This window comes from Gracilinanus agilis, chromosome 3 (genome assembly GCF_016433145.1).
Source record: "Gracilinanus agilis isolate LMUSP501 chromosome 3, AgileGrace, whole genome shotgun sequence".
Classification (NCBI taxonomy): Eukaryota; Metazoa; Chordata; class Mammalia; order Didelphimorphia; family Didelphidae; genus Gracilinanus; species Gracilinanus agilis.
The window spans coordinates 13,418,026-13,490,114 of NC_058132.1; the positions used below are offsets into that span (position 1 = coordinate 13,418,026).

Here is a 72,089-nt window from a genome sequence, read left to right on the forward strand (position 1 = left end):
AAACCTAAAAAATATATTACTTAGATAAAGACTGGAGCCGGACAATTTAGTCCAGACTATCTGACCAGGTGCAGATCTGTAAATCAAGGCAGAACGCAATTAGTAAACATCTCCATGAAATTTATTTCTGCTCCCAGAAGTAAACCCTACTAATTGGTGGTTGGAATTTGGCCCTTGTCCTTGCACCCATATCTCTACTTTTTAGACTTTGATGAATTGTGTATGATTTATAACCTCCTTCACAGCTGTGATTCTTTCTTTGTGTTCTTTGTTTGAAACCAGTATAAAATAAAGTCAAAAATCCCATAGCATCGGATCAGCATGGGCTAACCTCTAGTTCGGCTGTTCTCAGTTTCCTTTCCTGTCTTAGCAATCCGACGCCGTAAAACGCCACTCAGGACCCCTGCCATATAGAGCTGGTCCTCTATACAATGGTCTCTGATCCTCTCGGGCCTTGGACAGGTCCATATATACAATCTGGAAGATCATTCTTCAGCCCCTCTCTTGGACCTCCCCAGACATCTTTCTTTTTTCTTTTTTTTCCCATTCATTCATTCATTCATTCATTCATTCATTCATTTATTTTTAAAACCCTTACCTTCCGTCTTGGAGTCAATGCTGCGTATTGACTCCAAGGCAGAAGAGCGGTAAGGGTAGGCAATGGGGGTCAAGTGACTTGCCCAGGGTCACACAGCTGGGAGGTCAGATTTGAACCTAGGACCATGATCCAACCACATTGGACTACTTTCTGTTCCTCAAACATGGTACTCCCATCTCCATGTCTATGCCTTGCCTGTTCCTCGCATCTGGAATGCCTTTCCTAAGAGCCTCTGACTCTTAGATGTCCTGGCTTCCTTGAAGACTCAAATCAAGCACCACTTCCTTTAGTCAGTCAGTCAATAAACATTTATCAAGCACCTACTATGTTCCCCTACACTGTGCTAAGCCCTAATAATATAAAGACAGGCAAAAGACCTTCCCCTACCATCAAGGAGCTCCCAGTCTAATGGAGGAGGCAGCATGCAAACAACTGTAGGAATAAACTACATATAGGATGAATTGGAAATAAACAATAGAGGGAAGGCAAGAGAAGTAGGAGAACCTACTTGAGGAAAGTTGAGGTTTCTTATAGAAGGTAGAATTTGAATGAAGTCAGGAGTAGAAAATTAAGAAAGGGAGAACTTCAGGCATGAGGGACAGTCAGTAAAAATGCTCACACACACACACACACACAAAAAAAAAAAGATGAAGAAAGAGGAGAAGGAGGAGGGAAAAAAGCCTTTATATAATGGTTTAAAGTTTGCAAAGATTAGAAAGAGCTGGAAAAACCTCCATGAACTGATGCAGAGTGAAATAAGCAGAACCAGGAGAACATTGTACACTGTAATAGCAATATTATACAATGATCAACTGTGAAAGATTTAGCTACTCTCAGCAATTCAACGATCTGGGACAATTTTCTGGGACTTATGACAAAGAATGCTATTCACCTATAGAGAAAGAACTGTTGGAATCAGAATGCAGAACAAAGGATGTGATTTTTCACTTTAATTTATTTGGGGGTTTGTTTTCTATGATTATTCTCTTACAAAAATGATCAATATGGAAATATATTTTGCATGAGAATACATGGATAACCCAGATCAAATTGCTTGCCAGCTGGAGGGATGAAGAAGGGAAGGGAGGGAGGGAGACTATTTGGATCATATAACTTCAGAAAACTTATGTGATGTAAACTGGAAGGACCTCCAGGAACTGATGCAGGAGAACATTGTACACAGAGACTGATACATTATGGCACGATCAAATGTATGGACTTTGCTACCAGTAGCGATGCAATGACCCAGGACAATCCAGAGGAACTTGGGAGAAAGAATGTATCCACCTCCAGAGAAAGCGTTGACTGGGAAAAAAAACACAGAACTATTAAATAGTCAGAAAAGCCACTCTTTCATTAAGGACAGAGATAACAGGGCTGAGTTAAGGCTCTACTCAGAGCCGCGTGCTACATGCCTATACAGAGTCTGAGGATTGAACTCTGGATGCTCTGGGCCCTGACCCCTGGGAGTGCCAGCCTGCTAGAGGACGACTCCAAGGACAAAAGAAATTAGGGAACCTCTATACCATTTGGGGAGATCCAGGGGCAGGGAAAGATGATGCACATGACTATAGCTACCAGGAAATGGGAGTGTTCAAACTATACTGACAAGATACAATCAATCTTGGGAAAGGAATCATAGCCAAGAGGGGAGGGTGTAAAGGTAGGGGCTACTTAAGATGGATACTAAAGGAGGGTCCCTGCCCAGGGGTGTCTTCCTGGGAAAGGGTCTCTGATACAATGGGGGAAACTACCTAAGGCAAAAGAATATTTAGCATTTACCTTAGGGTCCATTATTCAGTCTGCAACTGCTAACCCCTTCAGGGTGTATTCTCAGAGAACAAGGAACAAGTCCAAGCTTTGGGGTCTCCAACTCACAAGCTAGATCTAAAACTTGGGGTTCATCAGATCTCACCAGGCCACAAGTTTGGGGTCTCTAGATTCCACATCGACAAAAGAACTGTGGGAGCAGAAACACATTAGAAAAATATATGAGCGATCACATAGTGCAATAGGGATGTACTTGGAGTTTTGATGTTAAAGGATCGCTCTGCTACAAATATGGATAACATAGAAATAGGTGTTGAACAATGATACACGTAAAACCCAGGAGAACTGCTTGTTGGCTTTGGGAGGGGGAGAGGAAAGGAAGGGGGGACATGAATCTTGTAAAATCATGTAACCATGGAAAAATATTCTAAATAAAAAGGGGGGGAAGAAAATTCATGTAGAAATTTATTATTACATGTAATTACTAAAATAAAATATCTTCGTAACAAAAACCCCCAAAAAATGCAATTCTTTACAACATGGGCAAGAAAGAAAGTTTACTAAGACTTTTACAAAGTCTCATTTTATCCCACAACAAACCTGGGAGATATGGAACCTAGAGAGAGTCATAATTAAAAATCCAGACCCCTGTATAACATTGTAGTGAAACAGGCTTGTCTATAGGAATTCCTAACTTACAGACCTTTGGTTTCCAGACCTCTCCCCCTTATCTGAAGGAATTCCTACCTCGAAGACCTCCCCCTATCCTGTCCCCTGCTGCCTACAGACATCCCCATATCCTGTCCCCTGCTGCCTACTACCCCTTAAAAACCCAGCTCGGCACAGCTCAGGGTCCCGCATCAGCCTTTCGATGTGAGACCCTTAGCTTAAGCTAAGATAATAAAGTCCCTTTGCATTTTGCATTGCTGGTTTTCAGACTCATTTTTGGGATGGACACTCTGGGCACTTCAGAGATAGGTGCTATTATTATCTTTATTTTACAGATAAGCATGAGAAGTTATTTTTTATATGCTGTCAACATGGAATCTAGAAGCTCCATTCATAAGTAAATCCCAGGAGTTTAGTGACAGGAGCTTCCAGAGTCTGGGGACTCTAGGTGGGTTAATAGTGCACAGCTCTGCAAGGAGGCCTAATTTTAGAGCTAAACTCCTTTCCTTAATTAAAGAATGATTTTTTTCTTGACTATTTAATAGTTCTGTGGATATTTTTCCAGTTTAACACTATCCAATCTAATGCTTTTTACATTTTCTTGTCCTTTGGAATCCAAAGGAATATCCATCTCCCATCTTGACAGAATTTCATTAATAATTGAAGGGGACAAGGGCTCTTTTCCTGTGTACATGTTCCCCAAGATGCAGGTATGAGGCGGAACAGTTAGGTTGATAAACTACCTCTTACTTAATCTATCACCAATCTAAAATGTCTTGGAAAGTTCAAGGTGTTATGGTGTCACAACCGGGTGTTATGGGATACAATGGTGAACTCCTGGGTTCCAGAAGGATACCTTTTGCAACAATGCAAGACTCTTAAACTTAAAAGTAAAAAGAAAGATTTATTAGTAAGATAGGATTAATGGCCAGCAAGATAGCATGAGTAGAACAACCCTGGGGGTTTGCTCCCAGAATGCTTCAGTTCAAGGGTTTTTATACCCTTTACAACAGTGAGTACATGAGGTTATGTCACAGTGTGGACGTGACTCTAGAGTGGTAAGCACTTAGGTATTCGGTGGGGTGTGGGGTCTGTCTCAAGACCCTCATGGTTTAGGGAACGGATGGATGCTTGAGATACAGCCTGATGGTATCAAGGTGTAGCCTAGAGGTGCATCTTTTTGTCCATCTCAACCTAAAGGACACCCAAGGATGATAGTAATCTCAGGGTCTTATAGACGCTATCAAATGTTCTTGGGTTAGGACACAAGGACAGAAAGGAACAAGGGAATTTCCCTGTTTGCAGTTTGCCTGAGTTAAGGGGTACAATGTCCATGGCATCTCTGTACAATGCCCATGCCATCTCCCTTCCATGAAGAGAAGAGCTAAATAATGAGCTCCTAAAAATCTACTTATAAAGCTGCCTGCCCCAACTCAGGTCACCCCTAGTCCTGAGAGAGCCATAGAGACCCTTATCATTTGTCAATTATGATGCTGGCTTAACCAATAAACCTCAATAAACTTAGTCTTACCCCAAAATCAGTCTCTCAAGATAATTTTAATTGCTACATGAGGAAATTGAGGCATACTGAATTCAAGTGACCTGTCCAGAGTCTCACAGTTTATAAGGGTCTAAGATGGGATTTGAAATCAAATCATCTTGACAGCAAGTCCAACACATTAACCACCAAGCAGCCTGGGGAGGAGAGGAAGGAAGAGCAGGTTATAAAAGGATCTGAACACCAAATCCAGGGTCTTATATCCTATCCGAGAAGTGATAAGGAGCCACCGGAGTTTACTGAGTAGAGGAGAGCTTGTCCTTCAGGAAGTTACTTTGACATCAAGTGGAAGATAGATTGAAATGAAGAGAAACTTGAAGGGGGATGAGGATGGTCAACAACCAGCAGGCTATGGCGGTGTCAGAGAAGAGAAGGGTGATTATGTAATTAATATTGCAAAGGTAAAAATCAATAGGTCTTGGCAACAGATTGGATGCGGGGATTAAGAGATAACAAGAAGTTGAACCTGATATCTAGGATGCAAATCTCAGAGCTTGTAGTATAAAGGAAAAAAGAGAAGGTTTTGAGGGCAAGATAATGAGTTCAATTTTTGATGTGATGTCATGGATATGTCTCCATGACATCCAGTTTGAGATGTCCAACAGGCAGGTAGAGATGTGCTACTAGAGGTTAGGGATAGATTAGGATGCCGTCAAGTAACGTTTAGCATAGCTTGTCACCAGCTCTGAAAACCCGTACAGCAGGTGTCATAAGGATGGATGTTTCACTCAGTTTCAACTCCTATGTGACTCTTTTCTCACTAACACTCACCTTCACTGAAATTATTGTAATCAATATCCTTACTCAGCCCCAGGGAAACACAGAAAAACAACACAGGCTAATAGCAGAGCCCCCCATAGGTTCCCTATAACTCCTATGAAATTTCCACCCTTACATACAGTAATACAGAAATTCCCCTAGAAGTCACTTCACAACAAACCAGCATATAGTAAGTTAATGCTAAGGTTTTTAAAATTCTAACTCAGATTCCTATACACAGGTGCCTGCAAGAACAGGCCAGAACAATCTCCAAGTTTCCTCCTTCCCAGACCTGATTCGGTACAGTAATTTAACATAAAAGAACAATGAATGAAATATAGAGAAATTGTCTCCCATGAAAAAGCCTGCACTTCCTCACCACTGTGGCCCAAGAGATCCATCAACACACCTAACACATTGTCTCCAAAGATAAGATGTACGGTAGGAATGGAATTCATGCCAACACTGGTGTAATCTTGAGGAAAATTATATAAAGATTAAAATCAGCAGATGGCACTTCAGATGAGGCACTGCAAACCTATTGGGTCTCTGGCTTTTCTCATTCTGTTCTCGCTCAATTGTCCAGTCCCCAAGATAACTAGACTGCCAGAACAGATTCCCACAAGTCTGGTAGGTGTGTGGTAGTCCTCAGAGTTGTTTTAATTTGCATTTTTCTAACAGTGATTTGGAGCCTTTTTTCAGATGATTAAAATAGCTTTAATTTCTTCAGTTGAGAACTGCCTGTTCATATCCTTTGACTTTTATCAATTGGGGAACGATTTGTCAAACCCATTTTCTACAATATTACATAATCTGGTTTGCCTATGAGTTCTTTTTTCCCAACCCCACCTTACGTTCTGTCTTAAAATCAGTAATGTATATTGGTTGCAAGGCAGAAGAGCAGTAAAAGTTAGGTGATGGGTGTGACTCACCCAGGGTGTCATATAGCTAAGAGAAGTGTCTCAGGTCATATTTGAATCCAGAACTTCCCATCTCTAAGCCTGGCCTTCAATCTTTTGAGCCACCTAGTGCCTTAACCTGAATCCCATGAGTTCTAGGTGAAAAGTTCCTTTGACTTTCAAGTATCAGCCAAAATCTCACTTTATACAAAGTCTTTGATCATTTCCCCTGAATGTTAATACCTTCCTTTTTTTTGATTATCTACACTTTTTCTCATATATATCTTATTTAACAATAGCAATATAATAAAAATAACTAGCTTTTGAATAGTGCCTACTATGTGCTTTATAAATATTGCCTCTTTTGGTCTTCATAACAATCATGGGAGATAGATTCTATTATTACCCCAATTTTACAGTTGAGGAAATGGAGGCAGGAAGAGGCTGTGCCAACTTGCCCAAAGTCACAAAGTTAGTAAGTGTCTGTGGCTGGCACTTTATCCACAGCTTTTTGTACATGATCATCTATAAATGGTTTTCCCCATTAGACTCTGAGCTCCTTGACAACAGGGACTTGTTTTTTAGTTTTCTCTATATCCTCAGAGTCTGGCACAGTGCCTAGAACATTGTCAGTCCTTACATACTAGTTGACTGGATCAGGAGTCCTACCTTCTAGTCTCTATTTCTGGAAAAAATTCATTTGGGTTCTTTTATGCCCAGACTTCTCCAACCACCAAAGGATAGAGTTTTTCTAGATCTCCCAAAGCTGCAGGCATCATTCTAGAGAAGGCAGCAAGAAGAAGCCAATCACAGAGCATTAAGTAGGGAATTTATCTGGAATTCACCTAAGCTTTTGTCCATCTGAGGCTCAAGAAGCAATCTTGAAGGCCTAAAAGCATTTCCCCCATTGTCACACTATTCAAACAACTGCCATGCTGGAGATCAATGTAGAGCTATGATGCCCAAAGGGCTAAACACTGTGTTTCCCCTTTGATCCAGCAATATTACTACTAGGTCTATAACCCAAAGAGATCAAAGAGATGGGAAAGGGACATATTTGTACAAAAATAGCTCTTTTATGGTGGCAAAGACTCGGCAACTGGGGATGCTCATCCACTGGGGAATGGTTGACCAAGTTGTGGTCCAGGATTGTGACAAAATGCCATTGCATAAAAGTAATGACAAGTAGTGTTGTTCTGGAAAAATCTGGAAAGACTCATGTGAATTCCGGTAAAGAGAAGTGAGCAGAACCAGGAGAACATAGAGGCAGCCATTTTTGTCATGATGTTCAATTTTGCTGGCTTAGTTACTCTGATAAGGACCATGACTCAAAGCCATTCCAAAGGATCAAAGCTAAAAAATGCTCTCCACCTCCAGAGAGAGAACTGATGAACTCTGTATGCTGATGGAAGAAGACTTTCCTTCACAATTTCCAGGCTAGTAGTTCCCCTGCCTACATATTGCCCAAGGATGTTGACTCCCCAAAGGAAGGGGTTTTTTGTTTGTTTTTTCTTTTTTTTCAGGAAGGGCACAATGGTGAGTGACGGGGGAAGAGTACAGTTTCTGGAGTTGTATGGGCTGTGGGTTCAAATTCCATCTTCAGCCATTCCTTGTTACATGTGACCTCAGAATGTGGGCAAGCCCAAACTACTACTAGATTTGTATCCCAAAGAGATCATAAGGGAAAAGACTTGCACAAAAAATATTTATAGCAGCGCTTTGTGGTGGCAAAAAAATTGGAAAATGAAGGGGTGTTCTTCAATTGGGGAATGGCTGAACAAATTGTGGTATCTGATGGTGAGGGAGTACTGTTGTGCTCAAAGGAATAACAAATTGGAGGAATTCCATGTGAACTGAAACAAACTCCATGAACTGATGCAGAGTGAAAGGAGCAGAACCAGGAGAACCTTATACACAGAGACCTTATACACTGTGGCACAATCAAATGTAATGGACTTCTCTACTAGCAGCAATGCAATAATCCTGGACAATTCTGAGGGACTTATGAGAAAGAACACTACCCCCATCCAGAGAAAGAACTGTGGGAACAGAAATGCATTAGAAAAATGTGATTGATCATGTAGTGAGATTGTTATAGGGGTGCAAATGGTGAACCCCTGGGTTTGGGAAGGAAACCTTCCTCAGGAATGAGAGGACTCCAAACTTAGCTTAAAAGTAAAAAGAAAGATTTATTAGTAAGATAGGATTAATGGCCAGCAAGACAGCATGAGTGGAACAGCCATGGGAGGCTGCTCCCCAAGTACCTCCATCCTGGGTTTTTTTTTTCCTTTTCTTTTTTTTAATAACCCTTACCTTCTGTCTTGGAGTCAATACTGTGTATTGGCTTCAAGGCAGAGGAGTGGTAAGGGTAGGCAATGGGGGTCAAGTGACTTGCCCAGGGTCACACAGCTGGGAAGTGTCTGAGGCCAGATTTGAACCCAGGACCTCCCGTCTCTAGGCCTGGCTCTCAATCCACTGAGCTACCCAGCTGCCTCCGTCCTGGGTTTTTTATATTCTTTCCAGTAGTGTGGACTCGACTCCTTACACTCAGGCATTCTGTGGGTGGATTGGGGTCTGTCTGAGATCCTCAGGACTCTTTTGTCTGCCTCAACTTAGTCCAAAGGGAGTCACAAGGGCAGGAAGGGGGAAGGGAATTTCCCTGTTCACAGGCTGCCTGAGTTATGGGGTACAGGGTCCCTGCCGTCTCTGCACAATGCCCATGTCAAGATAAGGATATGATTGGGGTTTTGATGTTAAAAGATCGCTCTACTGCAGATATGAATATGAAACATGGAAGTAGGTTTTGAACAATGATACATGTATAACCCAGTGGAATTACTTGTCAACTTCCAGGAGGGGGAAGAAAAGGGTCGGGAGGAATCATGAATCATGGAATCATGGAAAAATATTCTAAATTTTAAAAAGGGAGAAAAAATAATGTGGGCAAGCCTCCAGCCTCTAAAAGCCCTTGTTTCATTTTCTGGCCCACATGTGTGTGAATCTAAGCATTGTTCAACTCTAGCTTCCTTTTGTTGACTGGGAAAAAACACAGAACTATTAAATAGTCAGAAAAGCCACTCTTTAATTAAGGACAGGAGTCACAGGGCTGAGGTAGTCCTCTACACTGAGCTGCATGGCACACACCTACACAGAGTCTGAGGAGGATTGAACTCTAGATGCTCTAGTCCCTGGCCTCTGGGAGTGCCACCACGCTAGATGATGACTCCAAGGAACAAAAGAATTTGGGGGACCTTTATACCATTTGGGGAGATCCAGGGGCAGGGAAAGATGATTGACATGACCATACTGACAGGATACAATCAAGTTTGGGAAAGGAATCATAGCCAGAAGCTGAGGTGTAAAGGAAAAGGCTACCTACAGTGGATACTAAAAGCATGGTCCCTGCCCAGGTGTGGGTCTTCCTGGGAAAGCATTTCTGATACAATGGGAAGACTACCTAAGACAAAAGGATATTTCAGTCTGGAACTGCTAGGCTGAGATTCCCTTCAGGGTAGATTCTTATGGGAACAGGGAAGAAGTACAAGCTTTGGGGTCTCTAACTTACAAGCTAGTCCTAAAACTTGAGGTTTGTCAGATCTCACTACACTACAATTTTGGAGTCTCTAGCTTCCATGTCTACACTTTGCAGGACTGACTCAAAGCCCTCTCTTCTGTTCAAACTCCCTCTTTCTTTCATTTAATACTATCGGTGTAGGCTATGCCATTTTAAGGGAATATAATGAGCTCCTTTGTAAGAAAACTGGAAAACAGTATGCCAGAAACTAGATATAGACCAACATCTCATATCCTATAACAAGAGAAATGGGTATAAAAGAAGGGAAGAATTTATGGCCTGTCGACATGGAATCTAGAGTTCCCAAACTTGTAGCTTAGTGAGGTATGATGAACCCCAAGTTTAGAAATAGTTTGTAGGTTGGAGACCCCCCCAAAGCTTGTGCTTGTTCCCCGTTCCCCTGGGAATCCACCCAGAAGGGAATCTCAGGCTAGCAGTAGCAGACTGAATAATGGACCCCAGGGTAAATGCTAAATACCCTTTAGTCCTAGGTAGTCTTCCCCGTCCTATCAAAGACCCTTCCCAGGAAGACTACCAGGGCAGGGACCATCCTTTAGTATCCATTGTGTAAGCAGCCCCTTCCCCTACACCCTAGCCTCTAGCTATGATCCCTTTCTCTAGCTGGATTGTATCCTGTCAGTATAATGTCAATCATCTTCCCCAGCCCCTGGATCTTCCCAAATGGTATATAAGTTCCCCAATTTCCTTTGTTCGGGGGAGTCGTCATCTAGCAAGGTGGCACTCCCAGGGGGATCAGGGAGCAGAGCGAAGCAGTGTTCCTTTAGACTCTGCACAAGGCGCAGCTCTGCATAAGAGGCCAAGTAGCCCTCATCCCCCTTTCCCTTGATTAAAGAGTGGTTTTATGACTATTTAATAGTTCTGCGTTTTTTCTAAGTTAACAGGCCAAATAAGAGACAGGAAACAATACAAGTAAAATGAACAATTGTGAGTATATGAAATTAAAAGGATGTTGTATAAACAAAAGCAATGCAAATAAGATTAGAAGAAAAGCAACAAACTGGGAAAAATTTTTATAACAAATTTCTCTGATAAAGGTCTCCTTTCTCAAATCTATAGAGAACTAAGTCAGATTTATAAGAATATAAGCCATTCCCCAATTGACAAATGGGGAAAGGATATGAACAAGCAGTTTTCAGATGAAGAAATCAAAGCCATCAATATGATGAACAAATGTTCTAAATCCCTCCTGATTAGAGAAATGCAAATTAAAACAACACTGAGGTACCACCTCACACCTAGCAGATTGGCCAGTTTGACTGAAAGACCAAAGGACAGAAAAAGAACCCCTCTTCCCCCAACACCAATGGAAACCAATAGCCTCAACCCTACCCCCACCCCCAAGCACCTGCTAGAGCCATGAAACAGAACTATAGCAGCAACACCTATTCCGCATGACAAAACACTGAAACTCTTATTCCTTAACCTGTCAGGTATAAAATGATTATCTGACCATGCCATGCCTGAAACATTTCACTCCTAAGAACTGCCTGCCCCACACCAGAAACAACCAATAAGATTAGTCAAAGTCACCTTGTCCCCTGTACCCCTTTTATTCTCCCAACCCTATATAATACTATATTCTTCCCCACTCAGATGAGATTCAGCAGCCATCCTTACTGGTATTGTTCTCCTCCTGGCTGCTGTATTGTCTTACTCTGGTCCCTTTGTCTCTTGGGTCGAACCATGACAGTAAAGTGATAAATGTCAGAGGGGATGTGGCAAAATTGGCACACAAATGCATTGCTGGTGGAATTGTGAATGGATCAAATCATTTTGGAGGGCAATTTGGAACTATGCCCAAAACGCTCTAAAACAACGGATACTCTTTGATCCAGTAATACCTCTACTAGGTCTGTATCCCAAAGAGATCACCAAAAAGGGGAAAGGATCTACTTGAACAAAAATATTTAGAGCAGCTCTTTTTGTTGTGGCAAAGGGGATGGAGGGGGATGTCCATCAATTGGGGAATGGCTGAGCAAATGGTGTTGACATGGGCATTGTGCAGAGATGGCAGAGACCCTGTATCCCTTAACTCAGGCGGGCTGTGAACAGGGGAATTCCCTTTCTCCTTCCTGCCCTTGTGACTCGAGGCAAAGTTGTATCTCAGACATCCATCTGTCCCCTAAACTATGAGGGTCACCCCCTATGTCTCCAGGCAGACCCCGATCAGATGACCAAATGCCCCACCGAATACCTGAGTGTTTACCGCTCTAGAATCATATCCCCATCATGACACAGCATCATGTCCCCACGGTTATAAAAGTATATAATCTCCAGGACTGAGGGATTCAGGGGGAAGCCTCCCGTGGCTGTTCCACTCATGCTGTCTTGCTGGCCATTAATCCTATCTTACTAATAAATCTTTCTTTTTACTTTTAAACTAAGTTTGGAGTCCTCTCATTCTTGAGAATGATTTCCTTCCTGAACCCAGGGGTTCATCATTTGCTCCCCTATAACAGTGTTATATGACAGCGATGGTGTTGTGGGGGTGTAATGGTGAACCCCTGGGCTCAGGAAGAATACCTTTTGCAAGGATGCAAGACTCCGAAACTTAGCTTAAAAGTAAAAAGAGAGGTTTATTAGCAATGTGGAATTTTTGGCCAGCAAGAAAGCACGAGTGGAACAACCCTATGAATTGCTCCCAGAATGTCTCAATTCTGGGGCTTTTATATTCTTTACAACAGTGAGGACTTGACTCTGGAGCAGGAGGCTTGGGGAAAGGCCGAAGGTTTGCAAGGGGTTGAGGGAAGGTTTGCCTAAGGGCATGAGGGGTGGCTCTAGTGATTTGGAGGGTGTGTCTTTATCCATCTCAATTCAATGGGGGCAATCAAAGGAGGATGATCTTTAAGGTCAGATATTTTGGGTTGGGAGTCACAAGGGTATTAGGGAGCAAAGGAATTTCTCTGCTTGCAGTTTGCAAGTTTTGGGGGTACAACGCCCATGCCTGAAATACTATTGTGCTATAAGGAATGATGAACAGGATGATTTCAGAAAGAAATGGAAAGACTTACATAAACTGATGCAGAGTGAAATAAACAGGACCAGAAGAACATACACTACCCAGTAACAACAATCTTATGGAATGATCAATTGTGAAAGACTTATCTACTCTCAGCAATACAATGATCCAGGAGAATTCTGAAGGACATATGACAAAGAATGTTCTCCACCTCCAGAGAGAATTGTTGTGACATGGGCATCGTGCAGAGATGGCTGGGACCCAGTACCCCTTGACTCTGGCAGGCTGTGAGCAGGGGAATTCCCTTCCCCCTTCCTACCCTTGAGACCCCGAAGGCAAGGACCATTGTCCTTGGAATTCCTTTGAGTTGAGATAGGCAAAGAGATACACCTCCAGGACACACCTGGACAGTCTAGGCCCTGAGGGTCTAGGACTGACCCTGCACCAACTGAGTGCCTGAGTGCAGGGAGTCACATAAACACTATCGGAAAGGATACAAAAGGGTGAGAACTGGGGGACCCGGGGAGAGCCTCCCATGGCTGCTCCACTCATGCTATCTTGCTGGTCATTAATCCTATCTTACTAATAAATCTTTCTTTTTTACTTTTAAGCTAAGTTTGGAGTCCTCTCATTCTTGAGAATGGTTTCCTTCCCAAACCCAGGGGTTCACCAATTTGCTCCCCTATGACAGTTGGAGCCAGAATGATGATCAATGCACACTATTTTTCATTTCAGTTTATTTGGCTTTTGATTTGGGAGGATTGATTTTATATAATTATTCTCTTACAATGAACAATATGGAAATGTTTTGCATGATAACACATGTATAACCCAGATCAATTTGCTTACTGTCTCTGGGGAGAGGAAAGGGGAAGGAGGGAGACAATTTGGACTGTATAATATATATGTTATTAATATTAAAAATGATAGATGCTGGTATAAATATATATATTAGTATTTTAATTAAAGCCATGTTGATAGATAAAGTTATCAGACCACGCGCTTGTAAGCATTCAAAACTGCGGCCTCCATTACTGCCTCCTCGCCAAGCGCCTACTCGCAAAAGAGACCACTCCCTCCTAACCCAGGAGATTTAAGCTCTCCCCTGCGTCAAGACGTCGGAAACGGAAACCCGTTGGACCACGGGAATTGTAGTTTGATACATTTTCCAAATTTCACTTTTTACAATGTATTCAGAAAATTTGTGTGAAAATTGTTATTATATGTACTTGGCAAAATAGCTTTTAAAAAGAAAAAAGAAAATTCTCAAGAACACGTGATGAAAAATGCCATCTGCTTCCAGAGAAAAAATTGATGGAGTCTGAATGCAGACCAAGACAAGTATACTATATTTCATTTTATTTCTTCACTTTTCTTTCCTTTGAAAGACTACTATGAAAAGATGATTTGTACTACTGTTAACTTTGAAAAAAAACAGAATTATTAAATAGTCATAAAGCCACTCTTTAATCAAGGGAAAGGGGAAACAGGACTGATTAGGCCTCTTATGCAGAGGCTTCGCTCTGCTCCCTGACCCCCCAGGAGTGCCACCGTGCTAGATGAGGACTCCAAGGAACTAAGGAAATTGGGGAACCTATATACCATTTGGGAAGATCCAGGGGCTGAGAAAGATGATTGACATTATACTGGTAAGGATGGGATTTACAATCAAGCTTGGGAAAGGAATCCTAGCCAGAGGCTGAGGTGTAAGGGAAGGGGCTGCTTACACAATGGATACTAAAGGATGGTCCAGGTGTGTCTTCCAGGGACAGGGTCTTTGATACTATGAGGAAGACTACCTAAGACAAAAGGGTATTTAGCATTTACTTATGTTGGGGTCCATTATTCAGTCTGCAACTGCTAGTCTGGGATTCTCTTCAGGGTGGATTCTCTGGGGAACAGGGAAGCACAAGCTTTGGGGGTCTCCAGTCTACAAGCTATTTCTAAAACTTGGGGTTCATCAGATCTCACTAAGCCACAAGCTTGGGGTCTCTAGATTCCACGTCGACACTATTATACATGATAGCTGTGTTCAAGTGTCTGAAGGGTTGTCAAATGGACAAAGGATTAGATTTCCTGTCTGGCTCCAGGAAGGCAGAACCCAAAACAATGAATGCAGGATCCAAAAGAGGCCAATTTAGATCTGATGTTAGGGAAAACTCCCCAACAATTAGAGCTGCCCAAAAGGAAAACAGGCTCTCAGGAGGAGTGGCTGCCCTTCCTGGGAGGTCCTCAAGCAGGGGCTGATTAAGCACTTGGGGATTTCTTTTTTGAATGGGTTGCACCAGATGGCTGCTAAGCCCCTTTCTAGCTCTCGAATTCTTTGATTACAGAATACTTTAGAAGAAACAAGTTTAAAATCTGAACACTAAACTCTTTAAGAGGAAACCCACAAATTATATTTAGCATCTATTCCAAGGAACTTCACGACAGTGAAGCACGGCTGAACTATGATTATCCATTTTTTTTTTAATTTACTTTTCACATAATTTCACCCTAATGAGACTTTATGCCAAGAGACACAAGAATATGGTATAAGAAAGTGGCATGAGCAAGTAGGTGGACATAGCACTTAACTCTAGGTGTGGTATTGGAAATTTGGGAGTCCTTGAACTAATTTTGAGGTTCCTGTGTTGGATTTGAAGGTCGGTCTGGCAGTCTACTGAACTGTTTCTGGCCTGGACAAGCTACCCCCAGCCCCCGGGGTTTCCCAGCACAGTCTTCCTTATCTCCCCCTATCATGGACCTAAACTGAAGCTGTCTTGTCTGATGTCTTGAGGAGTGTTTGTCTATGTTTGCCTGCTTTGCAGTGTTTGCCTATTTGATGTGTGTTTGCCAGGTGCTTCCAGACCCCTGGCCCTGAAGCCCCCCTCCCCAGATGCTTCCTGGCCACCTGTCCCTGACACTGCCTTGATGGTTATGTGTGTGCCAACCCCCTTCCCCAGACATTTCTATGTGAACTCTTGGCTGAGAGTTCCAAGGGGTCGTTCAGGCATGCCTCTCTGCCTAGCGACCCTAGCTATTATTGCTAGTGGGGAATGAGCCTCTTCTTGCATATTGCATTGTCAGTGTGATTCTTCCTTCGGCCATGAACCTGGGTTAGATATTAAAATTTGGGTACAACACCTGATCTAAACTTCCTGTGAACATTTAGGGCTCTTTCAAACTATATTTCCCAACAGCCAACTGGCTTCCTCTCTTTGCGTAATCACGTGGACAGGAAGCGTAATAATGTAGAGGGAAGAATAAAGGCTGAGTGGCTAGAAGGGCACCCTCTCTTTCCGGCTGAAGAGCAGCATGGCGGCTGAGGTAATGGCAGGTCTTTTAAATTGACTCTTAGCAAGGCTCCTGGCTTCATTTTTTCTAATGGCTACCAATAAATCTTTTAAAACCCTGATATTGTTAATTCTATCCCTTTATATCCATTTTACTTCTTACATAGGACAAAAGCTTCCTCTTGCCCAAGAATTCAAGTTTCTTATGTAAAAATGCATTCCTTTTTCCTTCAAAGGGAGGCCAAGTGGTACAGATTCTGGAAGAGCAAATCAGGATCTTGGTTTAACTTTTACCTCTGCTGAGGTCTACTCACCCTGGGATATCCCTCTGCCATGCCAGTGCTCTCCTCCAAGGGAGACTTCCCAGTCTTCATTTTGGGGAAGAGTCAAGGCCAGTGAAACCTTTTGGCTCTGCTTTTGACCTTCTGGACTTCCACACAAAGGCCCTATAAGGAAACTTCTCTCCCCTCTTTGGAACCTTTGGTGTACTGTCTTCCCCCATTAAATCAGAATCTCCTTGAAGAAGGCAGGAACTGTCTGGGTTTTCCCCTATTTGTTCTCCAGTGCTTATCACAGTACCCTGGTGCACAGTAGGCACTCAATTAATGTTTGTGGCCATGCTGACTCTGTGTGATCCTAGGCAAGTCAACTAAGCTTTCTGGACCTGTTTCCTCATCTGTAAAATGACAGTGTTGGATTAGATTGGCCCTCCTTCATGGCTCCTTCCAGATCTAGACCTAGGATCCCTTTATGTACCAGAATACCTTGTTAGACGAAGATGCCAGAAGGATTCGCAAATAAGAGTTTGGTAACCAAAAGTCATTGAAGTTTATTGACATAAATAGGGTGATAAAAATACAACTTAGTCCCTGCCAACAGGGTTGGCATATCACATGACTGAAATCATTGGGAAAGGGAAACAAGGATATTTCCAAAGATAACAAGACAGCTGCTGTCTGGTTCAGATCCAAGGGTAGCAGCAGTGACCTTCCCCTACTGCCCAGAGATCCACTTCACAGAATGAGGTTATTAATTCACTAAAAGCAGCTGGAGGCAGACAGTCTCAGGATGGCGAGCTTTTTACAAAAACAAAACAAAACAAAACAAAACAAAAAACAAGGTCAAGTGAACATCCGTCTTCAGCATTGACTTAGTGGCATTGTCTATTGTCCTGAACACCCAGGAAGCACGGCTGGCTCTAGAAAGGATAGAAAGGGAAGGGAAGGCAGTACCCCATCCTCCCTACTTGGAGGTTCTTCAGCACTTGAAAGACCCACCCTACTCCTCATCCCTAAACCATGGTTTCAGTTAAGTGTGTAGTCCCGATAATCCAGGAAAATCCCAAGGAAGCTGGCTTCTTCTCCTTTTTTTTTTTTTTTTTTTTGATCTGAAAAAAGGGTTGATCTCTCTTGGTGGTTGCCCACATGAAGCCACTCTTCCTCTTCCTCCTAGTTAAATATCTTGCCCACTGGACTGCCATATTGCCTACAAGCGCACCACCAGAGGTTCATTTCTTTGGCTTCAGCACTGCCCTTTTGAAGGTCCTCTCTTTAGACACAACATTGATTCCACCAATAATTATCAAGCAAGTACTGCTGCAGGGGACTGGTTAAAATAAATCCTCACGTGAGTGTCCGATTCTCTAAGTATAACTAAGTGCCCATGACAGGTAGTGACACTATGGGAAATGACACAAAAATAGGGAAAAGAAAAGACTCCCTTCCCCCCCACCCCAGCCCACCCCAACCCACCCCAAAGCTTATAGTCTACTGGGAATTCAATATTTACCTAGGTAATAAGGAGAGAGGGAGATGAGCAAAGGCTTCCCATACAAAGTATCCCCTGAGATGAGCCTTGAAGGACGAATTAGCTTCTCAAGGGTGAAAAAAAAAAAAAACAAAGAAGGGCTCAGGGGAGAGAAAAGGATGATCAGGTGAAAACAGGAAGGAACCTTGGAAGTCAGTGACCTAGCCCAACCAACCAAGGTCCCAAGGAGTGAAATGGTTTGCTCAGTGTCACACTGTGAGACAGGAAACTGGGAGCTCGCTTCCCTGAAGGAATGAGGGAAGAGAAAAGACAGGGATAGGGACAACAAATCATCATCATCATCATGGCTAATTCCATCAGAGGCTCCGGTTTGGCCAAAGGTTTCAAAATCTGGTCTCTCTCCACTAGAAGCGCCTGCTACCTAACAGGGGAAGCCAAGGACAAAATTGGGCCTTGGAGAAAGAAGAGGAAGTGAGGAGGGGGAACCCCGAGGTCCTGCCTAAAGAGGAAGAAAACAGGGCTTCAAGGATTGAAGTCTTGGCAGAGCCAATTACTGGACTTATCACCAGCATCTACCTCCAAGCTTAGGATAAGGAGAATGTTCTGTTAACTGTAAAAATAGGACTGTTATTATTGCCATCTTCTATTCCTTTTTGATAGGCTTAAGGCTTAACTGCAGAGTTAATGAGGGAGGCTCCCCTTCCTCCACTCAGGGAGAAGAACATGGTCTACACTTGCCCACTTAATACAGGTTTATTCAAAACCACGCCCTCCCAAGATGGTCTTTGAATAATATAGCTAAGTAACAGATATTGGCATTCAATTCAGTGTTGTTTTTTCATGTCAGCTTCAAGAAAAGTCTCCCGTTGGTGGAGATCTGAAGGTTAATTCAAAAGAAATAGGAGGGCTTCCATTTCTGCAACGATCACTCAAGGTACTTTCTGGACGACTCCCCGAAAGACCAACGATGGCTGGCCCATGGACCGTCTAGGGGTAAGGCAAGTATGGCACCACGAAGCTTTTCCTTTATTTTGGATTAATACTGAACAGGCCAATCTGGACCTCTCCGGTCTCTTGCGCCCTTCTTCCTGGGTCCATTGTTAATTAGCCAGGCCCATGGATCATCGTTCTATGAGCCGGTTGGTGTTGAGCTTCTCTAGCCGGGGGCAGGATTCTGAGTGACTGACTACGGACCCAGCAGAAGCGGGGCAACCCAGCCCGGCGTGCCTACCCATCCACGCAGCTCAGACTAAGACGCCCCGAGTTCCATCACCCGTCTCAGAGCAAAGGTTCAGGACCACTTCTGTCCCCCTACAACAAAAGAGGAATCCATTGTTTAACTCAAAGTACATCAAAGAGACGATTTCGGTCAAATGGCTGCCTGGTCCCAGGAAGCCAAGCACATCGTGGATCATGGAACAGAGGTAAGTGGGGGGACAGACGGGGAGGGGAAGAAAGAGTTCCATCAGGCTGAGATACTAGGCGGCTCCGGACGCTCCCGCATCTCTTCATTTGGCAGGAGAGGTCTCTGGGCCCCCTGCTTCCGCGGCCAGGGACGCCGAGGCACTGGGAACGCTATCTGGAAGGGGTGTCGCTGGTGGGCTGGGGGTCGGGGCAGGGGCGACCGGGACGGGGTGCTGCTGTAGGTATTCCAGATACTCCTGCATCCAGGGATACTGCTGGGACTGCTCGTGCAGCTGGCGGAGATACTCGAGCCAAAGGCGTCTCTCGGGCTGTTGTCCTCTCTTCAGGGTCTGGAGCCGGGGGTGCGGGCTCTGGGTGGGGCTGCCCCAGGACTGGGGCTTTAAACAGGAATGAGACTCCACAGTCAGGGCGGGAGGCTGGAGCCAGGCTCCTGGGCTTGTGGAAGCCTCCTTGGCCAAGGCTGAGGCTGGAGCCACTGTCTCTGGGAAGCCAGGACTTTCCCCCAGGGTCACCTTCGTCATCTTGGACGAGGGGAACCTGGATCTGTTTGGCCAGGCTAGCTGGGTCTCTGAGAGACTCTCCTGGGCAACTTGGCTGGGAGCTGAAGTGGGAGGATTTCTCGAGCCGTGGACCAAGGAGCTCTGTTCTCCCTGCTCCGGGGCCTGCCCAGATAAATTCAAGCTTTCTTTTTCTTTCAGCTGCCTTGACTGCTTGGCTCTTCGGTTCTGAAACCAATTCTAAATGGGGAGAGGAAGAAATGACATGAAGTCCACTAAGCTAGTTTTCTTTTCCTGAGGTCTCTGGGAAGGAAGGGGGAGGTGGAGGGAGAAGGAGAAAGGAAGGGAGGAAGGAAGGATTTACAAGGTGCCGAGGCCCTTCCACAGAGCATCTCCTCTGATCGGATCTAAACAGGCTTGAACAGTAGCTGTGCAGGAGCTCCGGTAAGGCATGGCCACCCGGCACAAATTCTTTAAATTAGTTCTCTTAAAGGATACACCAAAAACACTTATTTTACCTTCTTTACTCTCTTGGGAGAGGTTCTTGGGCTAGAATTCATGACCTTTAGAAAATATCTCTTTGGATCATTGCACTTCCACATAATTGGGGTTGGGGGGGGGTGGCGTAACACTATCTTATTTTTTGCATTTAAAAACATGATTCTGAACAGGGCCCCAAAACTTGCCCAGGTGAACCCCGACAAAAGGCCCCAGAAGCCCCAAAAGGAGAAGAGCCTCTGCTCTGGCCATAGAGTCAATGCAAGAGTTGTGTGTTTTATGGGCATTCGTGGGTTCACTGCGCCATGCCCAGCATACAGCAGGGACTTAATAAACGTTCTCTGAAAAGAAAAACGGCCACATCTCTGGAGAGGTCGCTGGCCCTGGAACCCACAAAAGTGGCACAAATCCTACTTCAGACATTCCCTCCCTCCTCTGAGCCTCTGATCTGCCATCCTGAGCCCCGGCGATGTGAGGCGACGGCGCGGCACAGCAGGGACAGCCCCGGGCCTGGAGTCAGCGAGGCCGGCCGACCCTGATGGCCTCGATGTCCTCATAAGTAAAATGGGCCACAGAAGAAAAGGGCGCCGCCATCTCTGCCGAGAAAATCCAAACGGGGCCCGAAGCGGCGACCGGCCTAGAATGGCTGAACGCGGGCCAGGGGAGGGCAGAGCGCTCGGCCACGCGGCCCAGAGGGCCAGGCCAGAGCTTCGAGACCAACACAGTAATGGAACGGCGGCACGAAACTCAGCCAGCCGCGAGGGCCGAACACCCACACTGCGGGGGCTTCCAGGTTGGAGAAGCACTTTACGTGGGCAGCTTAGAGGCGTTCATCCCTAGCAACAGGCGGGGAAACCGAGGCTCAAAAAGACCCGATGACTTATCCATGGTCATACAGTCAGAGGCAGGACTTGAACCCAGCCTCCAAGGGGAGGGCCACCCGGCTGCCATAAACAGCGGGATCAAGTCTGTCCCGATGCCTCTGAGGTAAGACTTGCTCTTTCTGCCCTGCTGACCCAACCAGTCCAGATCTTGTAAGATCTGAACCCAGGACCTCCCATCGTCTCTGGGCCTGGCTCTGACCCCTGAGCCGCCCCTTCACACACTCTAATTTTGCCTTTCAAAGGGTGGGCGGTAAGGAGCGGTGCGGCGTGGCCCGGAGCTCCCCTCCCTGCCCAGCTTCTTCACCCCTGCGTGGCCAGGAGCTGGGGCTCCCCTAAAGCCATCCCAGGTCCCTCCAGCTCCCTCTCAGGGCATCTCCGCAGGCCGGCGCAGATGTAGCCCCCCACACTGTCTACAAAGGGGCACTTTTACGAATCAGAGCCACATCGGTCCCATCTTACAGCGAGTTCCGCGTCTCCGTTAGCCTGCACGAACCATCACTGGCTTTCCCAAACGGAGCCAGCAGCGCCAGGGAAGGTGGCGGAGCTCCAGGAGGCCCAGAGGGTCTGCCCGGCCCCAGGCCTCTGCCTGGCCCCAGCGGGTGGGAGAGAAGGAGGAGGAAGCGCCACCGCCCCTGAGCACTTACCTGGATTCTGGACTCGGGCACGTCGAGGCGGTTGGCCAGCTCGCTGCGGACAGAGTAGTTGGGGTAGGGGTTCTTATGGAACTCCCCCAGCAGAACGTCGAGCTGAACCTCGTTAAACATGGTCCGCTCCCTCTTGGCCCCCTTCTTGCTGCTTGTGGACGAGTCCGAGGTCAAGGCAGGCTCTAGAGGACAGGCGAGAGTTCGGGAGACAAGAATCAGCATTTGTCCAGGCCCAGGCCCGGCTGAGGGCAGGACGGAGCCCCTCTGGGCCCCAAAGCTCCGTCAGTCCTCCTCGTCCTCCCCTTCAGAGCCTCCCAGTCTGGCCTCTGCACCATGGCTGTCCTGCCTACCCCCCCCCCCAGCCCTCTGGCCAGCCGTCTCCTGGGCTCACCTTCCTTCCCGCTGCCTACAGGAGCCCGGCCTGGGCTTGGGCCTCGGCTAAGCTCCTTTTGAAGTCGCCTTCGACACCAGCCTCCCATGGCAGCAAGGGGTTCTGCTCCTTTCCTGCCTTCTGTCTACACCCTCCTAGGTAAGACCACCTCCCTTGGTACGAGCTTCCTTCACCCTCCTGCGGACAGGGAGGCCCAAGGACATAGACAGCCCTTTCATGGTGCCTGGGGCGCTTAGAGACAGAGACGAGGGAATGTGGAGGCCAGACCTCCCCAAAGGTCTAGGCACGCCAGGGATTCCGAAGAGGTGATGGGAAGCGGCTCCGTGGAGAGAGCACTTGGGCCTGGGTACAAATGTAGCCTCAGACCCCTCCTCCCTTTGTGACCCTGGGCAAGTCACTTACCCCCCATCTGGCTAGCCCTAGCTTTTCTCTCCTAGCGCTATTACTAAGACAGAAAGCTCGGTTTTGTGATTTAGAAGGCCAGCTGGACTCCTCCGTGGAATCCCCAGCATGCTCCAAAGCTCAGGGCTCGCCTCCACAGACAGGGGCGCAGGGCTGTGGGTGACTTGGCTTAGCTCCATCCCCAGCGATAATCACTGTGGATGGGAAGGAGGTGGAGCAGGGGCCCACCAGTGCCTGCCCACAAGGGGGATCCAGAGCTGGAGCCCGGCTTCCCTCTGGGGCACCCTGGTGTCCCCCCAGGCGTGGGAGAACCCACTCTGGGACCTCAGCAGCCACTTGTGGCCCTGCACGTGGAGAGGCAGCGCATTCTCCCCCCAATGAAACAATGAAGAGGAATCCAGGAGGCCTGGCCCCAAGGAGACTCCGGGACCATATCAGAGGGGACATGGGCCGGCCACTCACCAAGCTTGGAGGGCTTCATGGCCGGCCGGTTGCGCACGCTGGAAGTCTTTCTGGGTCTGTAATGAAAAAGAGAGACAGGAAGTTGTCCCACCCGGTGAGCTGGGGGCAGGGGTGGTAGCAGGAGGGGAGGTATTTGCTCTTTTCCCTTCAAGGGCCTCATTTCTTTTGTTTGTTTGTTTGCAGAAGCAGTGACCTCATCACTTCTATTGTTGGATTAAGCTCTTTCCCTTTAAATTAGTTCCTTTTTTGATTCGGTTTGAAACCTTTACCTCTAGTCTTAGAATAGATCCATTCCAGAGAGCAGTAAGGGCTAGGCAATTGGGGTTAGGTGACTTGCCTAGGGTCACACAGCTAGGAAGTGTCTGAGGACAAATTTGAACCCAGGACCTCCCATCTCCTGGCGGCTGCCCAGCTGCCCCTTTAGATAAGCGTTCCTAAAAGCTCTTTGGGTGTCTTTGTGAGCTCCGGCCATCAGTGAAGCCTCGGAATACCGTATGTAAAAGCATAAAATGAGATGTAAAGGCTTATGAAGGAAACTGATGTCCCTGGAAGAGTTGCCAAAATCTTTTTTATTTTTTTATTTTTCATTCACAGGCCCCAGGTTAGGCAGCCCTGCATTAAGTTAACAAAGACAACAGGCAAGTAGCCGGTTCCCTCCATTTCTGGCATTTCACCCTTCCCGGATGTACATAGTCAGTCCTAGAAGAGCTGCAATCTGCCTCGCTTTAGCACCTGGTTCTGAGTCTGGAACAAAGCAAGCACGTCATGAATGTTTCTTCATTCATCTGCCCTGAGCCTCTCCCCATCCCCCTGGGTCACCACAGAAAACCCAATTCCTTCTATTAATCATTAATAAGGCCAGATCTTTAGCGAGTAGATGCCATCTTCGTGGCTGGGGGCACTTTTTGATAAAGAACGCAGAGGATTTTTGAACTTCTTCAAATATTTAAAGCTCTAAGGAGCAGGCACTTAAAGCGAGGCTTAAATCACTGCCATTTGGTGTTCCATTGCGGGCAATTTAAGCCTTACTTTATTCCGGGCTCTCTGGGTCAAAGGTTCCAGACAACAGGTCTTTTCCACGGTGCCAAGAGGAGTGGGTTGCTTTTCTCTTGTCTGACAGTCCAACATTCTGCACGAAGCCTGAATTTCTGGAGGTCTCTGTTACCTTGGGGCACCTTTGGACTACCATTCTGGGAGGCTCGTGCCTGAAGGCCCAGGGGAAGCTTTGCTTGACTTAAGCAGGCGGGAAGTCCAGAAACTGGAGCCTTAATCAAGGGAGGCCCAAATCCTGGAGGAGCTCACATGTCACCCCTCTGCCCCTTTGCATTTACGGATCTGCCAGGTGGTAAGTGCTCTCTTGTGCCTGAAATAACTGAGGATTTCCGAATCTGGGCCCTGTGGCGTCTGAAAGAAGAATTTCAACTCCTCCAGGGCCCAGATGGTCTCTTTCCTTACTTCAATTCAACAAAGCTTATGAAATACCTTTTTTGGTGGAAGGCCTTCTACCAGGTGCTGGGCACACAGTGCTAAATTAACATGACTTTCCAGCCCCAGAGAAACATCATCTGGTCCAGGCCATTGCCCCCTCCCCCGCTCCATCAACCAGTAAAGACCTATTGGGGTGTCTGTGCTGGCGAAGTGCCAAGTGCTATTCATAACCTACCCTCCCCCCATCTTTCCAGTCTCCTTATACCTTAAATAACTTAAACCAGGGGTCAGCAACGTAAGGCTCTTGAGCCATATCTGGCTCTTTTGAGGGCCAGATATGGCTCTTTCTGCAGGAGCCATAAAGTCCATTTTTTTTCAGGCGCTGTTACAGGAGCGGCACTGTGAGCACTGTACGGCTCTCACGAAATTACATTTTAAAAAATGTGGCATTTATGGCTCTCACGGCCAAAAAGGTTGCCGATCCCTGCTTAAACCCTCAAACCCCTCTACTTGCCCATGAACCATTGTCACTGGCCTCCTGGTTGTTAGGGAAGACACTCTCTATCTCTTCACTCCATTCTGTCTCACTGGCCATCCTCCATGCCTGGAATACTGTCCCTCCTGGATTTCCTGGCTTCCTTGAACCCCCAGTTAAGCCCCGATCCTCTTATAGGAAGCCTCTCCTAATGTCCCTTAATTCTCCAGCTGAGTGCTAAGTGCTAAGGATACTCAGAAAGGTAAAAAGCTAGTCCCTGCTCTGGAGAAATCCAGAGTCTAACAGGGAAATACCTGCCAAGAACTATGTACCATCTACATTCAGGCTAAATTAGAAATAATCAGCAGCTAGATGGCATCACAGTGCAGAACACCAGGCCTGGAGTGAGGAAGATTCACCTTCCTGAGTTCAGATCCAGCCTCCGATATTTCCCAGGTATAAGATCCTGGGCAAGTCCCATAACTGCTGTTTGCTTCAGTTCCTCCTCTGTCAAATGAGCTGGAGAAGGAAATGGAAAACCACTCCAGTATCTGCCAAGAAAACCCCAAGTGGGTTCAGGATGAGTTGGACACAACTGAAAAACACCTGAAAAAGGTAGCAATCAGTAGAGAGACCCTAGAATTAAGGGAGATTGGGATAGGAGGGGTTTTAGCAGGGCTTTGAAGGAAACCAGCAAATCCAGGAGGGAAAGTATTCCAGGCATTTTTTTCAGTGAAAATACCTGAAGAGAAGGAGTGTCTTCCCCAACAACCAGGAGGCCAATGGCAATGGTTCATGGGCAAGTAGAGGGGTTTGAGGAGTTAAGTATGAGAAGACTGGAGGGATTGGGGGTGGGGGGAGGATTAGGTTATAAATAGCTTTGAACAGCAAAAAAATATTTGACTCTAGAGTTGATAGTGATGGGAGTCATACATAGTAAGTGTGGAGAAGAAGTTGGGGAGAGATTATGAAAAGCTTTAATGACAAAGAGAGGAATCTGGATTGTTCCTAGGAAGCTACTAGAGTTCCCTGAGTGGGAAAGACAGCATGGTCAGACCTGAGGTTTACAAAAAAACAATTTGGCAATTGTGTAGATGAATTAAGCAGAGAGGTGAATTAGGAGGCTATTTTGATAGTCCATGCCAAGAAATGATGAAGGCCTGAACAAGAATGACATTAGCCATCTGAGTAGAGAGAAGAGAATGGATACAAGGAAGGATGTGCTGGTAAATGTTTAACAACCAGCTCTTTGAAAAATAAAAACATATATACCACACCTTTAAGTTTAATCTGCATTAGAAACATATTTTGTGACTAAAGAAATGACAATATTTGACCACTGAATGGATATATGGGAATGAGGGCTAGGCAAGTCAAGGAAGATTTTGAAGTTGTGAAGTTGTGAACCAAGCTGATGAGAATGGTGGCAACCTAGACAGAAGGGAAAATTTAGAAGTAAGAAGGCCTTGGGGAGGAAAGGTAATGAATTTTAGTTTAGATATGTTGAGTTTGAGAAGTCTACAGAACATTCCATCTGAAATGTCCAAAAGGTAACTGGAAGTACATAACTAGAACTCAGGAAACTAGGGCTAAATATATAGACCTGGGAGTCATCTGGGCAGGGGTGACAATGGAAGCCATGATGGGCTTTCAATAGCCTTCTGAATGGTGTCCCTGCCTCAAATCCTCCCCCTTCCCCAAAGACCATCTTCCACTCAGATGAGGTGCCAAAGTGACCTTCCAGAATCAAGAGTCTGACCATGTCACACTCTACTCACTGAATTTCAATGGCCCCCTTTTACTTCCAAGATCAAATATAAACAAGTTGGCAAAGATTTATTATCAACTGTGCTTGGCAAACTAAGCACAAGGGATACAAAGAAGCAAAACCCTGCTCATGCTCTAAAGAAGCTCACAGAAGGTGATGTGTAAATGGTTATAGACAAACATGATCTACACTAGATAAAGGAGGAAGAATCAAAAGAGGGAAGGCACTAGCATGAAGGGGGATCAGAAAGGCTTCCTATAGAACAGTGGTTCCCAAACTTTTTTGGCCTACCGCCCTCTTTCCAGAAAAAATATTACTTAGCGCCCCTGGAAATTAATTTTTAAAAATTTTAATAGCAATTAATAGGAAAGATAAATGCACCTGAGGCCATCACCGCTCCCCTGGATCACTGCAGCACCTACTTTGGGAATCACTGCTCTAGAGAGTAATTTGGGTCTATGCCCAAAGACATATCCTTTGACCCCACAATACTCTTACTAGGTTTGTATCCCAAAGAGATAAAAAATAAAAAGACCTATTATCTACAAAAATACTTAAAGCAGCTCTTTTTGTGGGGGCAAAGAATTGGATAGTGAGGAGATACCCATCAACTGGAAACTGGCTAAGTTATAATATATGATTGTAATGAAACACTATTGGGCTGGTAGAAATGACAAGCAGGAGGAACTAAGAAAAACCTGGAAAGATTTACATGAACTGAAACAATGAAATAAGCAGAACCAAACAAACACTGTACATAGTGGCAGGAATACTGTACAATGAACAACTTTGAATAACAGCTATCCTCAGCAATACAATGATCCAAAACTATCCCAAAGGATTCATGATTTTTAAAAAAAATGCCATCTGCTTCCAGAGAGAAAGAACTGATAAGAATCTAAATCCTGACCAAAGGAAACTTTTTTCATTTTCATAAGTGTTTTTATTCAAATTTCCTTTCACAAAAGAACTAACATGGAAAAATGCTTTACATTTCTATACATATAAAACCCATTTCAAAAAGAAAAGGAGTGTGGGGAGGGAGGAAGAGAATTTTGAGACTCAATATTCTCTGAAAAATGAAAAATGTTGCAAATTGTCTTTACATGTAATTGGGAGGAAATTTTAATTTAAATTTTTTAAAAGCTCCCTAAGAAAAAATCCCTAGGACTGGATAAATTCACAAGTGAATTTTGCCAGGCATCTAAAGAACAATTCCAATAATCTATAAACTATTTGGAGAAACAGGTCAAGAAAGAATCCTACCAAATTCCTTTTATGACACAAATATGGTGCTGACACCTAAACCAATAAGGACAAAAAAGAGGAAGAAAACTATAGGTCAATTTCCCTAATGAATATTGGTGCAAAAATTTTTAATAAAATGCCAGCAAGAAGATTACAGTAATATATCTCAAAGAACATACTATGACCAGGTGGGGTTTATATCAGGCATGTAGGGATGGTACAATATTAGGAAAACTATCAGCATAACTTGCTATATCAATAACAAAAACAATAAAAATATGATTATTTCAATAGATGACAGAAAAGGCTTTTGACAACATTTATTCCTAATTTAAAACACTAGAGAACACTAGAATAAATTAAAATGATTAGTATTCATCAAAAGACATCAGCAAGCATTATTTGTAAAAGAGATAATCTAGAAGTCTTCCCAATGAAATCAGGGTGAAACAAGGTTGCCCATTATCTATCACAATTATTCCATATTATACTAGAAATGCCAGCTATATCAGTTAGAGAAAGAAAAAGAAATAAAAGGAATAAAAATAGGCAGTGAGAAAACAAACAAGACAATTTTTTTCAGATGGTACACTTACAGAATCCTAGAAAATTAAATTTAAAACTAGTTGAAATATTAACAACTTTGGCAAAATTGCAGGATATAAAAGAAACCTATGTAAATCATTAGCATTTCTATATATTGCCAGAGAAGCCCAAAAGCAAGAAATAGAGACATTCCATTTAAAGTAACTATAAAAAATATAAAATTCTTGGGGATCTAACAACCAAGACAAAGCCAGGAATTATATGAACACAACTACAAAACACTTTTCACTCTAATGAAGTCAGATCTAAACAACTGGAGAAATATTAATTGCTCATGAGTAGACTAGGCTAATATAATAAAAATGATATTCTTCCCAAATTAATTAATAACTGCCATCCTAATCAAGCTACCAAAAAGTATTTGATAAAGCTAAAAGAATAATTTAAAAATTCATCTGAAAGAAAAAAGGATATCAAGAGAATCAATGAAAAACAATGTGAAGGACGGTGTCCTAGCAGTACCAGATCTCAAATTGTATTACAAAGTAGTAATCATCAAAACATCTTAGTGGTGGCTAAAAAATAAGTGTGGTGAATCAATGGAATATATTAGGTTCACAATATACAGCAGTAAATGGCCACAGTAATCTAGTATTTGATAAATGCAAAGATACAAGCTTTTGGAACAAAAACTCACTAACAAAAATTACTGGGAAAACTGAAGTTTGGCAGAAATTAAGTATAGACTCACATTCACACTGTATACCAAGATAAGGTCAAAATGGGCACAAGATCCCCAATCGACAAATGGTCAAGGGACATGAATAGGCAGTTTTCACATGAATAAATAAAAACTATCAATAAGCACATGAAAAAGTGTTCTAAATCCCTCTTGACTAGAGAAATACAAATTAAAACAGCTCTGAGGTACCACCTTACACCTAGCAGACTAGCAAATATGGCAGCAAAGTAATAAATGTTGGAGGGGATATAGCAAAATTAGGACATTAATACACTGCTAGTGGAGTTGTGAATTGGTCCAAACATTTTGGAGAGCAATTTGGAACTATGCCCAAAGGGCTTTAAAAGACTGTCATACCATTGGTGGGTTTGAACCTCAAAGAGAGAATAAGGAAAAAGACTTGTACAAAAATATTTACAGCTGCGCTCTTTGTAGTGGCAAAAAATTGGAAAATGATTGGGTGTCCATCGATTGGGGAATGGCTGAATAAATTGTGGTATATGCTGGTGATGGAATACTATTATGCTGAAATGAATGATAAACTGGAGGAATTCCATGTGAACTGGAAAGACCTCCAGCAAATGATGCAGAGTGAAAGTAGCAGAACCAGAAAACATTATACACAAAGATGGACACACTGTGACATAATCAAATGTAATGAACTTCTGTACTAGCACCAATGCAATGATCCAGGACAATCCAGAGGAACTTATGAGAAAGAATACTATCCACATCCAGAGAAAGAACTGTGGGAGTAGAAATGCAGAAGAAAAACATATGATTGATCATGTAGTGCAATAGGGATATGATTAGGGTTTTGATGTTAAAAGATCACTCTACTACAAATATGAATAACATGGAAATAGGTTTTGAACAATGATACATCATGCATAACCCAATGGAACTGCTTGTCAGCTTCGGGAGGGGGAATGAAAGAGTGGGGGAAGGGGATCATAAATAATGTAACCATGGAAAAATATTCTAAATTTTTAAAAAATGGGTACAATAGATAATCAGGGATATTACATTTTGCTGACAGGTAGTAACATAAGCAATGCAGAAACATAAATTTTTGTAAATTTCTCTAATGCCTCATTTCTCAAATATATAGGAAACCAAGTCAAATCTATTAAAAAAAAAAGAGTCATTTCCCAGTTGATAAATGGTCAAAGACATAAACAGGCAGTTTTCAGAAGAAATCAAAGCAATCTATAGGCATATGAAAAAAATGCTCTAAATCACTCGATCATAGAAAGCCAAACTAAAACAACTCTGAGATACCATCCCACATATCAGAAATAACAAATGTTAGAGGTTAGTAGGGGAAAATAGGTACACTAATGAACTGTTAGTGGACTTGTGTAATCGTCCAACCATTATGGAGAACAATTTGGAACTATGCTCAAAGGGCTATAAAAATGGATACCCTTTGACCTGGCTACTAGGTCTGTACCCCAGAGACCAAAGAAAAAGGAAAAGAATCTATACATACAAAAAAAAATTTACAGCAACTCTTTTTTGGTGGCAAAGAATTGTAAACTGAAGGGGATGTCCATCATTTGGGGAATGGCTAAACAAGCTGTGATACATGACTGCGATGGAGTACTATTGTGCTCTAAGAAATGATGAGTGGAATGATTTTCAGAAATACATGGAATGATCAATATGAACTGATGCAAAGTGAAATGAACAGAACCAGGAAGATCACTGTACACAGGAACAATATTGTAATGATCAACCATGAAAGACTTTGTTGCTCTGATACAATGATACAAGACAATTCCAAGAAACTCATGATGAAAAATCCTATCTAAGAGAAATATTGAACTGAGTACAAACTGAAGAACAAGTTCTCACTCTCTCTCTTTTTTGTGTGTGATATAGCTAATAGGAGAATATGTCTGCATAATTTCACATGTATAATTAATATTATATTGCTTGCCTACTCTATGAGTCAGACAGGACCAAGAGGGAGGGAATTTAGAACTAAAAAAAAATTTTTTTAAGAATGTCAAAAATAAATAATAAAAATAAGTTTAAAAAAGACAAATTTCAAATCTTCTGTTGAGCATTTAGAGATCTTAATAACTTTCCTTCTTATTTTTCTAGGCTTCATCCACTTTACTTCCCTACAACCCTCTGATCTAGCTATACTGGTCTACTTGCTATTCCTTATACACTAAATTCTCCCACTGATCTGTCCCCCATTCCAGAAATGCTCTGCCCTCTCACTTCTGCCTCTTAGTATACCATTACCATTCAAGACACGGCTCAAATCCCACCTTCCATGTGGGGCCTTTTTTGACAAAGGGATTTTTGGGGTGGGGAAGGAGGGACTTTCTTCATATTGTGATTATAAGTATTTAATTAATGCTTAAGACTGACTAGTCACCAGGCAATAAAAGCTGGCAAAAGCAAAACGGAAGGAATTCTCTATTTTGTTCATTATAGGAGAAATTTTTAAACTATTTCCCAAGCATCTTTTAAAAAAATACATAAATTTACTGAACCATTCTGGAAAGCAATTTGGAATTATGTCCAAAGGGCTCTAAAACTATGCATACATACCCTTTGATCCAACAATACCACTATGAGATCTATATCCCAAAGAGATCCCTCCAAAAAGAGAAAAGGATCTATTTGTACAAAAATATTTATTGCAGCTCTTTTTATGGTAGCAAAAAATTTGAAATTAAGGAGTTGTCCATCAATTGGGGAATGGCTAAACAAGCTGTAGTACATGATTCTAATGAAACATTACTGTGCTACATGAAATGATAAGCAAGACGATTTCAGAAAAACCTGGAAAGACTCATATGAACTGATGCAAACTGAGCTGAGGAGAACCAGAAAAATATTGCACATAGTAACAGCAATATATTTTGATGAACAATTGTGAAAATTATTCTCATCAATATAGTGATTCAAGACAATCTCAGAGATTCATAAGAAAAATGCCATCCACCTCCTGAGAAAGAACTAATGAAGTCTGCATGCAGACCCAAAACATAGTATATTTCAGTTTCCATTTTCTTCCTCTTCTTTCTTTCTTTTTTTTGTTTGAGATCTCTTCCACAAAATGACTAGTATGAAAAAAATGTTTCCATGATTGCACATATAAAATCTATATCAAAGGGGCATCTCAGTGGCTCAATGGATAGACAGCCAGGCCTGGAGATGGGAGATCCCAAGTTCAAATCTGGCCTCAGACACTTCTTAGCTATGTGACTCTAGGCAAGTCATTTATCCCCACTTGCTTAGTCCTTAATACTCTTCAGCCTTAGAGCTGATATTTAGTATCAATTCTAACAAAGGAAGCAAGGGCTTTTTAAAAAAATAAAATCTATATTACATTGCTTACCATCTTGGGGCAAGAGCAAAGGTGGGAAGGCAGGAAATTTGGAACTCAAAAAAAATTTTAAGTGAATGTTTAAAAATTATTTTTATATGTACTTGGAAGAAATTTATATGTGCATATATATATATATATAGATAGATAGATAGATAGATAGATAGATAGACATAGATAGACATATGTATGTATACACACACACACTCACAAATTTTAATGATATATTTAATGATATATTTATATCACCTAAATTTTCACTTTATTATTCCCCCACGGACTCCTTGACAGCTATCCCTTATTTTTAAAAAGAGGGAAAAAAGAGAAAAAAGAAAAACATTCAGTGGAACTAACCAATGTATGAAAAACTCCAAGTGCATTATATGCAACATTCCACAACCATGATTCCCTACCTCTGAAGAGCAGAAAGAGGCATCTTCTTCCATTGATTCTCTGAAATCAAGCTTCATCATCATAATTAATTCTACAGCAATCTTATTTCAACAGTTTTCTGTTCTCATTTTCAATGAACTTGCTGTCATCACTGTATATATTCTTTCCTGGTTTTGTTTTCTTTTTATTTCTATTTACTTTCTATTTGTTTTCTTTCTATGGTTTTCTTTTTATTCTTTCTGTTAGTTAAATTAAACTATACTTGTTACACATAGAATATCTCTTACCTAAAATAATATTCCACTCATTCCCTTACCTCAATTTGTTTATTCATCCCCAATCACAGGTGTCTCCATTGTTTCCAATTCTTCTTTTTATCAAAAAATGGGGAAAATAAAAGTTTCACAGTGATTGAGGAGGATTTATAACATGAATGAAAGGATGACTCAACATTATGAAAAGAATTGACATCGGCATATTAAAAAAAAAGCATTCCCAAACCACAAGATTATGTCAATAGATGTAGAAAAAGCCTTTGACAAAGGCTTTCACTTATACAAAAAGATAAAAACCCTACAAAGTATAAGCACTGAGGGAACTTTAAAGAATATGATCAAAAGTATCTTTCTAAAACCAAAAGCCATCATTCTACACAATGGGAAAATACTGGAAGCTTTCCCAATAGAGGAGGAAAGTAAAAATAGTCACTTACCCCCAATATTATCTGATACAGATATAGAAATAATAGTAAAAGCAATGAGACAGAAGAACATTAAAATCATAAGAAAGATGGGCAAAGAAGTGAGACTAAATTATAATTTTCTAATGAAATGATAGTTTACTTTAAAAAAAAACAACCAGAGAATCAGTAAAGAGATAATGAATAACTTCAGTAAAGGTGTAGGTTACAAAATTAACCCATGAAAATCAAAAGAATGTCTATACAATAATAACAAAATACAGGAAACAAAACACAAAGGGAAATATTGAAAATAGCTAAAAATACCTAAGATATCTGGGTGTCAATCTACCAAAATACATTCAAAACATAGAAATACAAAAGACTGCCCACCACAATGGTTGCCTGAAGATAGACTGCACATTCCCACATACCAATCCAGCAAAATCCTAAAATTCATACAAAATCGAATAACGAAGAAGATATCCAGTGAGGAACTATACTAATCAGACTCCTACTCTGGAAGCAAGAGTAGAAGTTCCCTTGAAGAAGAGCCACAGTGGACAGAAAGCCAAAGGTGGGGGACCTTGAACATTCCAGGAATGACAACACAGTAGGCAGTACCCAGTATAGCCCAGTAGCACCCAGACTAAGAAGTTTTAAGTCCAGACATTCTGGAGTATAACATCCATAACACTCTATCCTAAGATTCCCAAAAGTGCCTTGAAAATTCAGGACCAGTGTTCTACTATGCCATCTGAATATGTCAAAAGGAGCTGAGTAATTTTTGAGTGGCCATTGTTCCATTAGACGGAATTAAATGTTAACCCTAAAATTATCTTACTATATTGTGATCTTTTCCTTGTTCAAAATTTACCTCAAATTGTCTTATGGTAGAGCAATGTCTGAGGCCAAGGAGGGGGATACTATGTCACTTTGATATTTCTTTGAACTAGAAATACTTGTATTTAGAATAATATTAAGTTAACAAAAATTGTTACTGGCAGACTTGGACAAGCAGAGTATGGTCTTAAAGATTTTGTCCTCGCCATTTGCTATCCCTCATAACTAGAGTGCATGAGGAGAAGAGGATACAAATGCAGAGAAAAAGGTAGAAGGAGTAGGCAGCAAATGAACTTCACTCTGAAATGGACAAAGGGAGGTTGAACATGCACTCAACATATACACTTATGTTCACACAGTTTGGTATGGAAATCCACCAAATTTAATGGGGAAATAGAGAAGATGAGAGTAGAATTAAGAGGAAGGATAAAAAGGTAGAAGGAATAGCCATAAGCAAAACCAAGTTTCTGATCCTGAAGGGGGAATAAAAGAGGACAAACAACCTCCCTTCAGAAGAACCAGAATCTAAGAGGTATTTCAGATTGCTTCTTAGACAATTGTGGAATGATTGAACAAATTATGGTATATGAGTGGAGTATATGTGTTTTAATATAAGAAATGGCAAAAGAGTCAAACTCAGAGAATTCTGGGTAATACTTTGACTACATAATGAGAAGACAGAACTCATCAGAAAATTCTCTGAAAATTCTCTGATGGTACCCCAAAGAGATAATAAGGAAAAAGACTTGTACAAAAATATTTATAGCCGCACTCTTTGTAGTAGCAAAAAATTGGAAAACAAGGGGGTGTCCATTGATTGGGAAATGGATCAATAAATTGTGGTATATGTTGGTGATGGAATATTATTGTGCTGAAAGGAATAAAGAACTGGAGGAACTCCATGTGAACTGAAAAGACATCCACAAACTGATGCAGAGTGAAAGGAGCAAAATCAGGAAAATGTTGTACACAGAGGCTTATACACGGAAACATAACTGAATGTAATGGACTTTTCTACTAGCAGCAATGCAATGACTCAGGACAATCCAGAGGGACTTAGGAGAAAGAATGCTGTCCACATCCAGAGAAAGAACTTGGAAATGGAAATACAATAGAAAAATATGTGATCAATCACGTAGTGCGTTAGGGATACAATTGGGGTTTTGATGTACAAAGATTGCTCTATTGCAGATATGAATAACATGGAAATAGGTTTTAAACAATGATACATGTATAACCCAGGGGAATTGCTTGTAGGATTTGGGAGGGTGAAGGAAAGAGAGGTTGGGGGAGGGGTCATGAATCATGTAACCATAGAAAAATATTCTAAAGGAAAAAAAGAAAGAAAATTCTCCGATGTTGGGAAAAACTGAAGGTAAAAGGAAAAGGAGATGGCAAGATACAAGATGGATAGACAGTGTCACAGTAGCAACAAACAGACCTTGGACAGACTTCAAGAGATAGTAGAAGACAGAAAGGCCTGGCATGCTATGGTCTGTGAGGTTAAAAAGAGTCAGACATGACTAAACAATAGAGTAAAATAAACAGAACCAGAACAACTTAAGCTAAGACAACAACAATATAAAGAGAACCAATTTTGAAATGCTTAACTCTGATGTTAACATCAATGTGATGACCAATCAGGTCTTCTATGATGAAGCATGTTAACCACCTCCTGAGCCAATCAATAACATTTATCAAGTATCCACGTGCCAGACAATTTGCCAGACACTGTGTTAAATACTGGGAATGCAAAGAAGGGCAATAGACAATCCCTACCCCTGAGGACCTCACAATCTAATGGGAGAGACAACATGTAAACAACTGTACAAATAAGCTGGATGAACTGGAAATAATCTAGGGAAGGCACAAGAACTAAGAAGGACTGGGAAAGGCTTCCTGCAGGTGAGATTGTAGCTGACTCTTTGTTGTTGTTCAATAAGTTTATTGTCTTGATCTGAAAATCTTCATAGAAAATTACAGATTTTGATGTTTTACCTATCAGCTGCCCACTCCTGGGCTCTGAGGAAACTTGCCTTCTTCTGAGCAACTCAGTCTTTCTTCTGGGCAAGGGGCATTTTGGGGCAGTTCCATCTTTTCTTTTTAACTTCCCTGTTGGGTTTCTTTTCATACACTGGATTCTCCCATATACCAGCATGAGCTTTCTGTACATCTCCTCCACCATGTCAAGAGTGATATTGTTCTTTATGTACTGTGAGAATTGTTTTTTGTAAGCGTCTTCTTCTTCCATGAGATAACACATATAATCCGCAACATTTTGGTCCATGATATGCTTACGATGCAGCATTGAATTCTTTACTTTCTGAATCATGGCCAGGGAAGTGTTTATGAGGAAGAGACAGACCACCATCCACAGCTCCCTGAAGGGCCCCAAAGACTTTGTTTCCAGTAGTAGTTCTGGCAAGACCTGCGGCCAGGTAGCATGGGCTGACCATCGATGCTTTCCACATTGTACTCGTCTCCAGGCACTTCCATCTGACCCTCATAGATCTTAACCATGCCAAATCTGTTAAGAAGCCTGTGAGCCAGCTGCAGGCCTATACAATAAGCTGCAGCATAATTTGTCAGGCCAACCTTCACACCACACTTTGGCAACTCTTGCATAAGCTGCGCAGACAATCATATCACCTTCAATCTGGCAATTCTCTGTTGGTGACTTGAACTATCATCCTGTATTTCGCTGTGTTGTATTTGTTTTTATCCTGGATTGCTGGGCGCTTCTGTGCATAATAATCCGTTTTTCCCACTCTCCTTCTCCAGAATTTCACTTGATACCTCTTGAAGTAGGCCTTATTCTTGACAACTTTAACAAACCCCATCCTGCCATAAGAGACCCGTGCCCTCAGCACAGACGAGCAGGCCCCACAGCGCTAGGGGGAAAAAGCTGTAGCTGACTCTTGAAAGAGTCAGGGAAGCCAGATGGTGGGGATGAGGAGGGAGAGTTCCAGGCATGAGGGACAGCTAATGAAAATGCCCATAGTTGGGAGATACAGTGTCTTGCTCAAAAGTCCAACTTTACCAGATCACAGAGTAGACTGAGGGGAGGAAGAGAGGAAGTAAAAGTTATAAGACAAGAAAGTTGGGGGTGGGTGGGAGGGGGTTAGAGAAGGGAAAGATAGGTTATAAAAGGCTTTGAAAGTCAGAAGATTTTACATTTGATCCTGGAAGTAATAGGGAGCCCCTGGAGTTTATTACACAGGGGAGAGGTGGGTGACATAGTCAGACCTGCATTTTAGGGAGATCACACTGACAGTGGAGGATGAACTGCAGTAGGGATAGACTTGTGGTAGGGAAGCAGACCCCTTAGCAGTCTACTGCAATAGTCCAGGAGTGAGGCAATGAGGGCATTCACTAGAGTGGTAGCAGTATCAGAGGAGAAAAGGGAATATGTTTGAGAGATAATACAAAGGTAAAGCCATCAGGCCTTGGCAATAGATTAGAGCTGGAGGTAGGATGAAAATTAGAAGAGTAAAGAGTCAAAAATGACACCCAAGTTTCAATCCTGCACAATTTAGATGGATGGTGGCACTCAATAATAATAGGACAGTTGTACGGAGAGTTTGAGGACAAAAGGAAGAAGTTCCATTTGGGAAACACTGAGTTTCCCAAATCTACAGGACACTGAGCTCAAGATGTTCAATAGGTAACGAGAGATGTGAGACTAGAGGTCATCAGAAAGGGTAGAAGTGGTTGGAGAGATGGGAAATCATAAGCAAAGCAATGATAATTGAATCTAAGGAAGCTGATGAGATTACCAAGGGAAATAATAGAGAAGGAGACGAGACCTAGACATGAATACAAGGTGCAGAGATAAACATGGCTACTATATGGATTCATTGTTTTTACTCATTTGTTATATTGTTTTGTCTTTCTCTGGGTTTTTTAATGAGAGGAGGGAATCAGAGAAAGAAGGAATAACAACATTGAGACCAAAAGAGAGAAATTTATAACATTTTTTTCATACACATAAGAGAAAAGGAAGCACAGACAAGAAGTACAGTATTGTAAGTAATATATAATTTATTACATATACGTATTTTAAAATGAGTAGTATGAAAAGGAGATTTACAATTTCACACAGAATCCACTTTTTGTGTGCTAATGTGTGCATGGAAATGCTTTTGTGTGTGTTTAAATTAAAATAAAAAAATCAAATGACACAATTACAAAATGTATTTTTTAAAAAGAACTTAAGAGGGCAGCTGGGTTGCTCAGTAGCTTGAGAGCCAGGCTAGAGATGGGAGGTCCTAGGTTCAAATCTGGCCTCAGACACTTCCCAGCTGTGTGACCCTGGGCAAGTCACTTAACCCCCATTGCCTAGCCCTTACCGCTCTTCTGCCTTGGAGCCAATACACAGTATTGACTCCAAGATGGAAAGTGAGGGTTTTAAGAAATAAAAATAAAATAAAATAAAAAAGAACTTAAAAAAAACTTTAGAAATAATTTAGTCACACAGTATATCTACCTCAGAACTGGAAGGCCATCTAATCCTCTATTACACACCACCAGTCATCCAACCTTTTCTTAAAGACTTCTAGGGAGGGAAAACCCAACCCTACATAAGGAAAATCATTCCAATTTTGGATATTGCTAATTATTAGGACACTTTCCCTTACGTCAAGTCTAAATTTGTTTCTTTGAACTACCCCACTTTGTTTCTTGCTTATCTGTTTGGTCCTCTTTCTACATGATAACCCTCCAAGACAACAACTATTATGGCCTTTTTCTTTCTAACCCTTATCTTCCATCTTAGAATGGATAGTAAGTATTGGTTCCAAGGCAGAATAGCAGTAAGAGCTAGGCAATTTGAATTAACTGACTTGCCCAGGGATCACACAGGTAAGAAGTGTCTGAGGTCAGATTTGAGCCTAAGATGTCCCATCTCCGGGCCTGGCTCTATCCACTGAGCCACCTAGCTATTATATCCCCTTTTAAGTTCACTAGGATGAAAGTCCTTAATTCTTTCACTCATTCTCATATGATATGATCACAAGGAACTTTGACAGCCTGGTTGCCTTTCTCTGGAAAGTTTTCAGATCACTGATGTATTTCCTGAAATGTAGTATCCACAACAAACGTAATATTCAAGATGGAACTATTGTAAAAAAACAAAATGTACCTATTAACTCTCTGTTCCTAGACCCTATGAATCTTGAATGAAATCTAAGATTGCATTGCTTTTGTTGGCTAATATATGATGATACTGAGCCTCATTGAGCCAATCCTCTAAAAAACCTCTGGGATCAAATACTTAAAAATACATATCATGTATATTGAAGTTCTCCAGGATGAAAATCCTTGGGTCCTTAACCAATCCACATGATTTCAAGATACCTCACCAATAATGTTTGCACTCTTCTAGACACTCCTAAATTCATTATGTTGTTTTCTTTGTCAAGGAGAATTCCATTTGTATTGGAAATTATTGGAGGGGAGGAAGAACCTAATAAGTAGTTAATAGACTAGTGTAATACAGAGAGAGGGGGTCAGAGCAGTTTTTACAGGCTTTGGCTGAGTTCTAATTTCAGTTAGGAGTTTAGAATCTTGGAAGAAAGTTTCAGTTGGACCTGGGACCTCGTGGAGAGAGTCAGGGCCAGCTGAGCTGCTTCTTTCCTGTTTGAGATCAAAGCTTAGCCTAGCTTTGGAGTATTTATTTGAGATTTGTTAATTTAGATAAACCCTTTGAATCTGCATATTCTACCTCATTTCCCTACCTTCCTTCACCTAAATGTCTGTGAGGAGTGAATAAGGAGAGTGAATCAGAGAGTAGTTTCAAATCTGTGAGGGTTTAGCTATACTTTTTTTTTTTTTTAAATATTTTTAAACCCTTAACTTCTGTGTATTAGTTCCTTGGTGGAAGAGTGGTAAGGGTAGGCAATGGGGGTCAAGTGACTTGCCCAGGGTCACACAGCTGGGAAAGTGTCTGATGCCATATTTGAACCCAGGACCTCCCATCTCTAGGCCTGGCTCTCAATCCACTGAGCTACTCAGCTGCCCCTAGCTATACTCTTGCAGTACTTTATCTAAAGAGGTTAGGTAGTCATCATTATAATCCCTTTTGATTTCAAGATTACCTTGAGAGTTGAGTCAGGGCAGGACCTTGCTCAAACCCCATCTCTGCTTCCCTTCCCCCACCTGAGGTTTCTTTAAGCAACTGTTAGGACTTCCTTTAATCCCCTTTACCTGACAATTTAACCTGAGAAGACAATAAACCCCTTTTGTGTTTAAAACAGACCTGTTAGTTACTTTGTCAGTTAATTAGTAAGGAAAGGGAAGAAGAGGAATAGAACCAACATACTCTGGGCTTGAAGGGAAGCCGAGGTATCCATCTTGAAGGAAGGTGTAACTTCAAAACAAGTCCCTTCCTGTGAAATTAACTAAAGCCTGTAGTTAATTTCAATCAGTCAATTTCCCTCAGTTTGTCTTTAGTCTTAGTCCTAGCCTATAAGCCCTACTACTGATTGCCTGTTTAGATTAATTCCTCCTCTCCCTGAAGATCTTTGTTACCCTCAGTGTTATACTCCCTGACTTCAGCCTCATATTATATCCTGAAATCTCACCATTACATCCTACCTGCAACTCATATTATTTACCTAGCAAGTCCCTGACAACATCCCTTCCAAATCCCCATTAACCTAACACCTTTCCCAAATTCACCCATAACACTAGATAAATAAGAAGACAGGAAGGAGAGGACCTAGTTGCCCTTGATGAATTCAAGTCACCTAGCCCATATGAACTACATTTATGGATACTGAAAGAATCAGCTGATGTATCTGGGAAGACAAGGCCTAGTAAAAGAGGAAAGGTACCAAAATATCAGAGAAGGGCAAATGCTATTTTGATGTTCAGAAAAGAGAAGAATCTGTAATCTTTAAATCAGAGAGTTTGACTTCAATTCCTGGTAAAATTCTCTAAAGAATAAATAAAGTCGTAGTTGATATACAGAAGGCAATGAAAACATCAACATAACTTGATCAAAAACATTATAAACTAACCTTATTTCCTATTACATAGGGATGTTGTAAAGATCAAATCAAAAGAGTTAGCATAAAGTTCTTTGTAAATCTTAAAGCACCATGTAGATGCTAAATATTATTATTATTTATAATACTGTAAAACTGTTTACCATTAGGGGGATACTGTAGGAATGTTTTAACTATTTTTTTTCAAACCATTACATTCTTTCTTAGAATCAATACTAAGTATTGGTTCTAAGGCAAAAAAGTATTTATCTAAATTTTAATGAAATTTTTCATAAAGAGTCTCATCCTTTTTTTGTGGAGAAAATGGTTAAATTATAAAATAAATGAATGGACTGAGGATTCTTTAAATAGTTGGACTCAAGAATACTTCCAATGGCAACTTGGTAAGACATGACCTATTGAGTACCACATAAGACTATCTATGCTTAGCCCTGTGCTTTTTAAACTGTTTTATTAGTGATGTAGATAAAGTTATATATGATATGCTCTTCAAATGTCCAGAGAAAGCTAGGAAAGAGAACTAATTCACTGGAGGACAGAATTATGGCAACCAGAAGGGATTTCGGACCCTCATAATATCAGCCTTTATCATTTTTAATCGTTACAGAATTAAGATCCAAAATGGTGCTGTACTATTGGGGGCAGGGGGAAGCCAAGATGATGGTGTAGTAGCAGCAAAATCTTGGAACTGCTCTGAATATCCTTCCAAACCAATCTTTAGAAGGTGCCTCAAAAGGACAGGAGTCAAAGCAGAAAGAGTAAGAGGGCTCTCCCACAAAACACAACATGAAAGGTAGGCACAGAGAGTGGATTGTCACAACATAAAGGAGAACCGGGGAAAAAACTGCACAAGGAAAAGTGCAGGCCAACTACCTCGCCGACTTAGTGTGCCAGACATGGAACCATGACCTAGGCAACTTCAGGATCCCCAGGTGTGGCGTACACCAACAAAAGAGCACCACAGACTCACTCCTGAAAGTTCCACACCTAGGCAATGAGATTTGTAACTCCATAGCATTGGGCACACTCTGGCCTCTGAGGCAGTAGTGAAGATAGCCCCAGAGTAAAACCTTCTCAGCCAGGAACTAAGGCAGAAATGACCAGCAACTTATAGATCTCCCAGTCCTCGAGTGGAAAAATGAGCAAATAGCAACAACAACAACAACAAAAAAAAACTTGAACCTCAACAATTTCTATGGGGAAAAAGAGCAAAAAACAGAAGCAACAGGAGATGATGAGAAACAAGCAAACACATGCAAATTGATCACAAACTCTGGAAGAACTCAAAAAGGAACTCAAAAACCAAATAAGACAGATAGAAGAAAAATGGGGAAAAGAAATGAAAGTAATGCAAAAAGAAAATAGCAGCTGAAAAAGTAAAATTTGTCAAATGGAAAAAGAGATACAGAAATCAAAGGAAAAAATAAGCAAATTAGAAACCAGAAATTATCTACTGGAAGAATAGGCAAAAAAAGTCCAGTGAAGAAAAGAGTGCCATGAAAAAGCAGAATGAGCCAAATGGAAAAAGAAGATTAAAAAAAATGGAAGAAATTAGAATCAAGCAAGTAGAAGCTAATGATTTCATTAGACATCAAGAAACAATAAAACAAAATCAAAAGAATGGGGGGAAAAGGAAAAATATGAAATATCTCATTGAAAAAAAAATGACCTGGAAAATAGATCCAGGAGAGACAATTTGAGAATTATTCTATCTGAAAGTCATGACCAAAAATAAAATAAAATAAAATAAAAGCCTAGACATCATATTATAAGACATTATCCAAGAAAACTGCTCTGATATTCTAGAAGGCAAAACAGATATTGAAAGAATCCACAAATCATCTCCTGCAATAAATCCCTGAATGACAATTCCCAGGAATATTATAGCGTAAGAAATAAAATTAATCTAAAAATGATTATAGGTTTTATAAGATTTATTAGTAGCCATTAGAAAATGAAGCCACGTGCCATGCTAGCTAAGGCTGCTTAAAAAGCCTAATCTTCCCAGCTCTCACATGATGGGTAGGTAGCAAAGAGGAAGTGAAAAACCAGCCCCTCACTTTTTATCCTTCTGTCTACATCATTGCATAAGAGTAGGAAGCCAGTAGGTTCATGGGAAATGTAGTTCAAAGACCCCAAAATTTCCAATAACACAATAGCCAAGTTCAAGAACTTCCAGGCCAAAGAGAAAATGCTGCAAATGGCCAGAAAGAAACAATTCAGATATCATGGAGCCCCAGTCAGGACTGCACAGGATCTGGCAGCTTCCACACTAAAGGACTGCAAGGTTTGAAATATGATATTCCAGAAGGTAAGAGAACTGGGTCTACAACCAAGAATCACATACCCATCAAAACTGACCATATACTTCCAAGGGAAAGTATGGGCATTTAATAAACCAGATTTCCAAGCATTCCTGAAGACCAGACTTAAACAGAAAATCTGATGTCCAAATACAAAATTCAAGAGAACAATAAAAAAGGGTAAATAAGAAAGTCAAAATGGCATCATGCTAGAGCACTGGACTGAATCTAATTAGAAAAAAAATTAATAGACATAAATTAAAGTCTTATACTTGGGTACAAAACTCCCCACAATTTCACAAGTACAAGATGGAGAGGAAGTTAAATAGAAGTTGTGAAAAAGATCTAGAGGTTCTGATGGACTGTAAGGTCAAAGAATGGTGTGCTCTAACAGCCAAAAACACTAAATGGATTGCATTTAAAGAGGTTTGGCTTCCAAGAATAACGTATGATAGTCCAACTGTATTTTATACATATCAGTTCTTGTAGGGGAAACTGTGTTTAGCTATGTACATGACCACTTGAGAAAGACATTGATAAATGTGAATGTGTCCTGAAAAGGGCAATGAAGACGGTCAAAGGCCTTAGGTTCCAGTCATATGGATCAATAAAAGGAATGGACAAATTTGTCTTGGATAAGAAAGATTCATGGTAACATGATGGCCAATTCCAAATCTCATAATGGCTATTATGGGAATAAGGAATAGACTTGCTCTGTTTAGTTGCAGTAGGAAAAACAGGAGTAATGAGTAGAAACTGCAAAGAAGCTAATTTAGTCTTGATATTAGGGGAAACTTTCTTACAGAATCATCCCCAAAACAGGGCTGCCTCAAGATATGATGGATTCACCCTTCTTGAAGGTCTTCAAACAGAGGCTGTATGACCACTTGTTATTGTAGGAATTCCTATTGTGAACTGGTTAGACTAGAGCAGTGATGGGCAAACTTTTTAAAGAGGGGGCCAAAGGAAAGGAAATGTTCATCTGTCAGTCTGTTTCTAAGGCAACTCTTTCAAAGTTTCATTGTACTGTATCCTACTCATTGTATTCGTCAGATTAGGAATAATGTCTCTGTGCAGATAGAACATTTCAGGGGGCCGCATCTGGCCATCACTGGACTAGAATATTCCATAAATGCCTTCCATTCTGCAATTCACTGGGAATTCTCTTCTGCTCAGAAAGATGTATACTCTACTAATTTTCCACATTTTTGACAGTGAAAGGGTTTCTATTCAGGACCATATCGTTTATTCTCAGTAAGGTTTCTGTTCTAGGTTAAAATGATTATGGGTAAAATGATTAAGGTTGCAAGGATAAGTGATAAGAGATAGGAAAAAAATGCATGGATTGTCTTTAAGAGGAAAGGAGGAGAATTTAGACACAAACCCTGGGAGAAGAGGACGATCTTGGGAGTCTTACTGGAATTAACAGTCTCTCCGGATCTGGCTGTCCTCTGAGCTGGTAGGGAGGATCTTTGCTCTGGCATCTCCTAGGAAAAGACTAATCTTGTGGAAATACTAGGAAATTCCTGGGTTGGAGAACTGCCTTGGAGGAGGCCTTCCTTTCCCTGAAGTAGCGAGATCAACCTTTCAGAGACAACTTGATTACAGTAAACCCAAGGGTTTATCACCTGGGACTTAGGGTTTACCTAGGAAGCTAACCCCAGGCTTTGGGTAAGGACTCAGTATATCTGTGAGTCTTGCATCCTCAGTCTTTTAAAGACAATCTGTGATATTTAGTTTTGGGGTCTAGATAAGATCAGGGAGAGAATAAGGAGGGCTTGAGAAGACAAGAAGGGCATCCCCGTGAGGGGAGTGTAGATTGGGGGGGGGAGGAGTTAGTGCTGTATAGATTTAGGACCTTATCTACCATTTCCCTAAAGTCAATAAACTTGTTTTTCTATGATTACAAGGGATTGTGCTTACTGGCCTTGGTTGAGTTTTTCAATCACCAACCCATCCAGGTCATTCCCAAAAAATCTATCTACTTTTGGAGATAGATTTCTCTTTCAAAGTTATAATATGAGCTGAAAGATTTTCCACAATGATTATGGTCAAAGGGTTTCTCTCCTCTATGGCTTTTCTTATGCTGAATAAAGTTAGAATTTTGACTAAAGGATTTCCCACATCGATGACATTTAAAGGGTTTCTCTCCAGTGTAAGGAATTAAGGGTTTGACTAAATATATGTGAGAATTCTAAAATAATATGGTGGTCACCAATTTAAAATATTATAGTTTAAGTCAAAATGACTTTTAATAGCTTTTATTTACAAAGAGGTGGAAAGAGTGAAAGTAGAGAAATGCAAAAAGAGAGTAGAGAAGATATCTAGCCTATCACACTAAATATTGCTCCAATGCTCGGCTCAGCCCATTGCTACCCCTTAACCAGAGGATGTGGTGTTCCACCCACACAGCCTCATCCAAAGGGGAAGGCCTCTCCGGAACTAATCTCTCTCCAAAATCCAGGAAAGGAAAGCCAGCTACTTAGTCACCCAAGAAACAATCCAAGAGCCAAGGTCCCAAGATGAAGCCAAGGTCAAAGTTCAAAGTCACCTCTAAGAGGCAGGTCACCAGTTGAAGCTCCAAGATGAAGATTCAAGCCAAAGACCCCTGGGAAAACCTTCAGGACTTTTTATAGTCACTTCCTGTCCCTTCTCCTCTTCACAGGGGCCAATCACAGCTTTCAAATTGCCTAGCACTGCTCAAGGGGCAGTGTCTGTGGGATCCACCTCTCATTCTCTGAAGGTGCCAACTCTTATCATAGGATTCACAAGTTTCTGATTGATTGGGTTAACAGGGTGGAGTTTTCCAAGTAAGTGACTGTGAACTCCCTTACTTAGTGTTAAGTAGGGGTGTTTAAGTTTTTGGTTCATTAAATTAAAAGTTGCTGATTGATACATAAAGAAAGTTTGATTCACACTTCACACCAGTATGACTTCTTTTATGTGTGGCAAGCTTTTCACTACAGCTGAAAGCTTCTCTACATTCATGATATTCAAAGGATTTCTCTCCAGTATGAACTCTCTTGTGTTTGGTAAAATATTTGTACCAGTGAAAGAACCTCCCTCTATTACATTCTAAGATTTCTTTCCAGAATAAATTCTCTGGTGTAAGATCTGAACTTTGGCTAAAAGTTTTTCCACACTGATTATATTCAAAAAGATTTCTTTGCTCTACTATGAATTGTCTTACTTAAGTTGCATATGCCAGGGAAGAAATTCTCCACATTCATTATATGCGAAAATGCTTCATTCCAGTATGAATTCTCTGATGCATAATGAGGGACCTTCTCTAGTCAAGGAATTCTCACATTTGTTAGATTCAAAGAGTTTCTTTGCTCCAATATAAATATTTTTCTGTTCAATAAGCTGTGCCTACCTTGTAAAAGAGTCCTGGCATTCATTATAATCAAAGGCTTTTTCTTCAGTACAAATTCTCTGATATACAAGTGAGCTGCTCCAGCTACAGCATTTTCCATGCTCCTTACATTCTTAATATTTCTCTTCTATATCAATTCTCTCATGTTAGTAATGTTTTCTTTTGGGGGGAATAATTTCCCAGTGATTACATTCAATAGGTTTATCTCTTCTATATTCTACATTCAATAGGTTTATCTCTATCTATAAATTCTCTGGTATAAAATAAAGTAAGAACCTACGCTAAAAGTTTCCCCACACTGATTATATACAAAGGATTTCTTTGCTCCTATATAAACTCTCATATTCAATAAAGTTTATTTTATGGGCAAATGAGTTCCCACATTCATTACATCCAAAGAATTTTTGTCTCATGTGAATTCTCTTATATTCAGTAAGGTTTCCTTTCTGGATGAAAGATTTCCACATTCATTACATTCAAAGAGTTTCTTTCCAGTACAAATACTCTGATGTTAATAAAGTAAGAACTTTATCTGAAGGTTTTCCCCCTCTTCGTTAAATTTAAAGAGTTTTTCTCATGTTGATATTTTCTGATGGTTAGTAAGGTTAAAGCTCTATTGAAGACTGCCACATTCATTTCATTCCAAATGGATGCCTAACAAGGGATTTCTCTCAAGTAGGGATTCTATGATGATTTTTATGAAATTTTCTCTCTCTGTAGAGATTACCACATTTATATGGTTTTTCTTTAATGTTCATGCTATTAAATAAAGTCCTCTGCAGAGTAACTGACTGACTTTCTGCTCATAATATATACAAATCTTCCACCTAGAAAAGAATCCATCACATTCACTTGGTTCTAACCACTGTTTAAAGTTCTTTTGATATGTGCCACATTCTTATAGATTTTTTCCCTTGTGAGCACCCTGTTGTGGAACACACTGAAACTTCTTCCAAACATATCACATTCCTGAACACTAAGCTTAGTAGAAGTTTCCCTCTCCATGACTATCTCTTGCCTCGATCATCTTTCCTGATTGTACTTCTTTTGCTCTACTCTGACATCATATTTCCAAAATTTTTCCCAAACTGCAATCCCAAGATCATCTGTCTCAGTTCTTTCCTTGGACGATTTTGTCCACAGAAAAGCCCTGCTTTAGAGATGACTCCATTATATCATAGCTAGTCTCCTGACTAAGGAATTCTGAAAGAAAGAAAAAAATATCAATCTATTATTTATTCTCTGCTTTATATTAACTTTTTTATTCTGCCTTCTCTCCTGAGGAAAAAGATGAACAATTTTGAAACAATAGGCCAAATACTGTTAAAAGTGCAATGTGATATCCAACATTAAAGAAATGATTAAAAAAAATTACATCTTGCTTCTTAAAATGGGATTAAGGACATAAGTACTACATGAAATTATATTCCAGGGTACTGAAGTACCTACAGAAACTAGACGCATTAATAAATCTTTATGTAACACAATTAAAACAATGATTAGATTAAAGATGGGGAAACTGGATGCCAATCTTTAGCCAAAATCTACAATCTTACCAAACAGATTTTTAAAAATAAACAATGATAAAACAAAATGCTGGATTTCCAAGTTAAGAAGGCAATGTGAAAGAGCATTAAGAAGCCTTATTCTTCCACTTAAAACCCAGTATCTGAAATGAAAACAAGCCCAGGAAGATAAGTGATAAAAAAAAAAACCTGAGATATAATAGAAAAATAAGAGAGGAGAAGGAGGGGGGAGTTGGGGAAGGAGAGGAGAGAATAAGAATTAAAATTCTTTCATCCAATCCCCACACAAAAAGATGAACAGAAGCTGGGAGTGGTAAAGAAGGAGCTCAGTCGGGAAGTCATCATAAGCATAGGTCACCTGGGAAGATGAGGGAGGTGAGAAAAGCCTTCCCAAGGAAAGCAGAGCAAGGGCAGATAAAAAGACAAAATGCCAGCAGAGCTAGAGAAAAGGGCTCTACCAGGGAAAATAATTCAGGATCTCACAAATGGCCCTGAAGCCAATAAGCCATCATTCTGAGCAGGAAGGTCAAAAGCTTGATTCATTCAAGAACCTGAAGGCAGATCAGACTCCAGCAGAAGAGAGTCAGAAATGGAACCAGGGGGCAGCTGGGTGGCTCAGTGGATAGAGAGTCGGGCCTACAGATAGGAGGTCTTGGGTTCAAATTTTACTTCAGATGCTTCCAGCTGTGTGACTCTGGGCAAGTCACTTAACCCCCCATTGCCTAGCCCAGTGATGGGCAAACTTTCTAAAGAGGGGGCCAAAAGAAAGAAAATGCTCATCTGTCAGTCTATTTCTAAGGCAACTCTTTTGAAGTTTCATTGTATTGTATCCTACTCATTGTATTCGTCAGATTAGGAATAATGTTGCTGGATAGAACATTTCAGGGGGCCACATCTGACCAGTTAGCTGTAGTTTGCCCATCACTGGCCTAGCCCTTACCACTCTTCTGCCTTAGAACCATTACAAAGTTGTCAATGCTGCAGAGTCTATGGAGGTCTAAGGGAAGTAAAGACAGAACAAACTCCCAGATGAGAATTCACACAAGGAAATGAACACATAATCCAATACACTACAAAGCAACAATCATCAAAAGGATTTGTTGCTAGTTGCTGGGGGGGGGGGGCAGTAAAGACAAAAACCGTTTGGAAAACTAGAATAGATGTGGGGAAATTAGGTTTGGAAACAATTCACATAATATGCTGGATGGATACATGACTTAGATATAAAAGGTTATATCCTAAACAAACCAGAGGAACAAGGGGAGAAATTAATCTCTCTGGATAGGAAAAGAATTCATAACAAACAAGGGATAGAGAGGATCAGAGAAAATAAAATGGAAAATTCTGATTGATTATATAAAATTAAGAAGATTTTTTTATACACACAAAAAAACTCCAATGCAGTTACAATTAGAAGAGAAACTAAACTGAGAACTACATCCTTGCATAGCATTCCTCACATAAAGGTTCCATTCAAGAAATATAAGTAAATGTGGTAGCAAAGAACTGGAAATTATGGGAATGTCCACCAGATGGGGAATAACTAAACAAACTGTGGCAGCTGATTGTGAGGGAACACTACTATACCATAAGAAATGAGGAGCAGGCTAATTTTTTTAAAACATCAAAAGAATTACCTGGGATAATGAACAGTGAAATGAGTAGAACCAAGAGAACATTATATATAGCTACAGATTTAATACTTGGAAGAATAACTTGAGAATGTCACCTCCAGAGAATTAACTGAAAAACAGAAACATTAAAGTCCTAATGTATATATTCCTTTGTCTGCCAGATGATGTCTTCTATAATGCAGGGGAGAGGAGGGAGGAACTGAAATATTTGGAAATAAGTTTTATTAATAAAAAATATAAATAATTTTAAAAGATATACAAGTAGTTGTTGGAGTTGAGGGTATTCACTATAGCCATATTTTTTAATGCTCCAAATCACTAATAATTCAAAAAATGAAAATTAAAACAACTTTGATGTTCCATATCACATCCATCAGAAAGTAGCCAAATGTTGCAACAGGCAGAATACTGAACCTGGAATCAGGAAAAATTGAGCTAAAAAATTTAGTCTTAGAGAATATCTAGTGTTCCAGGCAAGTCATTTAATCTTTATCTGCCTCAGTTTTCTTATCTGTAAAATGGGGATAACAATTGCACCTACCTCCCAAGGTCACGGTGAAGATAAAATGAGATATTTTAAAGAGTTTTGTAAACCTTAAAGTTCTAAACCAGTGGTTCCCAAACTTTTTTGGCCTACCGCCCCCTTTCCAGAAAAAAATATTACTTAGCGCCCCTGGAAATTAATTTTTTTTAAATTTTACTAGCAATTAATAGGAAAGATAAATGCACCTGTGGTCATCACCACCCCCCTGGATCGTTACAGCACCCACAAGGGGGCGGTGGTACCCACTTTGGGAATCACTCTTCTAAACAAAGGCTTGCTATTGCCACCATCACCTTCATCATCATAAGAACGGCAAAGATGACAAAAGGGAAACGGCAAGTGCTGGAGAGACTATGTGAACACAGATACAGTAATGTACTATTGAAGTTTTAATTGGCCCAACCATTCTAGGAAGCAATTTCCTCAAATATATCCCAAATGTCACCAAATCAAATACTATTTGACTCATCAATGCCACTAACTAGGATTATGCCCCAAAGAAATCAAAGAAAGAGCAAAAGGACCCATATGTGCCACAGTATTTATAGGCAGATCTTTCTGTGATGGCAAAGAACTGGAAACTATGAGGATGACTGCTTACTGGAAGGAACTAAACAGATCATGGTACATACAGTAGGATCTTGTTTTATGCAAGCTCTACACATGAAAATTCAGGCATATGTTACTTGACAATTGGAAAAAATTAAGGCAGAAAAATACAAATTAAAAATTTTTCACCATACACTAAATCTGGACCATTTTCTCAAGCAGCTTAAAGTTTCACAGCATTTTAGCCAATTACACTCATTTTCATTCTAAGAAGCTTTAGGATGAGTCTACATTGTTTTGCATCAAATATTAACTTCCTTATCACTCTGGAATTTTGGCTTGTAACAAGTCATGTAAGAGTCAGAACAGTGATTCTCTTTGTTTCTATAATGCCATTTAATTATTAATAATGGCTCCAAAGTACAAGAGCAGCGATGCTGATAGCCCTGATAAGCCTAATAAAAGTCACAATGTGCATAAGTATATTTGTTATAAGAAATACTTATTAAATAATGAGGTTCACTATTATGAAAAATATTGAACTTATACAAAGAGTCTTAGAACATACTGGTCACATAAAATGTATGTGAGTGTAATGGAATAATGTTTAGGCTTAAGAAACGGTGAGAGGTACCATTTGAGAGAATCCTGGGAACACTTGTATAAGCTGATGTTAAGTGAGCAAAATCAGGATAAGAATTCATACCATAACATGATTGGGGATGTAGACTCAAAACAACTACACCAATGCAACTATCAATAATATGTAAAAATAAGTTTTGATTGATGACACATGTTAAAACCAGTGGAAATGTGCATTGGCTATTGGGGGGGGAGTGAAGGAGAAAGTAAAAACATAAATCATGTAACCATGGACAATTTTTCTAAAAAAATAAAATATTTTAATAAAAAAAAAAGTATCTGAGGTGGGAGGGGGTTGGGGAAAGGTGAGGGAAAGAACATGAATCTTATAACCATGGAAAAATACCCTAAATTAATTAATTAATTAATTGAAGATTCCAAAGATTAAAAAAAAAAGTATTCATACCATAACAACAACACTGCAAAGACAAACTATGAAAGACTTAAGAACCCTCATCAATTCAATAGTCACTCATAATTCCAAAGGAAAGAATGAACTTTAAGAGTGTGGTAATATGACTCAAGGTACAGAATGAGATATATATATTTTCAAGCATAGCAAATGATAGAATTTATTTTGCTTAAAATTTGCTTATTTTTGCATATGTAGGGTTTTCATTTTCATTTTTTTTTTCCCAGTTAGAGGATTTAAGAAGGAAAGAAAATGTTGGGTTAACTGAAAAAGTAAAAATAAAAGTTACATTTTTTAAAAAAGATTTTTATAAAAAGAGTTCAGTCTAGCCTAAACCCACAATGGTCCAATAGGGGATAGCAGCCAGGAATTGGGGTATATGATAGGCTTAAAATCAGGTAGCCCTGAATCAGCTTCAGACCTAGACTATCTGCTTGTTATTTCTGTTTTCAACCCTTAATCTTCCCAAAAAACCCCTGCTTAAGGGCTTAAACCTCATTACTCTCTGTGTCTCTTTGTCCCCTGATATTTCCCACTGAGATCCAGATCCCTAGCATGGTCCTCAGTTCTAGATATTTCTCAGAAAATCTTGTGTTAGTCCCAACCCAGGCTCCCCACCTGTGGCCTCTTCACTCCAGAAACTTTCCAAGGAGTACAATTAATTTCAATTTTACATAAATTATTTGCAAAAAAAAGAGAAAGGTAGCATTATATTAAACTGTCAGTGAGAAAAGCATAGTCCTAATATCTAAACCAGGAAGAGATAAAGCAGAGAAAGAAAACTTTGCAACACTACTGATTCTAATATTAGCAAAGAATTTACAAGTTAAAAATATTATAGGCTATGACCCCATAGGATTCAGGAATGCTGAATTGGTATCATATTAGGAGATTATAAATAAAATAGAATTGATTACTTAAAAACTTTAAAATTACATGATTATATCAACAGATACAGAAAAGATTTATGAGAAATATAACACAATTTTACATTTAAAATTTTAAAGAAAATAGTAATAAATGTACTGTTTCTTATTAAGCTAAATAGTGTTTATCCAAAAGCTAAGATTATCTGTAATAGAGAAACACTGGAAATGTTTCCAGTAAGATCAAGGAAAAAAGCATATTGGTGTACAATGTCACCATCATTATTTAACAGTCCAGAAATATTACGTATAATAAGATAAGAAGAAGGAACTGAGGGAATAAAGGCAAAGAGAACAAAATTATTACCCTTTCTACATGACATAATTGTTTATTGAACCTTTAAAAAAAACCTAAAAATGTATTGAAATGATACGCTCAAAAAGTATCAGAATATAAAATAAACCCACAAAAATCATCAGCCTTTCTACAGCTTTCCAGCAAAACTCAATATCCATTCAATGTATAAAATATCTGGTAATCTATCTATTAAACTAGGCATAGAACCTATATGAATACAAACTCAAAAACACTCTACAGAAATAGAAACCTAAATAATTGGGAGAGAGAGAGAGAAAGTAAACGCTTATAGTTAGGCTGTCTCAATGTAATAAAAGTGGCAATATCACCTACATTAATGAACATATTAAATACCATACCAACATAACCTGCAAAGAATATTTTATAGAACTAGAAACACTAGAATAACCAAAGAGAAAGCAATGAATCCATGTAACGATAAAAAAAGATTAAAACAAAATCAAAATACAAAAAACAAGAAGAAAATGTTATATATCTTACATTTTTCATATACATTTATATACATATATGTAGTACATGTGCGTATGTATATGTATGTGTATATATCTATTCACACACATACATACATGTGTATTTTTGTATATATGTATGTGTATTTATATATACAGACAGAAAGAGAATCAACCTATTATCTTCTGAAACCCTCAAATTAAAACCCACAGGAATATCATAGTCACAATCTAGAGCTTCCAGGTTAAAGGAAAAGTACTGCAAGGAGACAGAGAGAAAAAAATTCAAGTACAAAAGAACCACACACCAAAAGCATAAGACTCGGTAGTTATCATTTTAAAGAATAGGAGAGTAAGAGTTCGGAATATGACATTCCAAAGTGCAAAGCATAAGGACTTGCACCTGAGAATTAAGGAAATTCTTTCACCTTTAAACTTCCAGCAACTCACCTACCAACCATCAGCCACCCCCTCCTAACTGTCATCAACTTCCAGCCTGCATAGCAGGGGGGCTTTTACTCAGAAATCGTTTTGCTCCCTTGCCTCTTAAAGAGAAAAAGGGAGAAATTAAGAAAACTCTCTTAACAAGGTAAAAAAAAATGGACCTTTATGGAACAGTGAACTTCACAGCATTCCTCTTAAAAGAACACAGCTGAATGAAAACTCTGAAATGCAAGCACAGGAATTAAAGAGAAATTAGAAAGGTATTTGGAAGGGGCTATATATAAGATTAAGTACTTACATTCTAATGAGGGAAAACAAATAGCCTTAAGGTAATCAAAGATCCCTTAAGGAATTAAACTAAAACAAATGAGTAAGGGTAGAGGGGTTAGAGGGGAGTGCTGAACTATTTTGATGCTCATAGAAAGAAAAACAAGGGAAGCAAAATGGGTAGCACAGAAGAAAGGAAGGAAAGAATTTCTCATAATCAAGGTGTGTGAAATAAAGAATATATAAACAACAAATATGAAGGAGTGGAAAGAAAAGACATCATTACATGAACTCTTTCACTTCACTTATTAGAACTAGACAAGCAAACACAGTTTGGTATAGAAATATATTCAACTCAACAGGGAAAGAGTGGGATTTCCAAGCATAGGAAAGAGACGGAAAGATAGGATTAGTAAGACATTAGACTTAAAGCAAATACACTCCATGGTAAGAAAGTAATCATGAAGAAGTAAATTAAAAGGAAATTACTCCAATGACAAAAAAAGAAATCTGTAAGCAATTAAGAGGAAGGCCTTCAAATATAAAGGAAAGGAAATTTGAATAATACAAGACTATTCTGCACTCCTCAAAAAACACAGGAGGGAAGGGATGATGTCTTCTGAAGAGCAATGGAACTCAAGATGCAATCATAAGTTACCTATCATGAAAATCTGAGCCTAACCCTAAGTGAAAAGATGGACTTCCAATAACAAGAGGCATTCAAAATGTTTTTACATTTGTTTATTTTTTTAAAGCCTTTGCCTTCTGACTTGGAGTCAATAGTGTGTATTGGCTCCAAGGCAGAAGAGTGGTAAGGGCTAGGCAATGGGGGTTAAGTGATTTGTCCGAGGTCACAGAGCTAGGAAGTGTCTGAGGCCAGATTTGAACCTAGGACCTCTGGGCTCAAGGCCTGACTCTCAATCCACTGAGCTACCCAGATGGCCCTCAAAAATGTTTTTATAAAGAAAATCAGATCTAAAGAAACTATTTACTTCTTACATAATCCAAAGAACAGAAATACAGAGCAACCAAGATGAATACTAACAATATAATCTTTAAGATATTTCTTTCTAGAAGTATGTGAGTAGATAAGAGAAGTCAAACAAACGTGAGAGTGACCTAAAATATCATGGATTAAACTTCCCAATACCTTATATACAGGTGAATTAATAGGGTTTTTTTTGGTTTGTTTTTTTTATATTTTTAAACCCTTAACTTCTGTGTATTAGTTCCTTGGTGGAAGAGTGGTAAGGGTGGGCAATGGGGGTCAAGTGACTTGCCCAAGGTCACACAGCTGGGAAGTGTCTGAGGCCAGATTTGAACCTAGGACGTCCCATCTCTAGGTCTGGCTCTCAATCCACTGAGCTACCCAGCTGCCCGAATCAATAGTTTTTAAAAGATCAAATTACTGAATGGAAGGGTGCATCAAAGAGGGGAAGGAAAAGTTAGAGATGACTAGGTGACGGACCCTAATCAAATCAAAGGGTATCTATGAAGGGAAAATAACCCTTGTAGTCTCTCAGAGAGAAGACAATGTACAGGAGAATGAATAAGCAAAAAGACAGGCTGAAAAGGGAAAATGTAGTTTAAGTGGTGGGAAAAAGGTACCACTAATAAATGTTCTTATGAGAAAATAGTCTATATAGGGAGATGGAGACAATACAATAGATATGATCTGTAGAGATTTGGTGTTTAAAGAGAATACTCATCTTGTCTCAGGAGAAATAAGAAGCTTCTGAGAAAAACTGACATCCACAAGGGTGGGAGGGTATGGACCCAAGAAAAGACTTCAAGTCAAATGAGGGAAACACACACACACACACACAAAAGATTTGTACTTGGCTCAAAAGGGTAAATCCAGGAATAATCAGTGGAAGTAGTAGACAGAAATATTTCAACTTTGCATGAGCAGAATTTTTCCAACAATGAGTTGTCCAAAAGAAGAATGATCAGCCTTGAACAGTAATGGCTTTCCCATTCGAAGATACTTTCAAGTGAAGATTGGATTACTATTTGTGGGATTTATAGACAGTATTCCTCTTCAGGTACAGTTGGACAGATGATCTTTGTGATCCCTTCCAACTCTTAGATCTTATTGTTTTGAAAAATAAAATGATTTCTAAACTTCAATGTAAGCTATCATTTCACAAATCAAAGATGATCTTAAAAACAGTTTCTACTCTCACTTTTCTTCTGTCTCTGCCCCTGACTCTCTGGATTCCTTTTTCCACCATTGCCTAGAGCAGGGGTCGGCAACGTAAGGCTCTTGAGCCATATCTGGCTCTTTTGAGGGCCAGATATAGCTCTTTCTGCAGGAGCCATAAAGTCAATTTTTTTTCAGGCGCTGTTACAAGAGCGGCACTGTGAGCACTGCATGGCTCTCACGAAATTACATTTTTTTTTAAAATGTTTTTAAACCCTTAACTTCCGTGTATTAGTTCCTTGGTGGAAGAGTGGTAAGGGTAGGCAATGGGGGTCAAGTGACTTGCCCAGGGTCACACAGCTGGGAAGTGGCTGAGGCCGGCTTTGAACCTAGGACCTCCTGTCTCTAGGCCTGGCTCTCAATCCACTGAGCTACCCAGCTGCCCCTCGAAATTACATTTTAAAAAAATGTGGTGTTTATGGCTCTCACGGCCAAAAAGGTTGCCAACCCCTGGCCTAGAGCTTTCTCACCCTAGAAGATGCCTCCACTCCTACAACTCTTCTTCCAATTGGTCAGTTCCTCCCATATCCACCATTTTAAGGAAGTGTTTGTTGGCCAGGTTCCCTCCTTTACTCTTTTCCTGGTTCCACTGATAACTCTCGGGGCTTAGTTCTCCACCATTCTACTGTGCCATACTTCCTCCTGTCCCCTCCATAACTCTCCTTTTCGGTTTCTCTTTATGAGTTGTCTTTGCCTGATTAGAATAGAATCCCATTGAGGAAAGGATCTGCAGGAGTTGTGGGGTTGACTCAAATTGTAACTCTTGCTTAACACAGTGCCTGGCACAAAGTAAACATTTAATAAATGTTTCTTGACTTTGAATAATTGGAATAAAACCAAGCTATAGCATTTTGAGTTGGAAAGGGGCTAGCTAGGTAAGCATCATTATGGTTTTGGCAGTGAAAGGAAGGCAAGAAAATGGAGTAGAGAGGAAATGGTAAAGATTTGGGGGATCATAATATAAATGAGATATATAAATATTCATCTGGATGTGTGACATATATATATATATATATTTGAATGAAAAGGCTAAGGAACATTAAAGGTTCAAGAGAAGAAGGAAATTAAGAGAAGGTAAGAAAGAATTGTTTCTAGAGTAGAGATGGAAGGCTTAAGGCCCAAGACGAGCAATACATTTTTCTCTAAAATGAGATGTGAGTGGGAAGGGAGGCAAAGTAGTAACTAAGTTGTATACTAGTATCAAAAGCCTTGGGTTCAAATCACAGGTCTGCTGATTTTAGCCTGAAAGTCTCAGATGACTTACTTTGCCTTTCTAGGTCTGTCTCTTCAGCTCTAAGATGAGGGAGTTAGACTAGATGACATTTAAGTATCTTTCCAGATCTAACATTTGTGAATCTATGGTTTCTTGAGGTGAAGATGAAAACATAGGAATAGGATGAAGTACAAAAGGGAGAATCTCAGGCCTGAGTCTCCACGAGCCTGCAAGACATTGAGCAACACTCCCGGTCCAATACTGCCAAAAGACTTCCATCTGCCTGGTTTTCACCTACTCACCCAGACAGGTGTCGCTGGAGTCTTTTCTGTTTGGCATCCATGGTACTTCTCCTCTCTTCAACTGGAAGGTCACATCTGGTTTGGAAACTGGAAACCCTGCTCATGGAAAATGATGTGGGAAAGCATTGTGTACAGTTATCTCAGAATTCAAGCCTGCCCCCTTCCTAATTGCTAACTTTTACGCAGGACTATAAGATTTGCACAGTTCTTTACAGATGCTCCTCTATTTGATCCTCACAACAACCTGTGAGATAGGTACAATTATCCCCATTTTACAGATAAGGAAACTGAGGCTGAGAGGTCAAGTGACTTGTCCAGGATCATACAACTCATAAGTGTCTGAGGCAGGATTTGAATTCAAAGCATCCTGATTCCCAGTCCAGCACTCTATCCAGTCTGCCACCTAGCTGCCAAGGAGGAGAAGCAATGTGATAAAACAGAAGTCAAGAGAGATCTGGGTTCAAATCTTGCCTGACACTTATTAGCTATGGGACTTTGTGCAAGTCACTTAACCTCTTCAAGCCTTAGTTTCTTCATTTGTAAAATGGGGTAAAAAGATCTGCAGAACTTACCCTATAGAATTGCTGTGATGATCCAATCAGATAATGTACAAAAAGCACTTTGCAAACCTTAGAGCTCTTGAGAAAGGACTTTTTCAACACAAGGACTATTTTTCCTTGTCAAGAGAAGGAAAAGATCCAGAGGGCTCTAGTAAGATTACTTGTATATTGTGGTCACAATAAAAACAGGAAAAGTGGAAGAGAGTGACTATATCCCCAAGAAAAGTAAATTCCTTTTCACAATTTTCACCAATGTGCTGTGGTGCTCTAGGGGACAACCTCAGACCTAATGGGAAAAAGTAGGGAAGATACAGCCTCAGAGGCAGAACTGTAAAGCTCCTGGAAGTCATCAGTGTCACAAAATATACACCTTTCACCTGGGAACAGGGGGTAGAAGCACCCTGTCTCTTGGTCCTAAGAGATTAGCAATCTCCTCATATTATACATATTACGGAATATGCCTGGACACCATTGAGTCAGCCAACTACTACAGAAACTTCCAAGTTGAGAATGCAAAGACTATTCTTCCCTCCCCGTCCCATAATATGCAGATTCTGAGTTACAGAGAAAAGTTGTCCTTACCCAGGGAGATGAGGTTCCTATAATTGTCCAGCATCACTTCTTTGTATAAGTCTCTCTGAGCAAGGCCCAGTTGCCCCCACTCTTCCCTGGTGAAGTCCACAGGCACATCCTTGAATGCCACTGATTCCTAAAACATCCAACACAATCCTGCTCAACCAAGGGTATCTGCTACTAGACCTCCTTGGTGACAGCAAGAGGTTGGTCATATTTATAAGGAGTGGCTCCAAATTCTGAGAATTTCAGGGACATCAAATACACATCTAACTCTGTATTAAATGGGGAATATATTGAAGTGTCCTCGCTAACCAAAAACTCTGCCTCCCCAAGTAAGCTACAAATGTATCTTGCCCTTCACTCTGGATCCAGATAAAAATAAAGCAGCTCTAGTTTGTCCTTAGGCCCTCTATTGTGCCTCTGACCATAGCTGTAGCACTGTCTACAACCTCCCTTTCTGCTGAAATAGCAAATATCCTGAACAGCCCTACTGATTAGGGCAGGGTTCAAAGACACTGCGAAACAAAGAAGAGGCTTTCCTGTGATATATCCTCATCTTATTCCTAAACCCCCAGCAACAAGCCTGGTCCAATCAAGAAATGTCCCAAATCCAGCATACCTCCTGCCAATTAAAACCTATAGAAGTAGAAAAAATAATAACAAAATTCATCTGGAAGAACAAAAGATCAAGAATATTAAGGGAACTAACGAAAAAAATAATATGATGGATGGTGGCGGAGCAGTACCGGATCTCAAACTGTAATTACTGTAAAGCAGTAATTGTCCTAACCATCTGGTACTGGCTAAGAAATAGAAGGGTTGGAACAACAGAATAGACTAAGGGTAAATGACCTTAAAAATCTAGTGTTTGATAAACCCAAAGATCCCAGCTTTGGGAATGAGAACACTATTTGATAAAAACTTCTGGGGAAATTAGAAACAGTATGACAGAAATTGGTATGGACTGTTGATGGTGAACCTTTCGGCGATGGAGTGCCGGGCCCCATCCCCACAACTCCAGACCAAGTTCCACATCATGCACCTTGCCCTCAACCCCCTGCTTACCCCAGAGTAAGGGGAGGGAGGAAGTGCTCCCATTAGGCTGCTGGGCAGAAGGGTAGGGGGAGTGAGGAATGTTCTCAGGCACAGCAGAGAGGGAGAGGGGAACAGCTCCACCCCAAGTCCTCTGGCTTTCTAGTAATGAACTCTGGTGGGAGACTGCAGGCCCTTTTTGGCACACATGCCACAGGTTCACCATCATGGGTATAGCCCAATATCTCACACTCTATACCAAGATAAGTTCAAAATGGGCATGTGACTTGGACATAAAGGGTGATATAAGTAAATCAGGGGGGATGAAGAATAGTTTACCTGTCAAATCTATGGAGAAGGGAAGAATTTATAACCAAACAAGAGACAGAGAACATTACAAGATATAAAATGAATAATTTTGATTACATTGAATTAAAAAGATTTTGTATAAACAAAATCAATGTAATTAAGATTAAAAGAGAAACAACAAACTGGGGCGGGGGGGAAATCTTACAATAAATTTCTCTGAAAAAAGTCTCATTTCTCAAATCTATAAAGAACTAAGTCAATTTATAAGAATACACGCCATTTCCCAATTGACAAATGGTCAAAGTAGATAAACAAGCAATTTTCAGATGATAAAATCAAAGTTATCTATAATCATATAGAAAAATGTTCTAAATCACCCTTGATTAGAAACATGCAAATCAAATCAAAATAACTCACCACCTATTAGATTGGCCAATATGACAGTAAAGGAAAATGATAAATTCTGGAGGTTAATTTGGAATTATACCCAAAGGGCTATATAAAACATGTATACCCTTTGATACAGTAATACCACTACTAAGTCTGTATCCCAAAGAGAACAAAAAAAAAAAAAAAGAGGAAAGGACCTGCTTGTACAAAAAATATTTATAGTTGTTCTTTTTGTGGTGGCAAAGAACTGGAAATTGGAAATCAACTAGGGAATGGCTGAACAAATTGTAGTATATGATGGTGATGGAATTACTATTGTGCTATAAGAAATGATGAACAGGATGATTTCAGAAAGAGCTAGAAAGCCCTACATGAACTGATGCAGAGTGAAATAAGTAGAATCAGGAGAACACTGTACAAAGTAGCAGCAATATTGTGAAATGATCAAACACAAACTAGTAGCAATACAATGATCCAAGACAATACTGAGGAACTTATGACAAAGAATGCTATTCACCTCCAGAGAAAGAACTGTTGGAGTCAGAATGCAGATAAAAGTATATGATTTTTCAACTTTAGTTTATTTGGCTTTTATTTTGGGGTTTGGGCTTTTATATGATTATTCTCCTACAAAAATGAATAATATGGAAACATGTTTTGCATGAGAATACATGTATAACCCAGATCAAATTGCTAGCTAGTACTAAGAAGGGAAAGGGAGACTATTTGTATCATATAACTTGGGAAAACTTATGTGAAAATTTGTTATTACATGTAATTGGTAAAATAAAAAATAGGTAAAAATTTTAAATTTTAATTAAATTAAAAATCTATAGAAGTCTTGTCCTTTTGTTCCTTCAAGGAGTCTCTGCCCATACCAGTGGGGCTCCCTAGACAGCAAACTCAATAAACTCTCCCTGGTTCCTAAACTTTCAGGTTTTTGCATCAGTTTGTTCCAGTGCCAACAATTTTATCCACAAAACCCACAATCACATCTACAAATGAAGACATTTGACTCTCTTCAAACTAATGAAGAGAATAAAAGTAGAAAATGCAACATTTTCAAGGCTTTAGTCCCCAAAGTAGTGTTACAATAACATAATTTACAGCTATAATTGGCCCTATGGCTCCAAAAGTATAAGTAAGAAGAAAAATCTGCCCTAATCCAGAAACTGAGGCTGGTAATATGAATAGATAGGAAAAAAAACACAAAACACAATTAAAAACAAACGAAAAGCTACAGATTGAGAGAAACCCAAAAGGTTAAGTCCAGAAGATGAAAATATGTAAATTAAGGTAAAGCCTTAGAGCAAAGAACAGTTTGGCCACTAGGACTGTAGAGCACATGGAAGAAAACAAGCAAGAAAAAAAACTCTGAAGGAAAAACCTAGGAAGAAAATAGATTAAAACAGAAGACAGAAAAACCCTTATGAAAGTAGCAGACACCCTGAAAAATCTAAGAAAGAAGCAAAAAACTCAACTTCATTAGACAAAAAGAAATACTATAACAAAATAAAAAGATTGAAAAATATAAGAAAATGTAATGTATCTACTATCAGAAACAACGCACTAGGAAAATAGGTTAAAGAAAGTTGAACTAAGTGTCACTGGATTCCCTGAAAACCACAAGCAAACAAAAAACCTGGACATCAGCATTTCAAGAAATAATTTTTTTTAACTGTCTAAAACTAGAACCATAGGGCAAAGTAAAAAACTAGCCACTTCTTAAAAGAAATTCCAAACTAAATACATCCAGGAATGTCAATTAAAATCCAGAGCTTCTGGATCAAAGAAAAAATACCTCAAACATGCAGAAAGAAAGTTGAAGTACCAAGGAACCACTCTCAGGATCACACAAGACAAAGTTGCAACTACTACAAAGGAGAGAAAATATCAGAGTATTTCAAAAGCAAAAAAATAATGGCTTACAACTGCATAGCAAGAACAATATTTATCAAGTATCCTACCACTTAGGCTAAACTAGTTCTTTTCACAAAGGATAAAGAAGCTGTCCCCAAGACTTCAATTGCCCAAAGGAGTATAGCTCAAGTCTTATCATTGTTGACAAGGCTTACTGGTCACCCAAATGCATAAATTAGACCAGGTCACATGAATTCAATGCCCTTCAGTTTTGGCAGGATTCAACCATGAAAGTAACAATATTCCTCTCTACTGACCAGTCCAATTTCTTTATAGAGATGGGAAGTGACCGTTTCAGGTGCCCACATCTAGTCTATGCTCCCAGTAAAGATAAAGACAGTATCTAGTAAAGTGCCACTACATTATAATTATCATTAATGGTTTTAGACATGCTAGATTGCCAGAATATGGAAAATGACTTGCCCTGGCACATGCAACTAAAGCTAAAGACATAGCTGTTTTTTTTCTCATCATGTGTTTTCTTATCAGCCTTTATTTTAGAGAGCGTGCTATGAAGGGAGAGATAAAGGTAACTGATCTGGAACAACACAAGTAAAAGTGGTGATGATGGAGCAGGGACTAATAGATTATAGGCAGGCTGCAGGTGGAAAGGATAGTCTTTGATACAGAGGTTTCATTAGAAAAATCAGTTAAGTCTCTCTGAGATCAAGCTATAAGAGAATGGAAATGAGAATGAGAATGAAAATGGAGAACTCTGAAATCTGCCCCAGTAATAAGGCTTAGATATCACCACCTCCATAGAGGGAACGGACAGCATGTTGGTTTTTACCACAAGTACAAAAAGCTTAAATGGAAACCTAATGAGTTATTAGAAAAATGGTTAATGAGAAAATGGCCTAATGGAGCTAACCTGGAGATCCTCTTTGCCACAGAGTTCCATGATGAAGGAAAAATTACAAAAGACTTACTTTTGCAAAGTCAGAGCAGTTAGATGGCAACTGTCCTTTTTTCTCTTTTTTAAGAGGCTAAGCTGAGGGGCTGCATATACCTGGCCCCCGGTAGGTGGGTTCCCATTGTAGACAGCTCCCCACTGGGAATCTGCAAAGGAGATGAAATTCTCAAGAGAGAGGGATTTGGTAGGACAGATCAATGTCACTATCCCACCCCATCCCAATACCACCCCCAGCATACTCATGCCATATATGCAGCCTGCTTCAGAGGCAATCGCCTCTATCTGGAGAGTCAGGGGCAGAGCCTAGAATAGGCTAGGCCAGAGGATAATGAAAGCCTTTTCCAGAGAGAACTTTGGCTTTGGCACTTACAATATGAGCTTGATGAAGAGACAATCTATCACCAGCCTAGAAGGATGCAGGTAAACCTGATATAAATCAAGCCCCTCGCAGGGGTTTCAACACCACACAAGTCTAAGCCTTTCTCATCTGGATAAAAGGGATTGACTGACATTGGGAGCCAGGATACTATTATACCAGGAGTCTTAGCCCAGTCACCACAAAGAGTTTTAGGAAAAAAGCCAGGAAGGTAAAGGATATCATGAACTCTTAGAATCCAGAACCTGTAGAGCTCCTTTTGTTAACCTCTATGCCAGCTATTGTGGGAAGGGCCAAATGAAAAAAACTCGGAATTAAGTCATCCTGTAAATTTAATATCAAATAATACTGGATCTAGAGCAGTGATTCCCAAAGTGGGCACTACCGCCTCCTGGTGGGTGCTGCAGCGATCCAGGGAGGCAGTGATGGCCACACTTTTTTTTGTATTACATTCTATTCTGAGTTCAACAAATAGTTTCCTAATTTCCAGGGAGCACTAAATAATATTTTTTCTGGAAAGGGGACAGTAGGTCAAAAAAGTTTGGGAAACACTGCTCTAGAGGTTATGAAAGCCATTGCCTCTTTAATGATAGAGATTAAAAAATCTTTTAAAAAAAGGCTGCAATACTTATCTATATCATCTCCCCTGACAAAACTGAGTGACTAGTGAGAAAGGCAGATAGCACATGGCAACTTATAGTGGATGACATAAGATAAATAGTTGTCATGTCATATCTATCAACTATGGCTATCCCCAGCGTAGTCAATGTGGTGGACCAGGTAGTCTAGTATAAAGGTGAGAATTATTGGTCAGAAACAATTTGCTTTTTCATATGAAAAGGAATGGAGTATACCTCCACCATCCCATGGCTGCCTGAACTCTCCCGGGGCAGTGGGCTGAGTCAGTTCACTGGTAGTTCAGGTCCAATAGTGGAATGAAATGAGACACTTGTAGGTAATTTAACAGTTAACAAATGGAGATTTATTTAGCCATTGTAAAGGAAATCATCTCCATATGGCAACCTCGCCATCTGATCAGCAGGGCAGGGAACAGTGATTCCAGCATCCTTGAGACATCTGCCAAATCTGAAGGGCCCACTAACTCCAAGTAGTCGGCCATCTTATACTCTTAAAAACCACTTCACCATGGCCTGAAGCCAGGAAACAGTTCTGAGAACAGTTAGGCTTAAACTTAACTACACCAGGACAATCAAATCTTAAGGAAAGTTCCTTGTCCTTGAAGAAAAGAACTTTCAAGTAGCACTGAACTGAGGAGAACCTTAATAAATACTGACCTTATCTCTATCAAAACTAATAGGGTAGGGGGCAGCTGGGTAGCTCAGTGGATTGAGAGTCAGGCCTAGAAACGGGAGGTCCTAGGTTCAAATCCAGCCTCAGACACTTCCCAGCTGTGTGACCCTGGGCAAGTCACTTGCCCCCCATTGCCCACCCTTACCACTCTTCCACCTTGGAGCCAATACACAGAAGTTAAGGGTTTAAAAAAAAAAACTAATAGGGTATAGTAGACAGAGCTGAAAGAGGAGCCCTTTCTTTAGGGCACTGATGCTCACCATTGCAGTGATGATATAATACAGATAGAACAGAGGAAACCACAGTGGCAAAGGTCCTAGATTAAGTGGTGGCCTATATGAAGGATAAAGGTGGGCAATCAACTCCCAAAGTACCTAGGGTCCAACTCAGTCAGATTTGGGGTATTATAATGGTGGAAAGTACCCAAAAGATTCTGGACACAGTTCAGAACAAGCTGCAGGTACTCACTTCTCCACAATCTATATAGAAAGCCCAGAAGCTTATTGGAATCTTTGGGATTTGTAGAATCCACAGTGTCTTCCTGGATGTCCGATGTTTCTCATTTATTAACTTACCCAATAAGTCTGTTTCTTTTGGGGGGGAAAAAAGGGAGGAAGAAGCTATGAGTTTTGAAGAACTAAAGTCTTGTCATAGTAAAGGCCCAGTTGAAAATAAAGCACAAGTTTTTAGTGGCTCCAACAAGCAGTTTTGTACTCTTCTCTAGTTCTATTAAGCAGCACATAAATGAGAGCAAAAGTGGTGATGGGATGAGACTAATCCAAGGCATAAACAGCAAGAGGACAAGAAGCAAAGGGATTTGAGAGTAGGGAATAGTGTAAAGTCGAACTTATTTACCAAGATAAAGAAGGAAGGTTTGACCAACTGATCTGGAGCCTGAAGAGAAGAGAACTGGACAATCAAAGGTCCTCCCCTTTGAGGTCACTACCAATGGAAGAATTCTGTCAATGCTTCCCACCACATAGTTGTTTGAGGTGTTTGTCACTACCCACCAGAGACATTTCATTCTCTCTGTTGAATTAAACAATCAAGGTGAAGCTGCTCCAAGAATAAGAGAAGTGGACAAGTGGATAAATGACCATTTGGACATGGAAGTCATGATGCCAAGTTGTGCTGGCCATGGGACCATATGACTCTCTAAGGATGAAGCAGGAAGCAGATACTTCTGCTTAAATGACAGTCCTCGTTTTGGTCAGAGCACTTATCTATTTCCTGAGGTTCTCAATCCGACTCCAACAGAAAAATGGCTCTGCAGAATCCATCTAAGGGCAAGAGACCCTGCTAACCAATAGTTTTGTCATCGTGTCCTGGAAACCAGCATCAAGGGTCCCATCTACCAGAAGATATGCCTGAGACAAATCAATGCCAACTTGGAAAGCAGAAGGATTTTCCAGTTCAGCATCTCCTCAGATCCAACTTCCAGGAAGATTTACCTGATAAGGATGGTCAGCTTCAGCTAACTATCTTCTCTGACCCTTCCTTATTCTGTTTTTGGCAGTCATCTGCGTCTTGAAGTCTCTGCCCCCTCAGACAGCTCCATATATCTCAGAAGAAAAAAACTCAGATCTCTCTCAAGTGGCTTTTCCTTTAGCATGATTCAATCAACTCCTTCTAAAAATAAAATTAAAAAAAGGCTTGGGGAACCAAGAGGTAATATTGTTGGGAGATCCTTGGTTTTCTAGTAGATGAAACTACCATTAAATAACTATCATGAATGCTTCTGGAAGAAAGGGGATCCTGTAGATGGCTCAGCAGTAATCCTGAGTGCTTGGAACAAGGTAGAAAAGAATTTACCCAGCCTCAGTGAAAGAAGAAAAAAGCCCCTCAACAAAGGGTTCTAAAATGGTCAGAGATTATGTACTATCCTCCCTAGTATGGAGCTCTGCTGGCTGTTGGATCAGGGAATACTGAGGGGATAGTGGTACAGTGCAAGTAGAGGCAACAGGATGGCAAAACAGATAGAGTGGTAGACATCTCAGACACAGCTACATGACCATGGGCAAGTCATTTCATCTCTGTCTGCCTTGGTTTCAAGATAAAATGAGGCTATAAATAGCAACTACTTCCCAGGGTGGTTGTGAGAATCAAATGAGATAATTTGTAAAGCACTTAGCACAGTATGACATACAGGAGATGCTATATAAATGCCAGCTATCATTATTATTATGGTTATTATTATTACTATTATCATTATTATTATTAATATTACATGTCACTGTCCATCAGGATTGGTTGTAATGCCACAGGATGATGACCTTTCAGCAACCTCATTACAGATGACCCTAACCCAAGATTGATGATTGTGCTGGAAGTATCACCATTGGTATTGTGGTCCCGATGGCACATGGTACTGCCCATCCTCACCACTTTACATAAGGAGATCTCTGTGATCTGCATAGATATGTCCCCATCAATCACATGGACTAAATCTAAATCATTCACATCCAAGGCCAGGTCCATCCAAAGGGGAAAAGAAAAGTCCAGGATTTCTGGTCTTGTTTTCTTCTCTCTATGTTCAGTCACTCCTTCAGGAAGGTACTGCATTTTAAATTTTAATTTTTGAAATTTCTATTTTAGTATTCTTTTCCCACTCCAGTATTGCCTATTAACATCTTCTCATAGGACCAGGGCTGTCCAGTAAAAGAACCCTAAAGTCAATGAAATGGTGATAAGGCTCTAAAAAGCTTCTAAAGGCATAAATTGTGGTAGGAGCACATCCTACTCCAGGGTCCTCTATCATGTAGGCTAGTTCTTTCCCTAATAAGCAAAGAAGATGTTGCCAAGACTTGATAAGTCCAGGGCCCTATGGTTCAACCACCTAATTGTTGATGAGGCCTCCTGATCACCTAAGGCATAAGAGAGGTCAGTCCATTTAGAATCAGTGCCTTTTATACTAGGCAAATGTCCCAAAGCCACACAAGTTATCACATTCTGCCCTGCTGATCTGTGTGAAGATAAGGATTAGCCACATCTATTCAAATCAAGTCCTTCTTGAGTATTCATTCTGTATAACGGCTAAATCACTCTCCTTCAGTTAACTACTTAAATGTATATATTTATTACAACTTTGAAACTGAACCCCCAGAATGGCTTGTCCTACTACAAACCAAGAATAACTTACCTTACAAAGCAAGGCATAATCCTATACGTTTAAAAAAAAATTGGGATCTTTAAAGGCATAAACAGAGGTATTTCAAATATCCCTATTAAAAAGTCAAGACCTTAGCAGAACCTCTAAAAGATAAACACAAGAAAAGAGAAAGCTAAAAAGGTAAAATATATGTGAGCAATTAGAAATGGCTAAATTATTATGAAATACTGACATTCTAATAGTGGGCAAGGTAACAAGAGTCTCTTCCAAATACCATTCGTTGGTTTCGAGGGTTACAGAAGAGTAAAGAAAGGAAAAATAAGGTCTGCAAGTAGATTGGTTCCATGTTGTTAGTTTTAAGAGAGGAAAGAAAAGGAGATCTACTAAAGATGAGACAATGAAGGAGGCAGTATTTGCTAGTTCTCATAACTGAAAGAAATGGGGAGAGACAGAGGACAGGATGGGGAGAGGACCTATCTCCTGAATCTGACTCTTTTCTAAACTAGGCAAAGCAAAGTTGAACACATAAAAACAAATATTTGGGATAGAAATACAGTAAATTCAACAGAGAAATAGGAAGGGAAGCAAAGAGGGAAATTTAAGAGGGAGGGTAGAAAGGAGGACGGAGCAGTCATAAGCAAAACAAATTGTTACTTCAGAGAATAGATTGTAAAGAGTGACCAAAAGACAAAAAAGAAAATAAAGGAGCCAGTAAAAAAGATCTGGACTAGATGCAGAGATGAAGAGCAGAGGAGTAGGATCAGATAATTTTAATTATATATTATAAAAATCTATTCTATTCCTTTTCTGTTAACATGTTCTTTGTTGGAAAAGAAGGGTTAGACAGTGTCAAAGAAAGGAAAAAAATGTAAATCTACAGGAGGGAAATACAGTTATCAGTCATAAACATTTATGTTAATAATATGAACTCACCTATAAAATGAACAAAAATAGCAGGATGGATTAGAAAGTAGATTCCAACAATAAATTGTTAACAAGAAAAACATTTGAAAAATAAAGATTCACCCAGAGTTTAGTAAGTAGCTAAAGCAAAACCCACTATGTTTCAGGCAAGCTCAAAAAAGCAGGAGAAATAACTGAAATCTCAGACAAGGCAAGTTGTAAAAACATGATTAAAGGCATAATTAAAAGACAAATAGGTAAACTATATTGTTCTAAAGACAGCATAGGCAATAAATTAAAGTCAGTATGCCTTGGAATCAGGAAGATCTGAGTTCAAAATTTGCCAAAGGCACTTACCAACTGGGTTAGTCATTTAGCCTCAGTTTCCTCATCTGTAAAAAGAAGGGGTTGAATTCAATGGCTTTTAAGGTCCTTTTCATCTACAAATAAAAACCCATGATCCTATACACACACACACACACACACACACACACACACACACACCAAATAACAACATCTGAACACATAAAGAAAAAAGTAAGTCAATTTATAGAGAAATAGTGAAACTATAATAGTAGGGGATCTCAATGTACCACTTTCTAACTTGGTAAAATATAAGGGGTGGGAGGAATAAACAACAAAGAAATTAAGGTCCTAAACACAATTTTAGAAAATTTAGATATAATAGACTTTTGGCAATTAATGAATAGGATTGGAAAAGAATATGCTATTCTCAGCTGAGTATGGCACCTTTGTCAAAACTGACATTTGAGGCAGCTAGTGGCATAGTAGATAGAATGCTGAGCATAGAGCCTGGAAGATTCGAGTTTAAATATGGCTTCAGATACTTACTAGCTGTGTGATACTGGGCAAATCATTTAACTGCTCTTGACCTGTTTCCTCAATTTTAAAAATAATAATAGTTACGCTACCTCCTAGAGTTGTGAGGATCAAATGAAATGTTAAACAGTGTTTGGCACAATGTATGTATGGCACATTTTTGTGGACCAGTCACTTTTCATTGTCCAACTCTGTGACCCTATTTGGAGTTTTCTTGGCAAAGATACTGGAGTGCTTTGCCATTTCCTTCTCCAGCTCATTTTACAGATAAGAAAACTGAGGGAAACAGGATTAAGTGACTTGCCCAGAGACACACAACTTGTCCTTGAGGCCAGATTTAAATTTGCCAAAATGAATCTTCCTGACTCTGGTCCAGCATCCTATTCACTGCACCACCTAGCTGCCCTTCTGGTACATATTTGATACTATATAAAGTGATTATTCCCTTCCCCATTTATTAAAACAGTAAAAACCTTACAAACAAATGCAGAAAAGCAAAAATATTAACTACATCTTTTACTGATTTAATTAAAAACTATATTTAATAAAGCTCTTTTGAAGAAAGAAATAAAAATTAACTGGAGGTAATAACAATCCTAAAGAATTCATGAGTCTATGAACAAATTAGAGAAACAATAGCAAATTTCGTTAAAGAAAATGGCAATGAGACAACATGACCTTTGCTTCCATATTATCTAAAAGCAAGAGCCAACATTTCTAGGCATGGTTTAAGAATCCCTGAGCGATTTTCTGAGCAAAATGTAAGTTCCTTGAAAGCAGGAATGCTTCCTTTTTATCTCTATATCCCTAAATAGAGCATTCTTTCTGGAAGAGAGGGAGTACTTGATAAATGCTCACTAATTGGAGTGAGGCAAGTTATCATCCTAGTCACTCTTTAAGGAGGAAAAGGAATTAGTCTAGAGATCCAGGCTCTGCTTTCAGATTTGGACATAAACATTCCTGGGCCAACAAAAAAAGGCTTTCTGTCTCAGCTGCAATCCAACAAATTCCCTTTAAATGTCAAGTAATTCTGCCTTAGGGGTATAGATGAATACTCATATGTTGATGGTCCTATGGTCACCTTCTAACACAAGCACCTAGGAGGTACCTAGGTAGCTCAGTGGATTGAGAACCAGGCCTAGAGACAGGAAGTCTTAGGTTCAAATCTGGTCTCAGACACTTCCTTGCTGTGTGACCCTGGGCAAGTCATT

General features: G+C 40.3%; 1 protein-coding gene and 1 pseudogene across 1 annotated transcript; both read right to left on the bottom strand.

The window, feature by feature from the left end:
• Positions 1-16,886: 16,886 nt before the first annotated feature.
• On the bottom strand, positions 16,887-59,860 carry LOC123239884 (homeobox protein Mix.1-like). The gene is made up of 5 exons (XM_044667209.1): positions 59,782-59,860; positions 58,640-58,735; positions 23,053-23,108; positions 21,798-21,979; positions 16,887-17,158 (listed from the first exon to the last, which is right to left on the bottom strand). The coding sequence occupies exons 2-5, from the start codon at positions 58,678-58,680 to the stop codon at positions 17,120-17,122; spliced, it is 318 nt and encodes a 105-aa protein (XP_044523144.1). The 5' UTR covers positions 58,681-58,735; positions 59,782-59,860; the 3' UTR covers positions 16,887-17,119.
• On the bottom strand, positions 36,518-37,375 carry LOC123239036 (annotated as a pseudogene).
• Positions 59,861-72,089: the final 12,229 nt, after the last annotated feature.

Coding starts and splice junctions, on each gene's coding strand:
- LOC123239884 (XM_044667209.1), bottom strand. CDS start 58,680: ATGGATGCCAAACAGAAAAGACTCCAGCGACACCTGTCTGG. Junction 21,980..23,052: donor CATGAAGCCCTCCAAGCTTG/GTGAGTGGCCGG, acceptor CCTGTCCTCTAG/AGCCTGCCTTGACCTCGGAC. Junction 17,159..21,797: donor TGCCCGAGTCCAGAATCCAG/GTAAGTGCTCAG, acceptor TTTTGTAAAAAG/CTCGCCATCCTGAGACTGTC.